Source organism: Panthera pardus, unplaced genomic scaffold, assembly GCF_024362965.1.
Source record: "Panthera pardus isolate Hobbes unplaced genomic scaffold, ASM2436296v1 HiC_scaffold_3, whole genome shotgun sequence".
In the NCBI taxonomy this organism is placed as follows: domain Eukaryota; kingdom Metazoa; phylum Chordata; class Mammalia; order Carnivora; family Felidae; genus Panthera; species Panthera pardus.
In genome coordinates, this window is record NW_026526876.1 from 59,960,114 (window position 1) to 60,028,316 (window position 68,203).

A 68,203-nucleotide genomic window follows, 5' to 3' on the forward strand; every position below is an offset into this window, starting at 1 on the left:
CTTGGGGAAGTTCTGGGGATTTCTCTCCTTTTCTCTTTTCCAAAATGCTTATAATGTATCCTTTGTTAAAATAATATACTTATAAATACTTAAAAATTTGAAGTCTGGGCTGTTCCACAGGAAATGATTACTCTTTCTGTCACTGAGTCTCTATGTCCCATTAGTGAAAACAAAGGCCCTTCACCTCATGGAATAATAACAGTCACTGATATTTATTACGCAACCACCTTCTGCCAAGTGGTGGTCACATATTTTAGTTCGATTAATCCAGTGAAGTAGAGATTCTTATTACCATTTTGCAGATGGGGACAATTGAGACGCAGGCTAAACGATACAACGAAGAGGTGACAGCATCAGGAGCAAACCCAGGTCTTCTCGCCTCAAACCCAGCGCTTCCCACCACGTCACAATAACTACCCAAAACAGTTCCTGGGGTCCAGGGTGTGCCACAAGAGTGCTAATGCTTTATATACTTTTTTTTTTTTTTCATTTATTAACCCTATAGATATAGATGGCGTTCTCATTTTATAAATGAGGAAACAGCAGCTAAGGGAGGTTAAGGGACCAACATACCACACAGTTGGTAAGTGGCAGAACAAGGATTCTAACCCAAGTTGGCCTATGTTGGTAACCATGATGCTCTTGTGCCTTCCCACGACAAGGAAAACACAGACACTCTGAGCCTGGGAACATGGGGCACCATCCCCGGCACAGCCACTGTCAAGAAAAGGAAGCATCTGGCAGGAAGGTGAGCACAGTAGGAGGTGGGTTCCCGGGCTGTCCCGGCCAGGCGGGGCCGGCTCTGTGCACACCCAACACACCTGAGGCCCCAGGCTGGATGAGCGGGGCTGTGCAGAGACATCCGTGTGGCCTGGCCTAGGGCCAGCACAGATGTCACGCCCTCCTGCCAACACTGATAGTGTTCATGCTAACCTGCCAAAAAAGCCTGAAGAAAAGCCGATAAAGCTCTCTTTAAGGATTCCTGGTTCTGGGGTGTGTGGAGAGACAACGCTGGTGGAAAATTCCAGCACCACCTGGCTTGGCGAAAGACAGTGAGGTCTCGCGTGTCCTTGACCCCCAGGAGCCATAGGGCCCCGCTGGGACCTGAAATCCAGGACGAGGCTGGAGCTCTGTGCCTGGACCCAGAGGCTGAGCAAACAATACGTTATAGGACTCAAACTCTCGCAGGGAACAGGAAGCCCAGGTCAGCCTTGGGGTGGCCAAACCAGAGGGACTCAGGCCAGAGGCCAAGGGAGGCCTGAGAATGGTCAGAGGGCATCTAGGTTGCGGGCAGAGCTGAGTGGACAGACCGGCCCCAAAGAGAGCTCTGAGGATATAGAATATTGGGGACCCTCAAACACTGCTGGTACAAGTGACCCTGGACCCAGGCCTTTGAAAGACAGCTTAGTGTTACCTGGGACGCATCCTGTGGCACAGTGACTCTGCCCATCATAACATACTCAGAGAAGCCCTTCCACCACATGGGCCCCAGAAAGTTCATAGCAGTGCTCCTCATAAAAACAAAAGCCACAAAAGGCCTAAACATCCATGGACACGAGAATGTACCAAAAATATGTATACTCTAGGGGAGCCTGGGTGGTTCCGTTAGTCAAACGCCCAACTCTTGATCTCAGCTCAGCTCTTGATCTCAGAGCTGTGAGTTCAAGTCCCACACTGGGGCCCCACATATATATGGGGCACCTGAGTGGGCTCAGTTGATTAAGTGTCTGACTCTTGATTTTGGCTCAGGTCATGATCTCGTGGTTTGTGAGTTCGGGTCGCACATTGGGCTCTGCTCAGGCAGCGTACAGCCTGATTGGGATCCTCTCTCTCTGCCCCTCCCAGGCTCATGTTTTCTCTCTCTCTCTCTCTCTCTCCCCCGGCCCAATAAATAAATAAACTTAAAAATATACAGTCTATGCATATACTGAAATACTATATAGCCACGAAAACGAGTGAATCCCATAAGCACACTGCAAACACATTGTAAAATAAAGCAAATCGCCATATAATATATTCGGTGTGATTTCATTTAGAAGAAGTCCAAAAAACTCTCCAGACCGAACAACATCTTGATTAGGGACGCAGGCTCAGGTTGTGAAATCAGACAAGTGAGAGAATGACAAGCACAAAATTCATGGTGGTCACCTGCAAGGGTACTGAGTAGACAAGGTAGAATGTGGGACACACAGGGCGTTTTGAAAGTACTGGGAATAGTGTCTTTGCTGAGTTAGGTGCTGGGCACTGGGTATTTGTCTTCATTCTTTTTCTTTGAGCTGACCCCATGCATTACATATACACTCACGTGTATACATAAAATACTTCAGATTTAAAAAGGAAACCTCAAGAAAAATCACATTAGTGAGCTGTTGCTTGTTAAATGGAGGTGGCCCCACACTGGCCAGCTGGCCCCGCTCTGACCAGCCCCGCTGACTGTGAACGCCCAGAGGAGGGAGGGTATTGGCGCAGGCTGGCCTAAGGAAAGGGAGTGCAGAGGACAAAGTGCACGTCTGAAGTTAGAGGGCTGAGTTCAAATGCCATCTGGCTACCAGTTGACTGCAGGACTCTGGGCAAGTAACTAAACTTCTCTGAGATTGGGGCACCTGGGCGCCTCAGTCAGCTAAGTGTCCGACTTCAGCTCAGGTCATGATCTCGTGGTCCATGAGTTTGAGCCCCTCGTTGGGCTCTGTACTGATGGCTCAGAGCCTGGAACCTGCATCAGATTCTGTGTCTCCCTCTATCTCTGCCCCTCCTCCGCTCGCACTCTGCCTCTCTCTCTCTCAAAATTAACCCTAAGTATAATTATTATTATTATTATTATTATTATTATTATTATTATAAACTAAGATAAAAAGAATAAACTTCTCTGAGATTGTCACTTGCAATAGGAGGCGTAAGCTAAGAAAGACCCTGAAGGCTTTTATCCCTGAATCTTTAGCACAACAGCATCTTGTTTGGCACAGAGTAATAAACGTACTTCAAATACCCAGACTCATCATGAGAAAAACACCTGACCAGTTCTCCGTGAAACTGTCACGTCAAGGTCAACAAAAACAGGAAGGCACAAAAGGACAAATGCTGCATGATTCTGCTCCTACGAGGTGCTGAGAATAGTCAGATTCATAGAGAAAATAGTACAGGGGCACCCGGCTGGCTCAGTCAGGAAAGCCTGGGACTCTTGATCTCTGGGTCCTGAGTTCAAGCCCCACGTCGGGTATAGAGATTACTTTAAAAGATAAATAAATAAACTAAAAAAGGAAGGAAGGAAGGAAGAAAGAAAGAAAGAAAGAAAGAAAGAAAGAAAGAAAGAAAGAAAGAAAGAAAGAAAGTTAGTATAGAGGTTACCAAGGGCTGGGAGGAGGGGAAAACAGGGTGTTGTTGTTTAACGGGTACAGAGTTTTTCTGGGATGATGGCAAAGTGGTGAAGGCTGTAGAACAATGTGAATGGACATAATGCTGCTCAACCATACACTGAAATATGGTTGTATTTTATGTTTTGTGTGTCTCGCTGCGATTTTATGTTTTTAAGTTTATTTATTTATTTTGAGAGGGACAGAGACAGCACAAGTCGGAGAAGGGCAGAGAGAGAGAGGGAGAGGGAGAATCACGAGCAGGCTCCACACTGTCAGCGCAGAGCCTGATGCAGGGCTCAAACCACGAACCGTGAGATCATGACCTGAGCCGAAACCAAGAGCCAGACGCCTAACCGACTGAGCCACCCAGGCGTCCTTTGCTGCAATTTAAAAATAAATAAATAAATAAACAGAATAAAAAATGAGACACCACCACAACAGCAGCCCAGCAGAGCCTAAAAAGACCTGACAAGTAAATGTAATGTGGTTTCCTGGATGGGATCCTGGAACAGAAAAAGACATTGGGCAAAACTGCAGAAAATCTATATAAACCGTAGACTTCAGTTAATCATAATGTGTTAACACTGCTTCGTTCATTATAACGAAGGTATCATATTAATGTAATATGTTAGTAAAGAAGGAAACTAAGTGTGGGGTAGATGGGAACTCTGAACTATCTTCTCAATTTTTCTGAAAACCTAAAAATAGGGGTGCCTGGGTGGCTCAGTTGTTTAAGTGTCTGACTCCAGCTCAGGTCATGATCTCACAGTTTGTGGATCCGAGCCTCACATCAGGCTCTGTGCTGACAGGTCGGAGCCTGGAGCCTGTGTCAGATTCTGTGCCTCCTTCTCTCTCTGGCCTCTCCTGCTTGCACTCTCTCTCTCTCTCTCTCTCTCTCAAAAATAAAATAAACATTAAAAAAAAGAAATTAAAAAAAATAAAATCTAAAAATAAACTCTAAAAACTAAAATTACATATAAATAAGTGTATCTACTTAAATCCATATAATTATATATAAAATCACAATTTTTTTTTTTAAATATATACACACATATAGTAAAGGAAGGATAAAAGGGACTAAGGGATTGAGGGAAAGAAGTTTCCTGACATTGAATGTAAGGTGTCAAAACAGAAGGCGGGGAGACAGGGAGGGGATGTGGGCCAGGCCCTAAGCCTCAGTTTTCAGGACATTCCTGGGGTGTGGGGGCAGCAGGGGGCAGGGGGGCAAGTTACCAGCACAATGGCAGATCCTCAACCACAGACTGACCACGTCCGTGTTCTTGTCGTTCTCGTCCTGCCCACCTACCCAGAAACAGTGGCCCTGACTATAAGTTGGTCTCTCCCCTGCCCTCCTAAATCTTCCTCCCCAATCTTTGAGGAAGAATGGATTAATTGCTCTTCATTTCGTATTTCTTACCACCGACATTCTACATTTGACATCTCTTCTTCAAAACCAGACCCAGGGCCTGGCAGACCACTGAGAGACCACAGAAAGGCCACCCGAACTGGGAGCTTCTGGCCCCTGGCCCCCTCATGAGCTCCATCAAAACAGAGAGTCTCCCAGTAACACGGAGTCACAGAATCTATGAGGCCACCCACCCCTCAGCCCTTGCAAAGGGCCTTTCCAAGCCTTTCTAAGTAAGGAGCTGAGGCCCACAGGGTCCATGTGACTTGTCTAAGATCACAGCTAGCTGAAGGCGGGGCTGAGATCAGGACCCAGGATTCCTGAACCCCAGGCTTTTCTCCTATAATGTGCTGCCTTCCTGCATCTGACATTTAATGCACTTCTGTTTCTGGCAATAGAGCCGACTAGACACTCTGAACTACTTCCTGCTGAAACGTTAAAACTGCTGGATAAAATGTTTCACTCCTTTAAAGGCACAAAGTGAGCTGGCGAAAAGGGTCAGAGGCCAAAAAAGAAGGGAAAGCAGGAACCCGGACAGGATGTGGACACTGGCTTTCTCCCCGAGGAAACACGCCAAAGCCAAGCAACCTTGGGCTTCGGTTTTCAAGGCCTGTTGGGCACATGAAAGGGGAGACAAAGCCTCGCGCCGGCAAGGTGGGGAATCTGACAGAGAACTTTCTGCGAAGCTGGGCCCTATCTCCAGGACCGGAGTGGGCTAGAAATAAGTTCATGAAATAAAACTCTTCACAGAGGAACAAGGAAAACTGCCCATGTTAAGTAAACATTGCAAGTGGGTGGAAAGAAAAAAAAAATTTTACCCTAAGAATTCTTTAACCACAAGCCAGCTCTCATATTTAAATTCATATGGTGGGCAAAACTCCTCAAGCCAACTGAGCAAGGCTTTAAGGGGGCAGGAGAGTTAGTCATATGACTGTCTAGGGGCAGAGCATTCCAGGCAGGGAGAGGCAATTGCCAATTCAAAGGTCCTAAGGCAGGGCCATGCCTGGCTTGTTCCAGGAACAAGAACAGGCCTCAGGGCCTGGAATGGAGACAGCCAAGGGGAAGGAGAAGATGACGTCACAGAAGTAACAGGAGACCAGGTTGGACAAGGCCTGGTGTGCCGCTGTAAAACCGTGGACTCTCTGAAATGCCAAGCCTCTGGAAGAGTCTGAGCGAAGAAGTGAGGTGATCTAACTTACACATTAAAAGGATTGCCCTGGGGGGGCACCTGGGTGGCTCAGTCGGTTAAGCGTCTGACTTGGCTCAGGTCAGGGGCTGGCTTTGGCTCAGCCCCACATTGGGCTCTGTGCTGACAGCTCAGGGCCTGGATCCTGCGTTGGATTCTGTGTCTTCCTTTCTTTCTGCCCTTCCCCCACTCAAGCTTTCTCTCTGTTTCTCAATAGTAAATAAACGTTAAAAAAAATTTTTTTTTTTTTTAAAAGGATTGCCTTGGGGCACCTGGGTGGCTCAGTCCGTTCAGTGTCTGACTTCAGCTTAGGTCATGATCTCGCAGTTCGTGAGTTCAAGCCCTGCATCGGGCTCTGTGCTGACAATGCGGAGCTGGAGCCTGCTTCAGATTCTGTCTCCCTCCCTCTCTCTCTGCCCCTCCCCTGCTTGTGTTCTCTCTCTCAAAAATAAATAACTTTAAAAAAATGGATTGCCCTGGGGTGCCTGGGTGGCTCAGTAGGTTAAACATCCAACACTTAATTTTGGCTCAGGTCATGAACTCATGGGTCGGTGAGTTTGAGCCCCGCGTGGGGCTCTGAGCTGACGTTGTAGAGCCCACTTGGGATTCTCTCTCTCTCCCACTCTGCTCCGCCCCAGCTCAGTCTCGTGTACTCCAGATAGATAGATAGATAGATAGATAGATAAACTTAAAAAATAAAATAAAAGGATTGCCCTGTGGTGATGGCTGCACAAGAATATGAATGTATTTAATGCCACTGCACCGTATGCATTAAAATGGTAAATTTTATATTCTGTGTATTTTACCACAATTTTTTTAAAAAATGATCACCTTGGGGGCGCCTGGATGGCTCAGTCGGTTGAGCAACCGACTTTGGCTCAGGTCATGATCTCCAAGTTTGTGAGTTCAAGCCCCGCGTCGGGCTCTGTGCAGACAGCTCAGAGCCTGGAGCCTGCTTCGGATTCTATGTCTCCCTCTCTCTCTGCCCCTCCCCCACTCATGCTCTGTCTCTCAGAAATAAACATTAAAAAAAAAAAAAAAAAATGATCACCCTGGCTCCTGTGCTCAGAATATGTGGAATGAAAGCTTGAAGACCAAATTGAAAGGTATTCCCACTAATCTAGATGAAAAATGATGCTGGCTCCAGTAAGGATGATAGCAGGAGAGGAGATGAGGTCATATTGCGAATGTGCCTGGAAGCCAAATAGGTTCCTGACATTGTGTGTAAGGTATCAAACGAAGGAAAGATCACAATGACTCCGAGCTTTCTGGCCTGAGCAACTGGAAGGACAAAACTGCCACTGACTGAATAGGGGGCAGGTTTATAGGTGACAACAGGAAGTTAAGTTTGGGACTTGCTGGCTGCGATGTCTGTTAAACATTCAAGGGGAAACGTCAAGTGTTGGTGAAAAGGCAGAGCCACTGGAACCTTGGAACACTCCTAGGGGAGTGAAAGTCAGAACCGCCTTGGAGAACCCTTTGTCAGTTACCTACTAAAGCTAAACATGTGTGTCATCTGTGACCCAGCCACTCCATCCCTAGGTGCGTGCCTGATAGCAATTAAAGATGTGAAGGAGAACACTCATAGCCAGCCAGCATTCCTCAGAATAACCCTAAACTGGACAAAATCCATCCACAGTGGATTCAATGGTGACATATTCACATAATGATGTATTATCCGGCAATGCACATAACCAAGCTATTGCTATGCAATCACGTGGATGAATCTCCGGTCACAGAATATAATCTTTGCAGAGTATAAAGTCAGACAGAGAGAGAATAAAAAGTCGGTGTCCAATTTATTCAAAAGCAGATGAAACAGGTATTCAAACAAAAACTTGCACATGAATGTCCACAGCAGCACCACTCGTGACAGCCAAGAGGTGGAAACGACCCAAATGGCCATCAACAGATGAGTGGATGAAAACATGTGGTATATAGTGATATGATAGAGTATTATTTAGCCATAATAAAGAATTAAATTTCAGTACCTGCTACAACATGGATAACATTGACAACATTACGCTAAGTAAAATAAGCCAGGTACAGAGGCCATATGTTGTGTGGTTTCATTTATAATGAAATATCCAGAACAGGCAGGTCCATAGAAACAAAAGGCAGATGAGTGGTTGCCAGGGGCTGAGAATGGGGGATGGGGCGTGACTGCTAATGGTCATGGGGCTTCCTTTCTGAAGTGACCTAGGTAATGGTGATGGCTGCACAACATTATGAGTGTGCTGAATGCCACTGAATTGCATGCTTTAATGTGGTTGAAATGGGGGGCACTTGGCTGGCTCGGTCAGAAGAGCATGTGACTCTTGATCTCGGGTCGTGAGTTCAAGCCCCACACTAGGCACAGAGATTACTTTTAAAAAAATAGCTGGGGCACCTTGGTAGCTCAGTCAGTTGAGCGTCTGACTTCAGCCCACGTCATGATCTCAAGGTTTAGGAGTTCAAGCCCCACATTGGGCTGCTCGCTGCTGTCGGCACAGAGCCCACTTCCAGTCCTCTGTCTCCCTCTCTGTCTGCCCCTCCTCCACTTGTGCTCTCTCTCAAAAATAAACACCAAAAAAAGTGGTTAAAATGGTAAATGTTATATGTATTTTACCACAATCAACTAAAAAAAGATAAAACTAATGGGTCGTGTTATAATCAGGATAGTGGTTACCTTGGAGTATAGAGAGGGCTGTGTGGGAGGAAGCACAGGATGCCGGGGGTGCTGGTAATATACCTTTTTTTAAACCTGTATGGTAGTGACATGAGTGTGTCCATCTTGCAAAGAATCATTGAGCCAAAGAGACAAGTAAAGACAATTCTTTCAAGGAGTTTTGCTGCAAAGTGGGGCCGAGAAAGTGGGCAGGAGCTATAGAGGAAGTAGGACGGAGGGAGGATTGTTTTCAGATCGGAGAGACAATCATAGTGGGTTTGTTTTTTTTTTTAATGTTTGTTTATTTTTGAGAGAGAGAGAGATAAACAGAGCACGAGGAGGGGAGGGGCAGAGAGAGAGGGAGACACAGAATCCAAAGCAGTCTCCAGGCTCTGAACTGTCAGCACAGAACCCGACTCAGGGCTCGAACCCATGACTGTAAGATCAAGACCTGAGCCGAAGTCACACACTCAACCGACTGAGCCATCCAGGAGCCCCTGAGACAGTCATGGTTTTTGTGCACACAAGAATAATCTAAGAAGGAAGGGGGAAGCAGACAATGAGGGAAAGGTAGGAGAGAATTGCTTCAAGTGGACCCTGAGCGAGGCGGAGGACCCGAGGTCTCGTGCGGGAGTGGGGGGTCTGCAGTCAGTCCACCCGCAGGAACAAGCGGGAAACTGATCACATGAGTGTCAGAGCTGGGGAGCAGTGGTTATTGCCCCCAGTTCACCAGTGAGCAGTCTGACAGTCGGGGAGAAGAGCAGACTGCCCACGCTCACATAGCTGGAGCCAGAAGTGGAAACCTGGTCAGCCTGACTGCAGGTGCACCACACCCGGCTGCCCGAGAGCCTCAAGTTCACCTCCCTACCATGCAAAGCAGCATCTTCTATTGTCCACCCTGAAATAGCTTCTCAAACTCTTAGGAGTGGCACCCTAGGTTTCTAAGCATCCTGGGATTTAATGAACAAGGCTGTTCCACCTTGTCGATATGCCTGATCATATAAAGGACTGGTATTACACGTCCTCCTCAGCCCTCATTCTTCCAGGCTGAAGAATCCTAACTGGGGAGCTTGCCCTCATGGTAAAAGCCATTCATCACTCTACTGTCTGGCCCCTTTCCAGTTCTATTACAACTTTCTTGGAATGCAGAGGCCGTAACAACAGAAACCACAGTGGCTTCCATTTTGAAGAGCCTTTTACAGGGACATGAACCCCATTTATATATTCACACCGATGGTCAGCAGGGCTGTGACTCGCCCAAGTCACACAGAGTGACAACAATAGAGCCCAGCAGAGGAGACTTCCAACTGCCGTGACCTCACACCCAACGGCCTACAGATGGGCACATACAGGAGTCAGGGCACATTCAGCTGCAAGTGATGGGGGAAGGTTCTATCAGGCTGGCTTAAAGCAGGGCGCCTGGGTGGCTCAGTTGATTGAGCATGTGACTCCTGATTTCAGCCCAGGTCATGGTTTGTGGGTTCAAGACCCACATCGGGCTCTGTGCTGACAGTGCAGAGCCTGCTTGGGATTCTCTGTCTCCTTCTCTCTCTACCCCTCCCCTGTTTGCACTCTCTCTCAAAAATAAATAAATAAACTTTAAAAAAAAAAAAAAGATGGGCTCGAAGCATTAAGGAGGATTTACTGAATAACATAACTGGAAGTCCTAAAGTAAGCAGGCTTCTGGGCTGGTTGACAGGGGCTCAATGATGTCATCACGGTCCCAGTTTCATTCTGTCTTGCCATCCACAGGGGCTACACTGAGTTGTATGGCAGCCCCCTCCCACCAGAAAAAGATATGCCTCCCTCCTAAGCCCTGGAACCTCTGAATGTGACCTTATTTGCAAAAAGGGTCTTTGTAGATACAATTAAGTTAAGGATCTTACCATGAGATCACCCGGGACTAGAGGGTGGGCCCTAAATCCAATGACACATACACCCTTATAAGAGACAGAAGAGAAGACAGACCCGGAGAGGAAGGCCACAAGGAGAGGAGGCAGTGACTGTAGTGAGTGGCTGCAAGCCAAGGAATTCTGGCAGCCACCAAAAGCTGAAAGAGTCAGAGAACATAATCTCCCCTAGGGCCTCTGGAGGAAGCACAGCCCTGCTGACAACTTGACTTTGAACTTCTGGACTCTAGAACCATGAAAAAATAAATTTCTTTTGTCTTAAGCCACCACATTCATGGCAATTTGTTAGGCAGCCTAGGAGACTAATACAGGGGACTAGAGATTCCATGATGAGGGTTAACTTAGGCCTGAACTCCATGCCCTGCCCCTATGTCCAGGGGTGGGGGTAGCTTTTCCCAAGGTCCACAGGCCGCAGGAGAAAGGGGTGGTCTTCAAGAGGAGGAGGGATGGATGTAGGAAAAGTAACCAGAATGTCCACCCCAGTCACCCTGTAAAGACAGAGTGCCATCTCCTGAGCATCTGACGGACTCTCTCTGGGAGAGAGAAAAGCATAGGAAATACAAAGGGTACTCTGAGGCATGACCTTCACACGTTGGAGGTACAGGGCTGCACCGCCCAGAGGTATCCTCCAAACCCTGAGAACAAAGTTGAACACGTGGAGCACAGAGAACCTTCCTCTACAAACAGTGGGTGTGCAAGTGTCCAGGGGCTGCAAAGATCATGCACATGGAGGAGCCCACGGCATCCACCCGGTTGCCTAAGCCAGGACCCCAGGGTCCTCCCAGACTCCTTCCTATCCCTCCTCCCACCCTCGGTCCGTCCCCACTCCTGCCAGCTCTACCTTCCATAACCAGTTCCGATCTGTCAGTGTCCATCTGTCTCCATAGCTATCACTCTGCTTGAGGTCACCACCCTCTCTCACTAGGTTGCAGCCCCCAGACGCTCCCTGCCTTCCATCTTGGCCCCCACCACCATGCTCCACCGGGAACTAGAAGGATCTTCTGAAAATGAGGGTCTGCCCGTGGCTCATTCCTGCTGCACACCTCTCAAGCCCCTTGGCATAGGTTTCAGGCCCCTTTTCTCATCACCTGCCGTCACCATCACCATATCCCTCACCAGCTCTCCAAATACACGAGTCCTCTCGAAGCACACACAGTGCCTCTGCCTGGACAATCCCCTCCACTACTTGCCTGGCCAAGTCCTCAAGGGCTCAGCCCCGGGGCCCTCTTCTTGGAGTGGTCACCTGGAGCGCCCTCCCCTTCTGGGTTCCCACCACACGCTGGGCTTGGGCAGTCCTCCTGTGCTGCCACCCTGCCCTGTGGCTCTGAGCCCCCCAAGAGCAAAAACCAGCTCCCCCACCCCTCCGTCCTCAGCACACGGCATACAGCAGGTGCTCTGAAAGAAACTGATTGGAGAACCTGGGTGGCTCTGTCGGCTCAGCATCTAACTTCAACTCAAGGCATGATCTCACAGTTTGTGGGTTTGAGCCCCATGTCGGGCTCTGTGCTGACAGTGCGAAGCCTGCTTGGGATTCTGTGTCTCCTTCTCTCTCTGCCCCTCCCCTGCTTGCACTCTGTCTCTCTCCCTCAAAAATAAATAAACATTAAAAAAAACTGGAACAAAAAAAAAGAGAAAGAAACCAATGAGTAAAGATCAAACCCGCACTGCATTCCCTTGTTTTTTCTGAAACAAAATTCGTCCTAGACTTTTGCTATATCTCAATGTTTTCCTTGGGGTGCCTAGGTGGTTCAGTCTGCTAAGCATCCCACTTCAGCTCAGGTCATGATCTCACAGTTCGTGAGTTCAAGTCCCGAGTTGGGCTCTGTGCTCACAGCTCAGAGCCTGGAGCCTGCTTCAGATTCTGTGTCTCCCTCTCTCTGTGTCCCTACCCCACTCGTGCTCTCTCTCTCTCACTCTCTCTCTCAAAAATAAATAAACATTTTTAAAAAATCTTAAATCTCAGTGTTTCCCATCTTGGCAGAGCAAGCATAGAAGCCCAGATAATGGGTCAAATCCTACCTTTGTGAGGCCAAAGGGCCAATTATTTCACCTCCCTGAGCCTCAACTCCTCCCTATGTAAAATGAGAATTAATAAGCCTTCCTTCGTAAGGAAAACCACCTAACATATCATCTGGCACAGGGAGGCAGCACAGCGTGTTTTCCTTTCCTTCGCATATGTGCACACTTTGCTTGAAGTCAGCAAGCATATGCTAAGCACCCACCATGCGCCAGACTCTGGGGTAGGTGTTGGGGGGCACGTAACGAGGATGACCCTTCCCTTAGATTTCACAGTAATGTTTCCTGACAGATGTCATCTATAAAATCAGGAGTAAATCCTGCCTCTGGATTCACAAGTGGATTGCTAACCCTCGGGCAGCCCGTTCGCAGGAAAGTAGCCCTGAGCCAGCTCAGCTTCAGCTCCAGCGACCCTCGTCCAGTGGATCTCGCAGAAGGCAGTGCACCGATGGGTCTTTACCGCCACCAGCTGGAGAATCGGAATAAGGCCACAGGCAGCAGCCAGGAGAAATTCAGGTACCTGCCGGCGGTTGCCAAACACACGGCCCTAACTTCTATCTGCCACGTTTATTCAATAGCTCAGAAGTGGTCAGAGGAAATTGCTGCTGAAATCAAAATCCTCTCACCAGAAAAAAAAAAAAAATTTTAAGGCAAAGCAACTGCACCTTGCAATGGTCAGAATTGGAAACGTGCCTCCTGGGGAATGTTCTCTCTCTGGACTCCAAGGGGAGGACCAAAAAACCCTGTAAGGTGGAGGGGAGGATCTTCTTCAGAAACCATGGCTATGTTTACTCCACGGGCCATTGTCAAGTACAGACCCTCGCAGCATTCTGAAAATCTTGGTGCCCTGCAACCCAACTGAACTGTCCTCCTGCCCATAAACACCTGCAGGATCTAGCTCAGTCCTGGAACCAGCTCAGTAGAAACTGCCAGAAGCAGAGAGGCCGTTCTTTCCAAAGACCTTCGCTTTGCAGCCAGACTCACTAAGTCAACAAAGTTGGAGCCAGCCCCGCTGCTTGCCTTCCTGTCACACCCTCCAACTTCTTCTCCCTGGCCTGCCACGCTCACACACACGTGTACACACACACAGACACAGTCCTCTGGATCCAGCATTCTGTTATTTGCGTGGGGAGTCTGCCTGGGAGAACTGGGAGGCAGAATCCAGATAGGCTACAGCCAGGGTCTGGGGTTTTCTCCTTCTCCATATTCCAACCATCTTATGGAAGATTGGGTCCAAGAAGGTAAACTCTGGAAAACCAAGGGCAGTGCAGCACCAAGGTATTTACTTAGCCAATGAATGTGCTTCCGTCTTCCTGGAAGGCAGTCTCAAATTTCCTCAGTGCAGTGGAACTTTGCTCAGTCCAGCCAGTCACTTCTATATGTAGGAGTGGTCGCCTGCAGCCCTTACGGTCAACCCACCCAGCCACTCAGGTATTTGAGAACAAAGTGAGGGAAGACTTACTCACCCGCTATACCCTCCTGGGGTCTCATGATGACCAAACTGTCCCCACGTTAAGCACAGCACCAAACTAATTTAGGGGTAGAGTGAAAGGGTGCCTTCCCTCAGAATTTCCCAAAGGAAAGAAAGTCATAACAGACAGAAACACACTGGAGCCATCAAAAACCCCCACAAAATTACCTACAGAAATTATGAATGGCATGGTTCTGTTTCTTCTGCTTCAGTGCCAAAACTGAAAGATTTCCATCCAGACAGAACATAAAAACAAAAAATTACCAGCACTCTGGTATTAATCAACCCATGATACTTGAATTTTTCTTTTAAGTAGGCTCCACGCCCAGCATGGAACCCAGCCATGGGCCTGAACTCATGACCCTGAGATCAAGACCTGAGCTGAGATCAAGAGTCAGACGTTTAACCAACTGAGCCACCCAGGTGCCCCCGCTCCATGATGATACTTTCCATACACCATCTCTGCCGAGCTGATGACCTACATCCCCCGGCCCAAGCAGTAACTTGTTCTCATCTGGTAAGTTTCTGTTAATATTGCTTCTCTTGCATTTGCGGCGTTCGAGAAGCAAAACTGACGTTCTCTCTGACCATCTTACTTTCCAACCCTGAGCTTCCACCGGGGCCTCTGCGGTTCTCCTTATATCCTCATGCAGTACCAAGTGGGGGCAGTGGGCACAAGGTCAGCTCATGTCCATCTTCAAAGGTTCTCCCTGTCCCACGGCCCCTCTGGGTCCATCAGGTTCTCTGCATGCTTGAGGCCTGAGCACCTTCCTGCAAGATGGTCCTGACTGCCTACGAGAACCAACAGCTGTCACGCTCTGAGGACCTAACTTCCCAGGACATGCCAGGAAGCAGGGCTCATGTGCCACCTGCTCTTAGCCTTCCCAGATCTGTCTTCTGCATTTTTCTTCTCATAACCCAGGGGGCTTGGGGGAGAGGGACTGAGGACTGTCTTTCTTCAAGACACATAGTCTGTTGGTCCAAAACCTGTTGCCTCTTTACAAGAATAGAAAGAAAGAGAGAGGGAGAGAGGAAGGAAGGAAGGGAGGGAGGGAGGGAGGGAGGGAGGGAGGGAGGGAGGGAGGAGGAAAGAAAAGAAAAAGAAACATTTAGAAAGAAAATAAGCCCCTTTTTGTAAAACAGAAGATAGAAAAATGTCTTGGCTGTCTTTGACCGTGTCACATGCCTCCACTAAGGCAACAAACAGCATGCTTACATGGAGAGAGGGCGTGAGAAAAACAAAGGCATATCACAAATGTCATCTGGTCACTTGATAAACACGTATTTACTCTCCTTTCCCTCACTCAAGATTTTTGCTGTGGTCAGTTGTGATTCCTTGCTTGGTAAATGACATTGTTTGAAAGAAAGGTGAGAATCAAGTTTTCTCTCTTGTTCCTCCGAACAGTCCCTCAGGCACCTACATTTCTCCACTGGCTTCCTTCTGCTTCTTTCTCTCCGTTCCCTTCTTGTCTCTCCCATCGCTGCCTCTTCCCAGGCTGGCTCACACATCCCGAGAGAAGCTGGCTGGAAGTCACCATTGCCCCCAGTCAAGAGACACAACAGTGCCAAAGGCACAGCTCAAGTGGCCACGTGCATGCCCCAAAACATCTTAGCCTGAAATGTCCATGCCCCCACCCCTGCACCTGCCCCAAGCCAGTACATTATATGAACACTTTCTTTTTTTTAATGTTTATTTATTTTTGAGAGAGGGTGCAAGCAGGGGCGGGGCAGAGAGAGAGAGAGAGGGAGAGCAAGAATCTCAAGCAGGCTCTACACTCTTAGCCTGGAGCCCGACGCTCACGTGGCTTCATCTCATGAACCGTGAGATCATGACCTGAGCCAAAGTCAAGAGCTGGATGTTTAATGGACTGAGCCGCCCAGGCGCCTCATTATATGAACACTTTCTAATTCCTACATCCCAAAATGCCCTTTTTAGCCTTCATCTTACTTGCTCTCTGTGAAAGATGGCCATTCCCTCCTTAAAACTCTCTTCTTAGGGGTGCTGGGTGGCTCAGTCAGTTAAGCATCCGACTTCAGCTCAGGTCATGACCTCACAGTTCGTGAGTTCAAGTCCCGCGTTGGGCTCTGTGCTCACAGCTCAGAGCCTGGACCCTGCTTCAGATTCTGTGTCTCCCTCTCTCTCTGCCCCTCCCCCACTCACACTCTGTCTCTGTCTCTTGAAAATAAATGTTAAAGAAAAACAAATTTTTTAATAAAAATTAAAAAAACCAAAACTCTCTTCTTAGATTTGGCTTGACTGACACCTATGCTCACCTGGTTCTCTTTTTCCTCCACTGTCACAGCCTGGCCCTGGCTCCGACCTTCCATCTAGCCTTTCGCTGCAAATGCACTGCAAGCTTCTGTCCTCAGCCCTCTCCTCACTACACACCCTCACAGAACAATCTCAACCTGTCAGTGCTGCAACACCTTCCAAAACCTCAAAAATCCCCACAACATGCCCTCTCCTTCCGCCCTCCTCCTTGTCCCTTCTGATGCCAGACACATATATGCAACTGCCTATTGATGGTTTAGCTAGAAAACAAAAAGCCACAGAGAGGATAAGATTGCTAATTTCTGGGTGCCTGGGTGGCTCAGTTGGTTGAATGTCTGAGTCTTGATTTTGGCTCAGGTCATGATCCCAGGGTTCATGGGTTCGAGCCCGACATCAGGCTCTGTGCTGACAGTGCAGAAGCCTGCTTGGGATTCTCTTTCTCTTAAAATAAACTTTAAAAAAAAAAAAAAAAAAAAAAAAAAAGATTGCTAATTTCCTATATTTGAAAGGAAGTCAGGACCACAGAGCAGACCAGGACCATGTGGGGGTAGATTCCAACTCAAAACAAAGGAGAATTTTCTCACAAAGACCACTAGCCAACAGTGGATGGGCCCCTTCTGAGGCAGTGACTAGAAGAAAGGATTCCTGCACATGGCACAAGGCCAAACTAAGCAATATTTTTTTTTTTAATGTTTATTTATTTTTGAGACAGAGCATGAACAGGGGAGGGGCAGAGAGAGAGGGAGACACAGAATCTGAAACAGGCTCCAGGCTCTGAGTGGTCAGCACAGAGCCCGACGCAGGGCTCGAACTCACGGACTATGAGATCATGACCTGAGCCGAAGTCGGCCGCTTAACCAACTGAGCCACCCAGGCGCCCCCAAACTAAGCAATATTAATAGTCTCTCCCTATGAAATTGATACTTCTCAGCTCAGCATTCAGAGATTTAAAAAGATAGATATTTGTTGTTGGGTTTGTTTTTTTTCATTTTGAGTACCTAAAAGCACAATTCATTTTAGGACACTGATTAGAAATCATTGCAGGGCACCTGGTTGGCTCAGTCAGTTAAGTGTCCGACTCAGTTTCAGCTCAGGTCATGATCTCACAGTTCGTGACTTCAAGCCCCGCATCAGGCTGTGCACTGCAGAGCCTGCTTGGGATTGTCTCTCCTTCTCTCTGCCCCTCCCCTGCTTGTGCTCTCTCTCTCTCTCTCTCTCTCAGAATAAATAAACTTTAAATTTTTTTTTTTAAAAAGAATAAAGAAACGCTTGTTCTCATGCCGGTCTAATCAGCTCTGACACTGGGAAGAGGAGACAAGGCAGAGCAGTATAGTGACAGGGTCTATGACTGTCCCATCAGCAAGGATAGTAGAGGGGACATTTTTTTTCTCCCTAGGACAGTTTTGGTCATGAGGCCCCTCACAGTGAAAGCCACTGCTTTCCCTCATCAGGTTCTGCCTTGCTCACACACTTTGTGGGGCCTCTGAAAAATCATGTAAATGGTTAAATGCTCATTTAACCGCTATGGAGCTGACTCAGATTTCAGATTTGAAACTTGTTCTTGAATCAGCTTCAACAGGGAGGCAGGGAGGTTAAGAAGCAATCCCTGAGCTTGCCAGAGAGGCAAAGGTGACTTAGTCTGGTGCATCGCAGACCTGCCAACGCATGGTCCCCAGATCCCACCTCTAGGCGTGTTCTCACACAGGGGTGAGCAGCCAAGGAAAGCAGACTCCAAAGTCACGTGTGGGTTTAGGGCACGGTCCTGCCATTTCCTGGCTGTGAGATCTTGGAGAAGTCCAAACGTTTTGTCTTTTTTCCTCATCTCTAAAATAAGGCAACTTAGGGGCACCTGGCTGGCTCACTCACAGAGCACATGACTCTTCATCTCAGGATCATGAGTTCAAGCCCCATGTTGGGTATAGAGATTACTTAAATAAATAAAACTTTTTAAAAAATAAAACAAAATTAGGCAATTAAAAAAATAGTGACTTCAGGGGCACCTGGATGGCTCAGTCAGGTAAGCAACCGACTTCAGCTCAGGTCATGATCCCATGGTTCACAAGTTCAAGCCCCGAACTGGGCTCTGTGCTGACAGCTCGGAGCCTGGAGCCTGCTTCGGATTCTGTGTCTCCCTCTCTGTCTGCCCCTCCCCCACTAGCGCTCGCTCACTCACTCTCTCTCAAAAATAACTTTTTTTAATAAAATAAAAAATAAAAAAGCAGTGACTTCATATAAGTAATTATAAAGAGTAAAAGATTAAATGGAAAGCAGAGTTCAAAATCCTTTCATACCAATTGAGGGCTATATAATTGCTGGCTTAATTTATTTGCCATTTAGTGTTCCAACTTGCAGAAAGCCCTTGTTAACTGAGTAAACGGTCAATTTTTCATCAACAGGAAGAGAAATCAGTCACAAAGTCACCAACGTCTCTTGGATTCCAATCCCTGGCCAAAACATTATTTTCTTTTACAGAGTACTTTTAAGGGTCCAAGTACCTCAAGCCTTAAAAATGTAAGCCAGGTAACTTTAACTGAAGGAGTAAGGCTTTATCTATAAGTATCTAATTAAAGGGGTGGGGGGGGGGTGGGGGGGGAGACAAAAGCGAATCAAATTTTTTCTACCTTTATTTATAAAGAACACAGCTCCTCCTGACACAAACACGAACACTCACACGTTCCAAGGAGGAGCTCGATAAAAACAACAACAACAATAGCAGAACTGGAGGACATCGGGACCTTATTTAACACCAGTCTGTGTGCCCGACTCGGGGATCACTGGGAATGTGTCCTCAAATATGACATCTCACCTCAAACAAAGGAAGACAGGCCTTCATCTGGAGGGTGCACCCACCCCCCCGGCAAAAAAGCTGCACACTCAATCTTCAGCATCATCGAACTGTCCTGTTTCAAAGACCATCTTGGAATAGTGGGGTATCAGCGGAGGTGGGTGGTGCCAACTGGGGTCATAGATCATATCTCCTTGCGGGGCACAGCACACCCAAGGTTTGACCTCCTGAGAAATGCAACCCTGGATGTCATCGGCATCTGCAAGCAGTTAAAAAAAAAAAAACAGATTAAAGGGAGAAGGGGAGGTGAGACACATAGCCAAAAAAATGTCTAGGGGACAGACACTAGCCATGTCTTTGTTTAAAAATACACATTCGGGGTGCCTGGGTGGCTCAGCCAAAGCGTCTGACTTCGGCTCAGGTCATGATCTTACGGCTCGTGCTTGATTCAAGCCCAATGTCGGGCTCTGTGCTGATAGCTCAGAGCCTGAAGCCTGCTTCAGATTCTGTCTCCATCTCTCTCTGCCCCTTCCCTGCTCACGCACGCTTGCGCTAATACAAATAAACATTAAAAAAATTTTTTCAGTACGCAGGCAGAGCCCTCCTTCAAGGATTGCATGCCCAAGCTGTGCTTCTCAGAGGACGGTTCTTAGTGCAGAGGAAGCAACCGCAGAAGAGCACTGCTGTCTGCAGCAGCTAGATTCACACAGACATTTCTAAGAGAGTAACACTGCTTTCATGTTAAAACTGATGCATTATAAAGTCAACTGTGAAATTTGCATTTTCCCCCCAACATGAAAGAGAAGCTGTCACAGAAATTTCAGCTCTGTAAAAGGTTATCAGGCTGAGCTCACAGATGTGGGTCCTTCATCCAAACTGTCAGCCTTTGGGGCAGCCTGGTAGGTAACCCGGTCTGGGACCCTAGAAACACCACACCTACCATACGGATTCCCTTGATCTGCTTTCAACTCCAAGTCCCAGTCCTCGTTAAAAAGATCAGCAGCCTGTTCCTTGGGCGGGCAGTCGGACACTCCTTCTGACAGCTCCCAGGTATTCAGGTCCCCATCAGAATCCTCATCCTCCACGGCAAAGTCTTCCTCTTCCGAGTGGGTGCCCTCACCATGGGCAGGACTACCATTAGGGATGCTCTGTGCTCCACTGGCTAAGAAGTCAACAGAAGGAAGGTTTTAAAACCACTAGCAACTACACAGGGACTACTCACGTGCTTGGAAAATGTCTGGCAGACATACTAAGAGGGCAAGAGTAAAACAAGCATACAGAATTCTTTAGCCACCTGAGCACTTAAAAAAAAAATGTTCTGTTTACATTTTTCGAAGTAGGATTGATCATTTCTTTTCAATAAAATCTTTTGCCTTAAACGAGGCCATTAACTGTCAGGTCTTATGCACACAGGGAATCAAGCAAATCAAGCACAGTTTATATATTTAAGTAGTTTACAGGTAACTGAGGCAAAGCACATCTGGCAGATGATAAGCTTTCACAATACAAACTTTAATTTTTACTCGTGTATTTCTCTCTTCATCATCAAAGAGCACACGGCAAGGAGCAGTGGGAGGAAAGCAGGCAGAAGAGCAGAACCCATCAGCCACAGAGGCAGCCACCACGTCTCCTCCTCCTGATATTGGGGAGAGCTGGAAGGTCTATTTTCAAAAGGTATCAAGATAATAGAATAAAAGTCTGGGGAAGGATAATGGACCCCAAGTACATGGTGATGCCAGTTCAGAGCTGGGAAAAGAATCAGCCTAAAAACAGCCATGCTATTAACGCTGTATAATAATACCAGCTATAAGCACAAAAGTCATAGGTCAGGGCATGGGTTCTGGAGCCAAACTACCCTGCTCCAAACCCCAGTTCTGTCAATTCTGAATTGTGTGATTGAGCTGAAATGTACTCAACTGACTCGTCAGTAACTTAAACACAAAATCACCACACAGCACGGCAATTCCACTCCTGAACGGTTACCCAAAAGAATCGAAAGCAGGTATTTAGGCAAGACTTGTACAAAAGTGTTCATGAGAGCATCATTCACAATCACCAAAGGGTATAAACAACTCATAAATGCCTATCAACTGATGAATAAGCAGCCAAGATGTAGTACATCCAGACGATGGAACCGTTCAGCCATAAAAAGGAATGTACTGATTCATGCTACATGAGTCTTGAAAATATCATGCTGAGTGAAAGAAGCCAGACACAAAAGGCTACATAGCGTACCCTTCCATTTGCACGCAACTCACATTCGCCTGTCCAGTACAGGTAAATCCACAGAAAGAAGATTAATGGTCTGGCGCGGGGGGGGGGGGGGGGGGGGCGGAATCGCTCAAGGAAGGGGGTATGGGGTGGGACTACTTATCGGTCACAGGGTGACCTTTTGGAGTACTGAAAATGTTCTGGAGCTAAATAAGCGTGGTGGTTGCACAGAACTGTGAAGGTACAAAACGCCACTGGCTTGTACGCTTTAAAATTATTAAGTGGTAAATTTTGTATTTGTGTTTTACCACAATCTTCTTTTCGTTTTTACTCTGAGCCTCGGTTTCCTCATCTGGAATATGAAGACAGGATTGTGGTGTCTTTCTCAATAGAAGGGGAGGGTTTGGTCACAAGGTGAGGCCTTCCCTTCAGGAAGCTCCAGCGGGGCTTCCAAAGGAGGATGCCATGGAAACACTAGGCAGAAAAGGCAGCAAAGAGAACTGGCCAGGAAGAGAAGGTAAACAAGACACAGGGACTGTCCCTCTCCTCGATTCCTTGGTCTCCCCCCACATCCAGCCCAGTCTCCACCGTCTACTTGCCTAGCCGATCCACGGCCTTCTCAGTGTCTCTCTCCTGACCGGAGTGGTCAGCTGGGACAAAGCCAGCCTGCAGGAAGAAGAAACAATTACCCAGGACTCGGATATCTGGGGTGTCCCCAGTATTAAGCTATTTCCTTGCAGCCCCAAACCCACCCCTCCGTCCTCACCTTTGTGAGGGTGGGGCTGGGACGCTGCGACCCACATCTCTGCTTTGCCCTATAGATGTGGCAAGGCTGGGGAGCCAAGGGCTTCGCCCTTTCCTCCTTCAGCAGACACCACCCCAGTGACACTCCGCCCCTGCGGCAGCAGCGCCTTCCGCTCGATCCCGTCTACACTTGGCTAACACTTGCAGAGGCAACCTCATCACTGGGCTCTCTCTCCCAGGCCCTCAGGACCCCTCCTCCAAGCTCAGAGACCCCAGCAGTACTTGGAGGCTGTGCTTCCTCCTCCGAGATTGGAATTTCAGCTCTGCTAAGGCTCTCTTCTGGGCCTGTAATTTTTTTTTTTTTTAAGTTTACTTATTTATTTTGAGAGAGACAGACAGAGCAAGCAGGGGAGGGGCAGAGAGAATCCCAAGCAGGCTATGCACTGTCAGCACAGAGTCCGACGCAGGGCTAGAACTCACAGTGAGATCATGACCTGAGCCAAATCCAAGAGTCGGATGCTAAGTTGACTGAGCCACCCAGGTGCCCCTGAGCCTGCAAATTGTAATCATTCCAACCTCATTCCTTTGTTCCCTCAGCCCTAGGGGTGGTAGCTGTTTCCCCACAGTTGCTACCTCCACGTTCATTTATACCTTTTCAGTAACTCAACATTCTTTCAACTTCTGTCTCCTGATACATGGGGGCAACAGAGCTTTAGTTCCTAAGTGTTGCTGAAGGGAAATCTTCTTCCCCGACAGCCAACCATATGCTTCTCTGCTCCCATCGCTCAGAAGTTGCTGAAATCCTGTCCCTTCCAAGACCACTTTAAATGGAACAAGAGATGTTTGCAGCCTGCATCCGAAGACCTGGTTTTAATCCCAGCTCTTGCCATTCATTCAGGGTGTGACCTTGGATACATCACTTCAACCACCATACCTGGGTTTCCTTCTGGGGAAAGCAGAGATGACTGTCCTGACCTTGCAAGGGGCTTATGAGGGGATAACACTTATGAAAACACCTAGCACAGAGCAGGAATGTAACATTTGTTGAATTTAAATCCACCTTCTTTGCCCCTACATCGAAACTGTACTTGGCACCTGCCCCAATTAGCTCATGATGTCGTCATCCCCAGATTTAAGGAATAAACTCCCTCTTCTGTAGTCAATGACAACCCGGGGTCACTACTGCAGGTCAGCTGGTCGGACGCCTCGGGTGGACCACTGTCGCAGCCCCCTGCCCAGCTGACAGCATCAATCGCCACTCTGCTCAAAAATCTTCAACAGCCCTCCATGCAGGAGTATAAAATTGACCATGGCTTTCCCACCTCCCCATCACAGCCCGTCGACCTGTTGAGCACCGGTCTCTCCCCTGGCCCTGAGGCTCTGCGTCCCCAGCTCCCAGCCATTTGTCGGGTACTGCCTCACCTCCACACCTCTGCAGGCACCCCCACCCCCACCGTGTCACCTTGGAGAGAAAGCACACATCCCTTCCTGCTACGTCCTGACAAAATCAGTCCATCCTATCTGCACGCGGAAGTTTTTTGTTTTTTGTTTTTTTCACTAGCGCTACATCTTTCGTACCTTACTCTGGTTTAGTACCATCTTCGATGCTTAAACAAGCATTCCATTCCTTCCTCCGATTATCGTGGCGGGCCCTAAGCTAGGCGCCGGGTTAACAGCAGTAACCAGGGGATTCCTACCCTCACGGAGCTCGCCATCTAGCAGAACTTACTGACTGTAAACAAGGGCAGGTGATGCCCGTAATAACGGTCTTTGGAAAACCAGGAGCTGTCTGGCGCGCAAATGAAAACAAGTTTCTGGAAACCCTGCGTCAAGCCGGGCCTTTGGTTTCAGTAAACAGAAAAGGAGAGCGCATGAGACATCATGTGGTGCTCAGGGTGAGCTGTGCATCCCCACCCATGGACACAGGTCCTGCGGGGACGGCGGGCTCCTCGCCGCCCTCACCTGGCTTCGCTCCAGGCCCGGGGCAATGGCCCCCAGCGCTCGGTCATCGGCATCGCTTCCCATTTAGCAAGCAGGCGGAGGCGCCCCCGGGACAGCCAGCCTCCCCTCCGCTCCCGCTCGCCCACTCACGCCCTCGGCGGCCCCGCCCCGCGGCCCCGCGCCGCCGCGGCCCGGCCGTTTCCAGCGCGAACGCGCGCCCAAACGGCGCCCCCCGCCCGGCCCCGCGGCCCCCGCCCGGCCCCGCCTCGCCCGGCCCTGCCCGGCCCGCGAGCCCCGCAACTTCCCGCCCCTCGCCGCAGGCGGCGGCCGCGCTCACCCCCGGGCTGGGGGGCGCCTCCCGCGCGCTCGGCAGCGGCGGCCCCCGAGGCGGCTCGGCGGCCCCCAGCGCCCGGGCTCCGGCGGCCTGACGGTCCATGCCTGGCGGCCCGCGCCTCCGCGCCCTGGACGCTGCTCGGCCACGTGACGCGCCCGCCTGGCTGCCAGCCGGAGGATACGCCGCGGAGGGGCCAATCAGCCGGGGGTGCTCCCGGCCGAGCGGGGCGGGACACGGGTCACGAGGAAGCCAGGGGCGGGGCGGCACGGGAGGGGCGGGGCGCGCCCGACAGCCAAGCCCCCTTCCTAGGGTCCCGGGTTCTGATTCTTCTCGCTCCTCGTGCTCCTGCTCCTGCCGGTGCACATCCCAGGGCTGGCGACTAGCAGGGTCTGAAATGCCAGCTGTTATCCCTACCCCACCACGCTGATGATGTGCCTCAGCCCCCAAATCTCGAATCCCTGGTTAGGCTAATCAATTACCCGAGTCTACCTGATAGTCTACAAAGCTCAGCTCTCAAAAGTTTGAATGCAATTTAGACCCAACCACATTTGTCACAGGTTTCCGTAGAACTCAGGCTGAAACTGGGCTATAACCCACCCACAAATGGATGAGACAGCTCAGCAGCTCAGTGATTCTCCACGTTAAGTTAATGACGGTTCTTAGAAACCAGGACAGATGATGAAAACGATGTCCAGACACGGTATGACGGTCACAGTAACCCTAAACATTTGGTGCTGTCACTGTAGTCTGGCTGGGCTCCAATTTTTTAATGCTCAAAGTCTGGCCCTCTACAAGCTGAGGGCAGTAGCAGATCGGCAGGGCCTGAGCTGGGGAGGAACCCTTCCCTGCCTTTCCCCACGCTGCCTAAACTCTTAATAACATACCGGTGCTCAAGGTGTGATACTCATTTTAAGAATGAAATAGAAAAGCTAGAAGCTGGGATTCCCTGCTCACTAGGCCACTTTATGACAACCTTTCGGGACATTAGGGAGCTTATTCCTTCATCTCCCTGTAAGGATGTGTTTATAAACCATAAAAGACATTTGAACAAAACTAGCATTATGGGGGTGGGGGGGAGAGGCAAAGTGGGTAAACGGAAGTGGCAGATACAGGCTTCCAGTAGTGGAATGAGTAAGTCATGGGCATAAAAGATACAGTACAGGAAATACAGTCAATGGTATTGTAGTGGACCTGTATGGTGACAGATGGTGGCCACGCTGTGGTGAGCACAGCCACACAGCAGGAGTTGTCGAATCCTTGTTGTACACATGAAATAATGTTGACATTGTCTCAACCACACTCAAATTTAAAAATTTAAATAAAAGTTTTTACTACAAAAAAATTAGGGTAACCGCTGATACACAGTATTTTTTCTCTCCTCTATGTAGACCTTCCTGCAGGGAAAAGAATGTGGCCAACTAATGTGTGAGCTGTTCTGATCCATGAGTCAGTTTCCCCAAATCTAATGGGATCCAGGTCACCACTCTCCCATGGAACTTTCAATGGCAGAAATAAAAGCTCTATTATCTGTGCTGTCCACTATGGTAAACGTGTGGCTATCAAGAACTCGAAATGTGGCCAGCGTAAATGAGAAAATAATTTCATTAGATGTAAATTGCCACACATGGCAGGTCTAGGTGAACTAGCCAGATGCACCTTCGCAACCTGCATAACGAGCCCCAAACCTAGGTGTTGGGGATGATCCCAGGTGACCCACCTTCATCGCCTTTCGTTAAGGAGTCAACCACCACCCTCCTCACTCTCATCTCTTACAAGCATGTATCTATCTCCCTCCTGAAACAAAAATGCCATGTCGGGATTGGGAATGTTAAACTTCCCAGGACTCCATGAAAAGGTCAAAGAGGAAACTGTTCTTATTTTAAAACAAATGACAAGCAAACAACATTTAGAGTACAAAATCTCAAAGTAAAAATGCCCTAAAATAGACTCTCATATCATTAGGAACTCAACATATAATAAAAGTAGTACCACAATCAGTAGAGATAAAGGGCTAGCCACAAATGGTGTTGTAGAAAATTTAATTAACTGGTTGGGGGGAAGAAAAGGAGTTGTCTAAGGCAAGAGGAATAGGTATCATACACACACATCTTCTGGGTATCAAAAAACACCACAAAAAAAAAAAAAAAAAGCTCGGGGCAAATTATTTGCAACAAAGGAGACACAAACTAAAAATATTCTTAATATTTTAAAAATTCTTTTAAATTAGTAAGAAAAAAGTTCAAAAAATAGTCAACGTGAAAAAACAAGAGAACCAGGAAAAACACATTAAACTTCATTAATACCCACCGCAGGTAAAGTATTGACCTTTTCCTACATTGCATGCAAGTATTCTCATACATTGCAAACTGGCAGTACATATCGGTATCTTTAAAACAGGTATACCCTTTTGGGACGCCTGGGTGGCTCAGTCGGTTAAGCAGCCGACTCCGGCTCAGGTCATGATCTCACGGTCTGTGAGTTCAAGCCCCGCGTCGGGCTCTGTGCTGACAGCTCAGAGCCTGGAGCCTGTTTCAGATTCTGTGTCTCCCTCTCTCTCTGACCCTCCCCCGTTCATGCTCTGTCTCTGTCTCAAAAATAAATAAACGTTAAAAAAAAAATTTTTTTTTTTTTTTTAAATTATACCCTTTAATCCAGTAATTCTACCAGCAAATATCACACTCCTAAAGAAATAACCAGGGATGTGAACAAAGATTTATAAGAATCATCAACAGCATTTATAAGGAAAAAATCAGATATACAAGATCCAACCACAAGGCATTAGTAAAATAAGTCATGGCTCATCCATACAATGGAATGTTATAAATTCATTACATGTTTTTAAGGCTATTTAATGACATAGAAAAATAACATAAGTGAAACATACTGCTAAGGAAAACTACACTTCTCCCGGTGACCTGAATGCTTCTCCCAGTGACCACAATGTTAAGTTAAAGGATGTAAAATTCAAACAGTTACCTACCCTACTCCCAGAATGCCCTCTCTGCTCTAAGCCATCCTCCACTCTGGCTTCTGAAGGCCTTCTCTACTGACCTCATCTACACCCTACCCACATCCTCCTTTTGTTGCTGGACCTCCCCACTGTAGACACTTCTCTGAAGATTAGTCCCAGACAGAAGCCACTTTTGTAAAGTCTTTATCCTCTTAAAGGACTTTTCCCCCCAATACCCAGCATCCTCTTCTGCTGCTTCAACAAGCTCTCTCAGGATGTCCAGCTGTCCCGCCAAACCCTACCTCTATCCCAAAAGCTTCCCTTCTTTTCTGCTAATACTGGGCACTTAATGAGTGAATGAATAAGTGATCTAACAGTATAAATCCAATGTCATAAAGGAAATCAGAGTTTAACTCCAGATGATGAGGTTATAGGATGCTTTAATTTCTTCTCCACATTACTCTGCTCCCTCTATATTTCCTACAACAAATGTACACCATGTATACTTTAAAATATTTTTTTTAATGTTTATTTTTTGAGAGGGAAGGTGTGCACATGCTCTCAGGGGAGGGACAGAGAGAGAGAGAAAGAGCATCCCAAGCAGGCTCCACCCTGTTACCACAGAGCCCAATGCGGGGCTCGAACTCCCAAACCCTGAGACCATGACCTGAGCCGAAGCCGGATGCTTAACCAACTGAGCCGCCCAGGGGCCCCATGTATACTTTTTTAATAAGGAGAGAACAAACAAATGGAACTGTACTTTCTCCTCCATTATACTGGCCCCTAGGTACAGTTTAGAGCTACTCATTCTTGACCAAGGGTAACAAGAAAAACTCAGTTGTATGATTTCCATATATTTTGAGAAACATTTAGGACCGTACAGTAGTAGGTCAGACCTTAACAAGTAGCTTCTTGCCACTAAATAGCAATTCTCTTTTCTGGAATTAAAAATTAACACGCTAACAAAACTAAAAAAGCATGTCCCAAAATCAGACAGCCATCTTGTCTGCTATCTCTCAACAAACTGCAGATGAACTGCTAATACAAATCTGGCCAAGAGGGCTTACAATGCTATTTCCCAAAGTGGGCTACGTTCTTCCTCTTGTCACAAATGGCCGGCTTGATGCATAGCGTGTTTAGCTACAAATGCTTCTGCTGACTCTCCCTGCAACATTTTCATGGCTCGCCAATATATCTGCCCGCAGTTCTCAGGTCTACCAAGGGGGTGGTTCAGTTCTTCTTTGATGTAATCCATCCAAAGATCTTTAAAGGGAAACAGTATGTTATTACTGTAAACATATAACTAGATCATTGATAAGGCTTTATTATATAAACTATTTAATACTGATTCAATATAAGATTTCTAAGAAGCTGAACTTGTTGCTATTATCTCCCTAGAGCCCTACGTGAAACAATGCCTCTCTCAGCTTCTTTACACTGAGAAGTATCAAAACTTTTTTTTAAGTGAAAACCTTCATTTCAAATCAAGACAATCCACGTATTTCATAAACCAAAAATACTAAATATTTTAGCGGGAGGATTTTGCTGAGTCTCTTTCAAGGTGAAAGTGAGTTTCAACGAATTCATTATAACCTTCTTATAATGCTTAATAAAACTTGCTTAGGTTATGAAAAATGCCATTTTTATTCACCTCACCAGGAGAAAGTCTGCTAAAAACCTTGTAAAAGCTAACGTATTTTTTTACTCTAAATTTAAGCACTATATAATATTTTTGACTTCATAAGTAAACGGGTTTATATGACATACCTACAGCCAGAAATACGTTTTATGGGTCCTCAATGAGGACGATGTGGCAACAGCCAGTGACAACTAATGTCAATTAGTATCCCGCTCCACCTTTGCTATCACTCCCACTCTTATTCTAACCTACATTAACCTTTCCTTTACAAATACCACATTTTTTAAGAGTATCAAACCCAGCAAATCTTTCTCTAATCCAGAGTTCTTAAAAGAAGACCCACAGACTTAATCTTGTGAACTTGAAATTATAAGCCAAATTATGTCTGTAAGTATTTATGCACAAAGGGAGGGAGAGGGCAGTAACAGGATACCACCTTTATTCTCAAAAAGGGCCATGACCCACAAAGAGTTAAACACTGTTCTAACCACACTGATGGGTTACAGACCACACATGCAAACAGACATGTCTATAACTGAAGTTTACTTACCAGAATCTACAGATCCGAACTCTCTCAAAGCCCTCTCATAATATTCTCTCAAGTTCACCATCTTGCAGGATTCCTAACAAAATAATCAGACAATCTTGCCTCAAAAGCCTAATTCAGAATGTCACAAATTCATTTCAATCACATTGTTAAACAGCTACCACCTATTAGGTATTTGTAGGGGAGAAGGCTCATGATGTAGGATGAACACAGCCTGGCTCTCAACGTATTCAGAGGAAAGTCAAAATACAGGAGACACCAGAGTGAAGTCAATGTCAAACAGTGATAAAAGCACTTTGCTATGATAGCATGGAAAAAAGCCTGATTAATTCTCAGTTGGGGGAACACAGGCAGGTTCACAGGAAAATATATGTGAATGACCTGAGGGAAGAGGAGGATTTAAATAAGTAAATTGGGAAGGTTTACTCCCTGTAGCTAAGGATTTCTTTCTTTGGCGCATCTGGACTCTGGCACATATTAGCTATGTCCACCTTAAAACTTATTATGTGAAAGCAAAGCCTATATAAATACTAATTACATCACCTGCAGCAAGTTTTTTAAACCCTCTGACTTTAAGTTTCCCCACCCATAAAACAATAATACCTCTTAGAGCGACTACAAGTATTAAATTAAAATGCTGACTAGGAGCACCTGGTTGGTGCAGTCAGTTAAGTGTCTATCTCTTGATTTTGGCTCATGATCTCACAGTTCTTGAGTCTGAGCCCCACATCAGGCTCTGCACTGACAGTGCAGGTTCTTGGGATTCTCTCTCCCTCTGCCTTTCTCTCTGCCCCTCCCCCGCTCAAAATAACTAAAAAAAACTTTCTCTTCACCTAAGACTGTATCCGTTTATAAAAAATCAACTTAACTTCATGTCATACACATGCATGAAAAACAGAATCACTCTTTGTTAAAAGGCTCGTAACGGGCAAAGGACAATGCAAAGTCCCTTCTTGGTGGTACCCCCTTTTGGTCTTGTAACCTGCACGTCTCTGAAACCAGTATCATGACCTCCTTTATGGAAGAGGATGCCAAGGTTTAGAATTGCCCAAGACACATAACTATTATGTTATTAATCTGAAGCCTGGTTATTATTATGCTCTCTTTGCTCCTCCCCACTTGCACTCTCTCTCTCTCAAAAATAAAATAAAAACATAAAAAAAATTAAAGAAACAAATTAAAAAAATGTACTTCTTTGGGAGGACCATCTTGCAATATACAAAGAGCCATAAAAGAACTATAATCTCCAGTCCCAGAAATTTATCTCAAGAACCTGAATTATTATTCAAAAGAACAAAGGGGAAAAAAAGCCGTATAAACAAAATGCTTACATCACTCTTATTTTCATTATCAAAAATCTGGAAACAACCTGTATGTAATGGACTGGTTAAGAAAACTACAGGTTTAAGGATAATACTGCAACCATTAAAAATGATAACCATGTGAAAACACAGGAAACGTGTTTACAAAATAATATTTAAAAAAGAAAAAGAAGGGGCGCCTGGGTGGCTCAGTCGATTGAGCAGCCGACTTCGGCTGAGGTCATGATCTCGCGGTCCGTGAGTTCGAGCCCCGCGTCGGGCTCTATGCTGACAGCTCGGAGCCTGAAGCCTGTTTCCGATTCTGTGTCTCCCTCTCTCTGACCCTCCCCCGTTCATGCTCTGTCTCTCTCTGTCTCAAAAATAAATAAACGTTAAAAAAAAAAAAATTTAAAAAAAAAAAAAAGAAAAAGAAGAAGAAAGAACCTCCACATGGCACGTATGTCAGAAATTCTTGTATGAAAAAAAAATCTTATGTGTATATGTGTAAACAAAAAAATTAAACAATCAAAATTAAAATAAATATGGTCGGCTGCATTACTGTAACAGAATTACAGACACATTTGGATTTTCCTATATTATTTTAATTTTTTTTAACATTTATTTATTTTTGAGAGACAGAAAGAGAGCACAAGCAGGGGAGGAGCAGAGAGAGAGGGAGACACAGAATCGGAAGCTGGCTCAGGCTCCGAGCTATCAGCACAGAGCCTGATGCAGGGCTCAAACTCACAGACCGCGAGATCATGACCTGAGCTGAAGTTGGCTGCTTAACCAACTGAGCTACCCAGGCACCCCTTCCTATATTATTTTTTAAACTGAGACTTTCTTGTAATTTTCCTTACTTACAAGTTCAGTTAAAACCACCTGAAGCAGGGGCACCTGCATGGCTCAGTTGGTTGAGCATCTGACTCTTGGTTTTGGCTTAAGGTCATTATCTCATGGTTCATGGGTTCAAGCCCCGCATCCGGCTCCGCACTAGCAGCATAGAACCTACTTAGGATTTTCTCTCTCCCTCTCTGTCCCTCCCTCGCTCACACATGCGCATGCTCTTTCTCTCTCAAAAAAATAAATAAATAAAACTTAAAAAAAACCCACCAGCAACAGTTGCTGAGTGCCTACTCTCTACCTCATAACCCAATACAAGAGACAAACGGGATGCTCGGGTGGGAGGAAGCAGCACCTCCCAATCTGGCAGGGAGAGTTTCCTGTATGAGGTAACAGCTGAGCTTTCCACTTTCCAGACATGTACTTTGTCTTCTTTGCTTGATTACCATTCCTTAGCCATCTCTCTGAAAAAATGGTTAGATGAAGAGACCAGAAATGTACACCATATACATAAGAAGAGCTTTTTAAATGATGAAATGCTGCCAGAGATTGGTAACCATTAATTCATTTGCCCAGACAAGGAACACACTGACAGCACACTTACTTGCTCCTTTTCAAACTGGATTATTTTCCTGAAAAAATCAACTGAAAATGGACGGCTTTCCTGCAAACTAAAATAAAGGGAGAAAACTGTTACCTTCCACAAAGACACAAAGCCTCTTACATCCCATGAATCTAATAAATACATATGCCTGCGCCTCCACAACACATGGTTTAATAAAGACCTGGCCACGACGCAGGGCAAGGCCTGGACTTGACCACCAGTCACTCAACAACACCTTCAGTGTCCAATAACTTACCCCTCACCCCCACCAAACTCCTTCCTATCCAGTTTTTCCTGTTGTCTCCTTCCACACTTTTACAGTTTAAAGTTCCCTCTGCCACATCTCAAGTCTTTTCTGAAGATGACCGATAATTCCACTTCTAACAATATATTCTAAGGAAATAACTTGCAACATGGGCAAATAATATTTGTACAGAAATGTTCACTAAAGCCAAATAAATTATGGTGCATCGACAGAGCAGTATATACATAACTATGTTCAATAAAAGATGTTCATGCAGAATTGTTACTGAAAAGGCCAGTGCAATGTTCACCAACAAAATGTAATTATAGTATAATCTCAAATAAGTGAAAACAAAATCTTTAAAGAATATACTAACCATGTGTTTTTTCTCTTGATGATGGGATTACAATGAGTTATTAGTTATCACCCTTTTTTTTTAAATTTTCCACAATAGGCATGAACTGCTTTTATTGTTCAAAAAAAGAAAGACTTGGGGCACCTGGGTAGCTCAGTTGGTTAAGCGTCTGACTTTGGCTCAGGTCATGATCTCACGGTTCGCGAGTTCAAGCCCCATGTCGGGCTCTGTGCTGACTCCTCAGAGCCTGGAGCCTGCTTCGGATTCTGTGTCTCCTTCTCTCTCTGCCTCTCCCCTGCTCATGCTCTGTCCCTGTCTCTCTCAAAACTAAATAACCATTTAAAAAAAAAAAAAAAAAGAAAGACTTTTTGAAAGTCTCTTGGATTACTTCCTCAGATACTATTTGCCATACACACACAATCTGGGTGTGAGGGGCTGAGTATGGGGTGGAGAGACGAATAACAGCAATGAAAGAATATGAGTGTTATTTTTTTAACATGGGGCTCAAACTCACAACCCCGAGATCAAGAGTCACACGTTCTACTGACTAAGCCAGCCAAGCGCCCCTAAGAGGACCTTTTAAACACAGCTCTGGCCTTTTTGTAGCCACCGCTTCGGTAAGCCCAGTCCAGGTACTTATCCTTCAGAGTGACGGAGTCAGCACCTTTGACAGCTGAGAGAGCTTTCTACAAAAAAAAAAAAAAAAAAGAAACTGCATGAGGAAATTTATAAATATCAAAGCATATTTTCTCTGCCCACCACAAGACTCACAACATGGGGCCTAGACCTTAAAAATGGCTTCAGTGTCTTCTTGGCTTTTGGCACCTTCGCTCCACTCTGCCCAAGAAATCCACAATGGTAGACAAATCTGGTCACAAAAAGAAAAACAAAAAGTTAGAAAATGATGGCCTAGCATTGTGCTCTGAAAACTAGTCACTACAGAGACAGGGTCCTGCTAAGATAACCAATATGTAAAATATGGATGTACTCCCAGTCTGTCCTCGCTGTGACCAAATAAATACTCAGTGCCCAGTAGGAATGGCAGGCCAGAGCACACACAGACTTGTGACCAAGACCCCCAAAGCAGCGCTCTCCTATCAGAGCTGGCTCCCTTCTGTCGGACAGCACTGCCTACAGCTATCCTCAGGCATCTCTGAACTAAGCAATGAAGAGTCCATAGCTGGTCAGACCCACAGCTACCCAGGTCACATCTCTGCTGTCTGGGGACCCACCACACAAGTACTACCCAATCCAGGCTCAACGATCTCATCTTCATTCATGTCTCAGAAACACACACCAATGAGCAGTAAAATAATTAAGAATTTTTCCCACTTTTACTTTCCCACTTTTACTTCCAGAACACTTTTCTCCTACTAACATAAAAGGGCCTGCTAATATATTTGTTTTTCAAATTTTTTTAACATTTATTTATTTTTGAGACAGAGAGAGCATAAATGAGGGAGGGGGCAGAGACAGAGGCACAAAATATGAAGCAGTCTCCAGACTCTGAGTTGTCAGCAGAGAGCCCAACATGGGGCTCGAACTCACAAACCGTGAGATCATGACCTGAGCTGAAGTTGGCTGCTTAACCAACTAAGCCACACAAGTGCAAAAGGGCCTGTTAATATAAAAGGACCTGGCTGGCTCAGTCAGTGGAGCGTGCAACTCTTGATATCAGGGTTTTAAGTTGGAGCCCCATGTTGGGTGTAGAGATGACTTAAAAATAAAATCTTTAAAAACAAACAAAAAAAGATTCACTGCAAAGCTTTAAGGTTTAGGAATATATGTGTGTTTAGGGGCACCTGGGTGGCTCAGTCAGTTAAGCATCCAACTTCGGCTCAGGTTTCATGAGTTTGAGCCCTGCATTGGGCTCTCTGCTTTCAGTGCAGGGCCTGCTTCGGATACTGTCTCCCCACTTCTCTCTGCCCCTCCCGTGCGCACATTCTTTCTCAAAAATGAATAAACGTTAAAAAAAAGTGTGTGTTTAAAGATCAGGCTTAAGGGCGTCTGGATGGCTCAGGTGGTTAAGCATCCAACTTTGGCTCTGCTCATGATCTTGAGATGAGTTCAAGCCCCGCGTCAGGCTCTGTGCTGACAGCTCGGAGACTGGAGCCTGCTTCGGATTCTGTGTCTCTCTCTGTGTTCCTCCCCTCGCTCACGCTGTTTCTGTCTCTGTCTCTGTCTCTCTCAAAAATAAAGATTAAAAAAAAATTTTTTTTTTAATTAGGCTTAAAAATAAATAAAAAAATAAAAATCAGGCTTAAGTTCATCTTTGGAAGCAAGTGAAAATAATTCTCTATTAATATTTCTCACTTGTAAGATATCAAAACAGAAAACGTTCATATGATTTAGCCATTTTTCAAATAGTGAATTAGAAATAGGCTAGTAAATCAAAGTAAATCCTTCCACGCCTGACCCCTGACCCCCGGGCACAAATGCACTCTGGAGCCAGCCGTCGTCAGGTACGCAACACTGCAAAGGATCTCTGCCTCTCGAGTCTCAAAAGGTTTCCCAGACAGGAGGAAGTACAAGGGACCCAGTTCACAGACCTGGGCTTTCAGGTGTGCAAAAGCTTCTTCAAAAAGCACAGCTACGTCGGGGCTCTCGGAGTCAATCAGCACCTGCAGCTTCATCTGCCACATCGTTACAGAGTCTCTGAACGATTCAGTCCCGGCTACTGCCACCTCCAGAGCTTCCTTCAAGAAGTTGTGATGCAGCAACAACTCAATCTAGAGAAGACAAAGGATTACTGGAAAATTAACTGCAGAAAGCTACATCTCATTTTTTTTTTTTTAACGTTTATTTATTTTTGAGACAGAGAGAGACAGAGCATGAACAGGGGAGGGTCAGAGAGAGAGGGAGACACAGAATCTGAAACAGGCTCCAGGCTCTGAGCTGTCAGCACAGAGCCCGACGCAGGGCTCGAACTCACATACTGCGAGATCATGACCTGAGCCGAAGTCGGATGCTTAACCGACTGAGCCACCCAGGCGCCCCTCATTTTTTTTTTAAACATAATTTAAGCTTATTTATTTTGAGAGAAAGAGAGAAATACAGCATGAGCTACGGAGGGGCAGAGGGGAAAGAGAGAGAGAGAGAGACAGAGAGAGAGAGACAGAGAGACAGAGAGAGAGACAGAGAGAGAGACAGAGAATCCCAAGCAGGCTCCGTGCTGTAAGTGCAGAGCCCAACTTGGGGTTTGAACTCACAAACCATGAGATCATGGCTCATAACCGACTGAGCCACCCAGGGGCCCCAAAGCTACATCTCACTGAAGGTGATAATTTCCACAGCATTTCCACTAAGCCTTTTACCATTACTGCCAAAGGGGCATAAAGTGAACAATCTGAAATTCCTTTCATTGCCTGCTCTTATTCCTAATGGCTACCAAAAAACAGAGACGATGTTGAAAGTAGAGGGCCTAAATAACTTAGATTGAAAGTTAAGTTTTTAGGGGCACCTGGTTGGCTTAGTCAGTGGAGCTTACAACTCAGTCTTGGGATTGTCAGTTCAAGCTCCACAGTGGGTGTAGAGATTATGTATAAATTTTTTTTTAAACATTTAAAAAAAAAGTAAAACTTTTAATAATATAGTTCACTATAATAAACCCCACACCCACGAAAATAGAATATAAAAATCAGTAGACAAAACCAGTATTTGTGAGGGGTGCCTGAGTGGCTCAGCTTATTCATTCAAATGGAGTTGGACACACAATAAACTAATACAATTTTTCTGAAATATATTTGACACTATGTAACAACAGTCATGGAAGTACTCCTGTCTTAAACTTGGAAATGTTACTTTAACAAATATGGGGCACCTGGGTGGCTCAGGGGTGTGAGTGTCCAACTCTGTTTCGGCTCAGGTTGTGATCTCGCGGTTAAGTGGGTTCGAGCCCACATTGGGCTCTGTGCTGACAGCGAGGAGCCTGCTTGGGATTCTCTCTCCCTCTCTCTCAGCCCCTCCCTCACTCATGCTGTCTTTGTCTCTCTCAAAATAAATAAATAAACTTAAAAAAAAATTACTGAACAAGCAAGTAAACAGAAGGAAATCATATGTGTTCAAATGCTTATTTTAACTATTTTAACAGGGGGGAAGAAACTTAAAACCAATTCAATTTTTAAAACTGTGGAAGAGCAAATAAAAGGCAGCATGTAATCTGCTCATTTGGCAAGCATTTTTATTGTACACTATATATGCTAGATTCAATTATCAGGAAATCAGGTATGTTCTCTACCACCCCCAGAGCCTCTAACAGGCACAGTTTGATACCTGCCATGACAGAAAAAGAATCATATGCTGTAAGAGTAAAAAGCAGAAGCACCCATCTATGGCAGCGATAAGACAGGAAACACCATTTATGCTAAGGATTAAGAAGAGGGATTTGTGAGAGAAGGCTCTCCCAACTGGCATGCACACGAGGCTGAACTGAAGAGAGAGCTTGGATACAAAAGGAAATCCAAGTTCAACATGGCTGGAGGAGTGGAATGTATACTGGAGAACTGGCAGGTGAGGCCAAGGCCATATTAGGGAGACTGACAAGCTTTATCCAAAGACCATGGGAAGCCACAGAATAATTTGATCATCGATTTTAGAAGATCATTTTGCAGAGAATAATCTGGGAAAACAATGGATGCAGAAATCAGCTAAGCATTTTAAGTTTAGAGGCAGTGTACTGAGGAACTCTCATTAAAGGCAAAGTCACCAGAGTGATGAAGTCGTAAGCTCAGGAAGGGCAGCATCAGAGATCTGGGAAGGAGAGGATGTCTGAAATAGCCAGAGTGGTGAATGACAAGATAGCAATAATGGAAAGAGAGCAGGGTTGCCAAGGCCCCTCTAAATTTACAGGGTGTGACTATCTTGCCAGCATTCAATAGCTCAAACAGCAGCAGCTGAACTCATCCAAGCCTGGGATTTTTCCCAGATGTCATAATGGGAAAACAGTACCTCACTCATGGTATAACACAGCAGGCTAGCATATAGTTTATGCATTACCTAGCTATACAGAAAAAGTATTTTCTAAAATGAACTACTGGGACCTCATCAAGATAAAAAGCTTCTCTGCACAGCGAAGGAAACAATCAGCAAAACTAAAAGGCAACCAATGGAATGAGAGAAGATATTTGCAAATGACGTATCAGATAGAGTCAGTATCCAAAATCTATAAAGAACTTATCAAACTCAACACCCAAAAAACAATCCAGTGAAGAAATGGGCAAAAGACATGAATAGACACTTTTCAAAAGACATCCAGATGGCCAAGACACACGAAAAAATGCTCAACATTACTCATCATCAGGAAAATACAAATCAAAACCATAATGAGCTACCACCTCACAGCTGTCAGAATGGCTCACATTAACAACTTAGGCAACAACAGATGTTGGCGAGGATGCGGAGAAAGAGGATCTCTTTTGCATTGTTGGTGGGAATGAAAACTGGTGCAGCCTCTCTGGAAAACAGTAAGGAGGTTCTTCAAAAAATTAAAAATAGAACTACCCTACGACCCATCAACTGCACTACTAGGTATTTATCCAAAGGACACAGATGTGCTGTTTCGAAGGGACACACGCACCCCAATGTTTATAGCAGCACTGTCGACAATAACCAAAGTATGGAAAGAGCCCAAATGTCTACCGATAGATAAATAAAGAAATGTATGTGTGTACATAGGTATGTATGTATGTATGTATGTATGTTTGCATATATGTATATACATACACACAGACACACACACACACACACACACACACACACACACACACACACAATGGAGTATTACTCAGTGATCAGAAAGAATGAAATCTTGCCATTTGCAACAACATGGATGGAACTAGAGGGTATTATGCAAAGCAAAATTAGAGAAAGACAAATATCATATCATATGACTTCACCCATATGTGGAATTTAAGATATAAAACAGATGAACACGGGGGAAGAGAAGAAAAATAATATAAAAACAGGAAGGGGACAAAACTTAAGAGACGCTTAAATACAAAGAACAAACTGAGGGTTACTGGAGGGGCTGTGGGTGGGAGGATGGCTACATGGGAAAGGGGGCACTGAGGAAGACACTTGTTGGCATGAGCGCTGGGTGTCATACATAGGGGATGAATCAATCACTGGATTCTACTCCTGAAATCATTATTGCACCATATGCTAACTTGGATGTAAATTAAAAAATAAATAAATAAAAAATAAAAAATAAAAAGTATTTTGGGGGCACCTAGGTGGCTCAGTTGGTTGAGCATCAGGCTCTTGATTTCGACTCAGGTCATGATCTCACAATTCATGAGATCAAGCCCACCGTCAGGCTCTGTGCTAACAGTGTGGAACCTGCTTGAGGTTCTCTCTATCCCTCTCTCTACCCCTCCTCCATGTCTGCCCCCATTCTCTCTCACTCTCTCTCAAAATAAATAAACATTTAAAAAGTATTTTTTTTAATAAATTTTTTTTTTAAACATTTATTTATTTTTAAGACAGAGAGAGACAGAGCATGAACGGAGGAGGGTCAGAGAGAGGGAGACACAGAATCTGAAACAGGCTCCAGGCTCCGAGCTGTCCGCACAGAGCTGGACGCGGGGCTCGAACTCACGGACCGCGAGATCATGACCTGAGCCGAAGTCGGCCGCTTAACCGACTGAGCCACCCAGGCGCCCCTAAAAAGTATTTTTTAAGGGTTGCCTGGGTAGCCTAGTCAGTTAAGCATCCGACTCCTGATTTTGGCTCAGGTCATGATCTCAAGGGTTGGTGAGTTCGAGCCCCGCGCATCGGGTTCTGTGCTGACAGTGCAGAGCCTGCTTGGAATTGTCTCCTCCTCTCTCTGCCCCTCCCCCGTTTGCCCTTTGTATCTTTTTCAAAAACAAAAACTCTTAAAAAGTATTTTTTAAATGTTAACGTACGAACATTTTTTTATAAGTTAACAACTTTGTGAGCTGCCAAAAACAAGGATCACTATTTTTTTTTTTTTAATTTTAGAGAGAGAGAGAACACACATACACACAATGCACGCAAGAAAGAGGGAGAGGGAGAGAGAGGCAATCTTAAGCAGGCTGCATGCTCAGCACGGAACCCAAGGCCAGGCTTGATCTCACAACCCTGGGATCATGACCTGAGCCGAAATCAAGAATCGGACACCAACTGACTGAATCACCCAGACGCTCCTCACTAACACTGTTTTAAAATCAAGTAAACAAACTCAGAAAAGTTAAGTGGTTTGCCCAAGTTGTCTAGCTAGTAAGTGACAAAACCCAATGTAGAAATACCTCAGCGCATTATCCTGGTCTCCATACCAATCCTCACCCACCCCAGAAAGTAGGCATGGGTTAACAGGTTTCTTACTAGAATGTCAGCTTCTGAAACACAGGAACACATCTAACCTCTCTTTATTTTTATCGTACCAATGCTTAATCTGGGCTAGGCAGATATTCAGGAAAGGGATGTTCAGGACAAGATGTATGGGTAAACAAAATAAACCCAAGTTGCGACTCCCTGTTCTGGCTATTTTCCACCACGTAACATTCTTTATTGTACAGATTTCATTTCCGGCATATACCAAATACCGAGCGTCAAATGTAATGTCACTCATCTTCCATACCAAACATCCAAATGGGTTTAGTCACATAACACATAACAATATATTAAAACACATGACACCAACATGAGCCAACTGGAATCAAGTACATGTTACTGGCAGTGAATGTGCCCTTACCCACTGCTTGTACTGAAATTCCGGTAGAAGTCTGAGTTCATGTGCCTTCCTGAACGCCATCATGGTTCTTTCCAGCCTCTGAAATCAGAAAAATCTCTCAGTTCGTTACAAACATCCCCACAGGGGTCTGTGGCCTCTGACAGGAACAAGTGCAACCAAGAAAAGGAACTTGAGGTAGTTTCCCTTATGATTAGACCCGCTAAACAGCACACCAAACACAGCCCAGTAACAGGGTGCTTCTTAATCAGGTGGCCGGAAAAAGGATACAGCAGGCTCAGACCTTCAGAATGACAGGTCAACCACAAGGGGAAAGAGCTTAGGTTAAGTTCTTGGAAGCTGTCCCAGGCCCCAAAGGAGCCACGTGTCTGCTCTTTTTACAGAAAACAGTCACTTTCTAGTCAGCCACTATAACCATGTAACGTAGGTCCTCACCTTCTCTCTGAGGAACTGACTGCTTGTCTTCTTGGTGAATCTTTCCAAGCAGAAGGTGATGTAACACTTCCACATGGCCTCTGGAAAAGTCAGATTATGCGGATCACATCACTAGTTCTCTCCATTTAACAGTCATCATACATCTTTCCTTTGAAGGGAAATTCCTCTGAAAAAGGTTTTAAGCTAGTCCGGTGGAAAAAACTAGTTATTCTGATTACAGCTAATCAAACATCTCAAATACTGAGTAATGACTTAGCTATAAAAAGTAAAGGGCAGCCTGTGTGGCTCAGTCGGTTAGGCATTCAACTTCGGCTCAGGTCATGATCTCATGGCTGGTTTCAGTTCAAGCCCCGCGTCGGGCTCTGCGCCGACAGCTCAGAGCCTGGGGCCTGCTTCAGATTCTGTGTCTCCCTCTCTCTGCCCCTTCCTTCCCTGCTCACGCTCTCTCTCTCAAAAATTAAACATTAACACTCCAATATATAAAATTTGGAAGCAAGTCTGTATGAAAAGAGAATTAGAGAATGACAATCTTCTGAATTATCATTTCCTATGTACCATTTCCCCCAAACGGATACCATTACTATTGAAGAAGGTCATCAAAGCTCCATCTTTGACCACCACAGAACAAGTTGGAAAGGCAGGCACACTGTAAACTAGCACAGAGAGAATCCTGAAACTGACGTTGGTAATGGGAACGGAAGCTTCGGCTTCCCATTCGTGAATACTAACTTCGACACCACCCCAAGGTTTGGTGAAGTTCACCTGTAGGGAGAGTCTTCACCGCCTCTTCATACACAGCACAGCACCTCTCCTCCTTCCGGCCCACCTCCACTGCTCTGGCTTGTTTCGTCGCAGGCTGCTCTCCTCCTGGCTGTGACTCTATCTCTAATTCTCGCCGTGCCACATAATCCCAAGTGAGAGGGTCATCTGTGTGTAGAGCCTGAAGGCTGAAAAGCAGTTCACTGGCATCAGCCCTATGACACGAAACTTAACTCAGTATCAAACAGAGACAGTTCCCAATGCTCTAAAAATGCACCCAGGGGCACCTGGGTGCCTTAGTCGGTTGGGCAACCGACTTGGGCTCAGGTCATGATCTCACGGTTCATGAGTTCGAGCCCCATGTCGGGCTCTGTGCTGACAGCTTGGAGCCTGGAGCCTGCTTCGGATTCTGTCTCCCTTTCTCTGTACCTTCCCTGCTTACACACTGTGTCTCTCAAAAGTAAACGTTAAAAAAAAAAAAAAAAAATTTAAGAGTGCACTCGGGACACCCCTTTAACAATTCCATTACCAGGAGACAATTCCCCAGCAAGCCCTCCAGAGATCTTCACGCTCACTGTATAAATTTTGTCAATCAATCAGAGTTGTGGCACATTTATTAGGTTTCAGAATGTTTCAGATTTCATTCACAAGTTAGCTCTCAAAGTTAAATCGACAGGTATGTGTGATGAGACAGTCCTCGAGCCCTGGAGAACCTTATATCCAGGCTCTTGATTTTCTGTAACAGAGGCAAGGGAAAAAAAAAAAAAGCACGACCTAAACCTCTACCAAAGCTCTGAAGGCATCCAAAGGGCAAACAAGCCAAGTTCTGTTTTATCTCCTGTGAAAGTAAGGGGTGCTACCTAAGAGTGATGTACCCACAAGGCAGGCTACAAAAAATTCTCAAACAATATGCTCCAACATTGAAGAATAAAATAACCTACAGCAATCACTGCAAACCTTTATGAGGACCACTCTCATTCTATGGACAAAAGACATGCCAGAACAGCAGAAATATACGTCTTAATATCAGCTGTACGATATGTTTGTCACTGAGTAAAGACAAACTAACTCCCAAGAGAAGCCCAGAAGTGAGTCAAACAAGTTCTCCAGAGATATTTACTTTTCTATGACTTACTATGATACAAAAGCCCTAAAACCTTGCTTTCTTCCAAGGACTTAGCACAGTGTCTTCTTTCCCTCTTTCTAAACACCCAACCTCAAACTTTTACCACAAGATCGGAAATAGACATATTCACCTTTCCACGAACTTACTTACTCATCATAAATTTCTCTTTGCAGATCTTTGGCAAAGTCAAATAGCTGTGCAATTGTAAGCAGTGACACGTGAAATTCTGCACCTAAAATTTTAAAAATTGGGAAGGGGAGTAAGACTGTCAAGTGTCATTTTACTGTAAAGAACCACTTTCTTCTACAAGAAAGTACCACTTTCTTGATGTACTAGAGCTAATTCTTTTTATTATTTGAGAAATAGGACAAAACAGAAAAAAAAAATCACCCATAGCCCCACTACACAAGCAAAGTCATTAGTGGTATTTTAGAGTATTCATAAGTACTTCTTTTCTTCTAAACATCTTAAAAGCATAAAGAAATGTTCTAAATCACCTATTTCTTTCCAACTCTCCATGTGAATTAAATACTCGATAAACTTACTGAAATGTTCAAGTATACCCTAAGGGGCTATCAATGTTTTCTGAAAGAAACAGGACACTATTCCCATAGAATCTTATATACACTCTAACAGAATTTCTAACATAAATTTTCAACATTAGCTAAAGGTCTTCCTCCCTTTTAATTTTTTTAATGCTTATGTTTTAGAGAGAGAGAGAGACAGAGTATGAGTGAGGAAGGGCAGAGAGAGTGGGAGACGCAGAATCTGAGGCGGGCTCCAGGCTCCGAGCTGTCAGCACCGAGCCCGATGAAGAGCTCAAACTCACAAATGCAGAGCTCAAACTCACAAACTACAAGATCATGACCTGACCTGAAGTCAGTCGCTTAACCGGCTGAGCCACCCAGGCGCCCCAGTCTTCCTCATTTTAAATAGAACATTGTGGGGTGACTGGGTAGCTCAGTCAGTTAAGCATCAAACTTCAGCTCAGATCATAATCTTGCAGTTCATGAGTTCAAGCCCCATGTCAGGCTCTGCACTATCTGCACGGATAATGCAGAGCCTGGTTGGGATTCTCTCTCTCTCTCTCTCTCTCTCTCTCTCTCTCTCTCTCTGCCACACCCTGCCCACACATATTTGCATTCTCTCTCTCTCAAAATAAACATAATAAATAGAATGTTGCACTTTCCATCATAAACATTCAAAACATACGTACCTTTAATTATGTTCACAGAATTTTTGTAGATAATCCGTGCCAACTCGCCCTTAAGGATTTCTTCAGGATAATCAAGATTCCCCTAAAGAGTATTATAGTAAACATAACAGATAGTGCCAGTAACTAGAAAAAGCACTAGGATAAAAATTAACAGCCCTAGACTATCTGTGCCATATGACCTCTGGCAAACCACGTCTCTCTCTGGGCCACTTCCCTCACTTGTAAAATGTGCAGCCTGAACAAGACCACTGATCTTCCCAATGTGTTCTCTCAGGCTCCTAGAGCAATAGCAAGATCACATGGCTTAAGGCCTGACTCTACTTAGACCAGAGCAGGTCAGGTTTTACATGGCTTGTTTACCCTTCTGGGTAAACTTTTATTTGAATAAAAAAGTTCACAGCTGGAAACCACAATAACAGATGATAGCAAAGTTCCTTTTTCAGCTCAAACATTCTAAAACTTTTCTTTAAAATTACCGTCACCAAAAAAATTATATAAAAAGCTAGGAACCACACATTTCACAACCTTCCTCGAGCTCCTTCAACCCATTAGTATGTCATTTAATGAAACCATAAAGTATTAGGGAAACCATTTACCCTTCGATCAGTAATAAATTATTTTGAGGACTACTTCAAACAGTCCAAATGTGTATTTTTAAAGCACAGAATTCCATTTTTATTACTAAGCCCGTTTAATTAAATCAACTCTAGATTCATCTCAAAGTTTCAAAACTGGCATTAAATAAAAAATACATTTAAAAAATTGTCTCTTATTCCTAAGAAGGCTCAAAGCACTATTAATTGTTAATGTGTGATGACATGTTCGGATCTTACCACATCCATTTTGGCCTTTTCAAATTCTTCCTTTTCCTTCCTCAGTTTCTCAGTATGCATCAGCTCCATCCTAAAGTACTATACAAGGGAAATTATAAACTGAAAATCTTTGGAAATATATATTTTTTTAATTAGAAATATATAAGATGCCATTTTTTACCCATAAATATCAGATCTGTGAAAGTCTGGGGATAGCGTGATATTTTTTGTTATGAAACTAGATGACACTGACAAGAAGGGAGTTCCTTGTGATGGTAGAACAGCTCTGCATTTTGATTGTGGTGGTGGTTACACAAATCTACACATGTAAAAAAAAAAAAAAAAAAATGACAGAGAACCAACCATATGCACACATTAGACCAATGTCAATTTCCTGATTTTAATATATGTATTATAATTTCATAAAATTAACCATCAGGAGGTGCCTGGGTGGCTCAGTCGGTTGAGGGACTAGCTCTTGATTTCAGCTCAGGTCATGATCTCACAGTTGTGGGATCAAGCCCTGTGCTCTATGCTGACAATGCAGAGTCTGCTTGGGATTCTCTCTCCCCCTCGCTCTCTGCCCCTCCTCCACTTGCATTCTCTCTCAAAATAAATAAATGTGAAAAAAAAGTTTTATAAATTTCTTAAAGTTTATTTATATTTTGAAGGAAAGAGAGACAGCGTGAGCGAGACAGGGGGACACAGAATCCAAAGCAGGCTCCAGGCTCTGAGCTGTCAGCACAGAGCCCAACACAGGGCTCAAACTCCCGAGCGGTGAGATCATGACCTAAGCCAAAGGTGGACTCTTAAACCGACTGAGCCACCCAGGCACCCTCTGATTTACTTTGAAAAAGAATAAGGAATAAACCTATTTCTATTTTTGGAAATACCAGTTTGAGTATTTAGGAAAACTTCAAAAAAACATAAACAATACTTCCATAAAATAACCTTATAACGGCAGGGAGGAGTGATACTTATTGTTTCTCAATCAAAATACTACAGGTAGCAAAGGGATATCGAAAAGAATATGAAAACAAGGGAAGAAATGCTGAGCTGCAATATAAAACATCATTAAAGAACTACAAGACCAAAAATCACTAGTTAGGACAGCTACAGAACCTACAAGCATAAAGACCCAAATCGGGGTGCCTGGGTGGCTCAGTCAGTTAAGCATCTGACTTTGGCTCAGGTCATGATCTAGTGGTTCGTGAGTTCGAGCCCTGCGTTGGGTTCTGTGCTGACAGCTCAGAGCCTGGAGCCTGCTTCAGATTCTGTGTCTCCCTTTCTCTCTACCCCTCTCCTGCTAGTGCTCTGTATCTCTCTCAAAAATAAACATTAAAAAAAAAAAATTAAAAAAAAAAAAGACCCACATCTTTTTCCATCAAATAAGGCTTCATTTTCAATTGAAGACAAGACAGTAGTTTCTCCCTTATCCTAACAAATACCTCAAAAAAGGGCAGCTTCTAAAAATACACCATTTTTAGCACTTGCTTTTTTCTTAATTGAAAGTCTGGCCATCACTGTTCTAGTGCCTCCCTCTAAGGCGTTAAGTCCAGCAAGAGGGGAAGGAGGGATATATCTCAAGAAAAAAGAGACAATAAGAATAAGTGGGGAAAAATGAAGAGAAGCCAAAAGAAGAAGATAGAAAAAGAGAGAGAAAGGAAGGAGAGAAAGAAGATAAGAAGTAGGGAAGGTACATGCAAGGGAAAAAACAACAAAGGTATAAAGATGGCTGAACCCTGGCCCCACAACGAAAATAGGTAGGGTCCAGTTCCCCACCCCTCCCAACCATAATGGACAGTAAGAGTTCTAATCTCTAACAACCTGGAAGATGCACACGGTCAACACCTAATACTGGCCAAGAAATAGCTTCGCCACTCTCCTCTTCCAGCAGCTCCTCTACTTATCCCTAGCCTCCACAAATCCAAGTCTTTTTAACTTAATCAAGAATGTAAGTCTACAGAGGACCAAAACTGAGACATCACTCTTCCACCTTACAGGTACACAACTCACTTCTTGATAAAGTTTTGGGCACTCTGGATGAAAGCGCAGAGCTCGAAGAAATAGTTGTCTTGCACTTTCTGAAGATAAGCGATCTTCCATTTCCCATTTGGCTGCCATAATCCACAAAGCTATATAAATAAAAAACATCAGACTTCATTTCAATAAATCAATCAAGTCAGACTAAAAAAAAAAAAGATCAATGCTCCGATTTTAATACTCAAAGAATTTTTTTTAATCTTCCCAAAAGAGGAAAGGGATGGAGAGAGGGAATTTCAATGGTTATTTGTAAAGTATTGCTGCTTTAACTAAAATTAGAGTATTCTGGGGCACCTGGGTGGCTCAGTGTGTTAAGTATCCGAGTATTGATTTCAGCTCAGGTCATGATCTCACAGTCCATGGGTTCAAGCCCCGTGTCAGGCTCTGAGCTGATAGCACAGAGCCTGCTTGGGATTCTCTCTCTCCCTGTCTCTCTGCCCCTCCCGCATGCTTATGTGTACTCTCTCTCTCAAAATAAACTTTAAATAAAATAAAAATAAATAAATAAAAATTAGAATATTCTGAAGCGAAGAGGTAAATGATAACATCTGTGGGTACGTATGTGCCTCATTCAATCTAAGATCAACATCACTATAAGTCACATATAAACTTTAGAACTATAAAAATACTGGAAGAAATTGTGCATCTTAGAATCAATGAAATAAAAATATTTCACTCTTTTTCTTTATTTAAGTAGCTTATAATTTCTTTTGAATGGCTCAACATTAAAAATAAAATTTTTATCACACCTGTTGGGAATAAAGGCTTTAAAAACAAAAACCTTTGTCTTTCTACACAGGAAATCAATGTCGAGTTAACATTCCAGCTATTTCCCTAGAAACTTAATAAAAGTCAGCTATGTTACCAGACAAGACTGCCTTCGGTAAAAATGACTCATGGTTAGTAACCACGTCTGGACTAGAAGGGTTATTAATGAGAGAGCATGACTGCTTTGGGCTTTCCTGAGCATGTGACTCCTGAAATTGAGCACAGTCCTTTCTAGGATCCCTGGAAGCTGTGCCCATCCACAGGACTTCTAAATCAGAGCTGTTCCTCCACCCATTCACATGGTCTCATTCCCTCACACCTGAACTGTCATCTTGGGGACCAAAGACTGGCCTCCAAATTGCTAAGAGTACTCTACTAAAGACTCTCACCTAATGCTGTATCCTCTGGTGAATTAACTGGTGCCAAATGTGGCCTATCTTAGCCTGTGTAGCGTGAACCTGGTTGAGCCTAATACTTGAGAATAGGCACTGGAGTACCTCCCCTATAAGATTATGTGCTATTTCACACAGTATTCACAAGAGACGTCTTTCTCTTACAAAACATGAGTACCTAATATGTGCCAGGCACTCTTGCAAAATCTGAGTTAACATTTTCCCCTTTAAGTTTTTAAGTTTTCCCCTCTAAGTGCCCCTTAAATGTGAATACATCCAAATAGAATGCCTCTCAAAGGACCAAAGAGTTTCTTTCATCATCATCTAAAAAGAAACTTAGTGGGGTGCCAGGCTGGCTCAGTCAGTAGAGCAGGTGACTCTTGATCTCTGGGTCATGAGTTCAAGTCTCATGTTGCATACAGAACTTTTTTTTAAACTTTTAATGTTTACTTATTATTTTTTTTAACGTTTATTTATTTTTGAGACAGAGAGAGACAGAGCATGAACAGGGGAGGGGCAGAGAGAGAGGGAGACACAGAACCGAAACAGGCTCCAGGCTCTGAGCTGCCAGCACAGAGCCCGACGCGGGGCTTGAACTCACGGACCGCGAGATCATGACCTGAGCCGAAGTCAGACACTTAACCGACCAAGCCACCCAGGCGCCCCTAATGTTTATTTTTGAGAGAAAGTGGGAGAGGGGCAGAGAGAGGGAGACAGAGGATCCCAAAAAGGCTACACACTTGACAGCAGAGATCGATATGGGGCTTAAACTCACAAACCATGAGATCATGACCTGGGTCAAGGTCGGAGGTTTAACGTACTGAGCCAACCAGACGCCCTACACAGAGCATATTTTTAAAAATAACAATAAAATAAAGTAAAACATACTTTAAAAATAAATGAATAAAATACTTTTTAACATAAATAAATAAATAGTAAGTAAATACATAAGTAAATAAAAAAGAAATTTAGTCCTTCTTGCCCACAGGTACAATACTCAACACAATAAATGATACACAATATACAGGGATGAACTAAGAGGCAGCTATTCAGAAACCAGAACTGCTGAGGCCTAGTACCTATGCTCAAGTTCTCAAACTAATTTCTTTTAGGTTTATGAAGCAAAATAAATGCCAAAATAGCTTGAGTCTACACAAAAGGTAGAAGAACTGACAAGGATCTCACCATACCTGGCTTGTTTGAATGAATGGCCAACATGGCAGAAAATACCTTGCTAAGTTGAGCTTTGGTGGCCTGTAAGAGAGAAAAAGCAATTCTACTTCCTATACGCTGAACTCATTATTAGTCATCTCTAAGTGATCTGTACTGTTTCCTTACCAACTTAAAATCCAATGGGGCAAGATATGCTCTTGTAGGGACATAGAAACAAATACAGACACACTCATAGTTTTTTCTACCTAAACCACTACATGCAAACATTCTAAGTAAACAAATCTAACTTTACTAAATAAATACACACAACAAAGATCATCTTCTGACTTAGAAACCATTTATATAGTCTTCAGATATGCAAATGTTGTTACACTGAAGTTCAGCCTTCTTGGAGTCTTTTCCGATTTACTAACCCCACAACTTTGGAGCAAACATGGAGTTCAGTACTCAAGCACGGAGCTTAAAAGGCAGACTTATTAAAAGAACAAGGAAGCAAGACACAACTGCGCAATACTCACCCATTTCTTACAAAAGACTATATAGGATAGCCAAAGTTGAACATCATCCTGCAAGAAAAGCAATGTAGTAAGCTGCTCGAATTTGAACTTAATACATAATACACTTTTGCACTAATTAACTTTTTTTAGAAAGAGAGGGAGATTTCAGGAAAGCCAATGTGTTACACATTGCTCAGCCTATTAGGCTGTTACTCACTGAGGTCTTAGATCTCTTAAATGTGTTAACTCCATCTGGCCACCCGTTCTCACCTACCATGCTCCAAGACAAAATTTGTTGTCTATCCAATTTGCTCAATGCAGTTTTGTTTTCATTTCTTTAATGTGTATTTATATTTAATGGTGGGGGGAAAGGGGGAGGGACGGCGGCGGAGGGGGCCAGGAGACAGAGGATCCAAAGCAGGCTCCATGCTGATAGCAGAGAGCCTGATGTGAGGCTCGAACTCACGAACTGCAAGATCATGACCTGAGCTGAAGTCAAACATTTAACCAACTGAGCCACCTAGGCGCCCTTTGTTTTCTTTTTAAAAATATTTTATTTTTGAGAGAGAAGAACAGGGGAAGGGCGGAGAGAGAGAAAGAGAGAATGTGAATTCAAAGCAGGCTCCATGCTATCAGCACACAGCCTGACATGGGGCTCGAACTCACAAACCGCAAGATTATAACCTGAATTATGCTTAACAGACAGAGCCATCTAGGCGCCCCTTGCTCAATGCAGTTCTTAAATGGTCTCAATCAGGGGTAGCAACCCCAAATTTGTCATTCCCAGGATCTAAAGTACTCCCAGTCCCAGAGCCCAACTTGAAGAACATCAAGTTAGTAAGGTGCTGCCCCTACTCTAACCATTTATTTTCCACCTCCAAGTCTTCAGTGTTCTTCACTTAGAGATTTATCCATACATCCCAAATTTCTAATCCTTAACCATGTATCAAATCCACCTTTTTCAGTACCATCCTCAAAGAAGAACTATAAGGTAATGAGATCAATTTTCTTCACGGTTTGATAAGTGGTTTCAAATAATACCATTATTAGGTTAAATATTGAGACACCCAAGAATAAACAATACATTTGAATACTGAAACATAATACATATAATACGTATCTTCACATCTCTTACAATTAAAGATGCTCTGATCACTTACTTTCCATTTTGCTGAAGCACGCCGGAAGACACCTTGTACCCGGTGTACAATAGAATTCTCAATCTCATCCTTCTTAAATGAATACCCGATGCGCTTAAAGGTGACATTAAAAAAAAAAAAAAGCCTCAATTTAATCACATTTATCCATAACAACATTCCTACTTGATCTTAAACTGTACTGATAGGGGTGCCTAGATGGCTCAGTCAGTTGGGCGTCTGACTCTCGATTTCCGCTCAGGTCATCATCTAACGGTTGGTTGAAATCAAGCCTCGCATCAGGCTCTGTGCTGACAGTGCGGAGCCTCATTAGATTCTCTTTCCCTCTCTCTCTGCCCTTTCCCACTTGCGTGCACTCTCTCTAGATAAATAAGTATTTTTAAAAAGGTGCTGATAAAGAAAACAAATGATTACAAACATCCATTATGAACACAGCACCACACAATTTATCAGTGCCAACTGCTTCCCAAACCCAAGTTCTAGCTATAGAGCCACACTACCTAATCTAAATTTTTTCCAATTTCCAGAATATCTACTTACAGTTCTTCTTCTCTGAATCAACTCCAAAAGATTAATTTCATACTATGGAAGAAAAACATATAAGAGAAAAAAAAAAATTTATAACCTTTTAAATTATAACCTTTTAATTTATAAACCTTAATTTATAACAGGAACTGCATTTAGTTAAAATCATAAAGTAAATAAAAATCAAGAATATAAAACAAGATTGGGGCAGCTTGCTGGCTCAGCCGGTAAAGCATGCAACTCTTGATCTTTGGGTCATGACTTCAAGCCCCACGCTGGGCATAGAGCTTACTTTAAAAAAATTTTTTTTTAAAAAAGACTATAAAAGAAGATAATATGCTATCAAGCATAATTTGTAGTAAATGTCTGTTAAAAGTCAGTGATAATTCACCTTACATCTACAAAACTCATAAATCCATATGTTAGCAAGCATATAAACATCTTAGATGCTTTCAAAGAAAGTATGTTTCTAAAATCATAATATTTCTAAGATTTGGGGCTCCTGGCTGGTTTAGCCGGAAGAGCACACAACTCTTGATCTCAGGGTCATGAGTTCAAGCCCCACGTTGGGAATAGACATTATTTAAATAAATAAACAAACTTTAAAAAAAAGAAAAGAAAAACTTAAAAAAAAAGACATAAGGTTCATAATATCAGACTTTCTAGTCTACAACAGCATGTTCCAACTTTGAGTAAATTAACCATGCAAAAATGTTACCTTAACATAAGCAAATGAAAGACACAGTTGTGCCTAATTGGTTCTCCCTACCCTACCCTCTGAAGGACCACTTAAAACTTCTTAAGGTTCTCTAAAAACCACTACTATTCAATTCCTCTCTAAGCCTCAGTTTGAAGACTGTTAGAGACACAAAACTTAAGGCTTCACAAGATTCTATGCTTCATTTTACAAGTGCTTTATGAAATATTCAAGCACACAGAACACCCAAGCAGCTATTACACAGCTACATCAAAGCCTACATTTTATTAAACTTGCTTCAAAGTCTTTACAAATAAAACATTTCAAGTAAAGGTGAAGTTCCCTATGTATCATGTCTAATTCCACTCTTTTCCCTCCCCAGAAAAAATGACTATCTTGACTATTTATCATTCTTAAGCAAAACTTTGGACTTTATTATAATGCTTTCTTGAATGCTTTTTTTGTGTGTGTGTGTGTGTGTGTTTTTAATACTTATTTATTTTTGAGAGAGAGAGAGAGAGAATGAGAGCATGAGCAGGTGCCTGGGTGGCTCAGTCAGTTAAGTGTTCGACTTTGGCTCAGGTCATGATCTCGTGGTTTGTGAGTTCAAGCCCCACATCGGGCTCTGTGCTGACAGCTCAGAGCCTGGAGCCTGCTTCCGATTCTGTGTCTCCTTCTCTCTCTGCCCCTCCCCTGCTCATGCTCTGTCTCAGTCTCTCAAAAAATAAATAAACGTTAAAAAAAAATTAATAAGGCTAACATTCTTTTCATAAGTTGATCAGTGAATGGTGTTTCCCCTTTGTGAATTGCATGTTCATATTTTTGTTGTTTTTATCCTTCATAGTTGTCATTTTCTTCTGAATCTGTAGTTCTTTAGATATTCTAGATTCAAAATATATGTGCTGCGGGGCACCTGGGTGGCTCAGTCGGTTAAGCGTCCAACTCTTGATTTCAGCTCAGGTCATGATCTCTTGGTTTGTGAGATTGAGCCTCGCATTGGGCTCTGCACTATCAGTGCAGATTCCCTCTCCCCCCTCCCTCTCTGGATTCTCTCTCCCCCCTCCCTCTCTGCCCCTACCCTACTTGCTCTCACTCTCTCTCAAAATAAACTTAAAAAAAAAAAAGTGTCTATATATGTGTGTGCGTGTGTGTGTGTATACACATATATTTATGTACCAAAATTATTTTCTCCATTTTGTGGCTTGTCTTTTTACATTGTGGCACCTTTTTTGCACAGAAATGTTTATTTTAAACATGGCCAATCAATCTTCTTGTCATTGTGCTTTCATAGTCTCATTTAAGAAAACCTCTCCTACTCAAAGTCATTCTTTCATATTTCTTGTAGAGATACAAAGTTTTCCCCAAATTTACCTTTTCCATTCAGAAGGATTTTCATTTTGCTTATTATATGAGAGGGGTCTAATTTTATTTCCTCAATGCGGACAACCAGAACCTCACTGATTTAAAATGCCACTTATGTCTTATAGCAAGTTTATATGGTTGTGACAGTTGTGTGCACAGGGCGGGGATGTGAGTGAAAGTATGTACGTGTGGGAGTGTGTGTGTGTGTGTTTAATTTACTTATTTCAGTTATGGCCTCTAAAATTAATCAACCTAATCCACAGGTACCTCTTCAAATATTTGAAGAGTGGAATTATCTGCCACTTCTCAGGTCTCCTTAAGGTTAAATGTGTCTATTATTTATTCTTTCAATGATTCCTCCTAGAACAAGGTTTCCATCCTGGCTGCCTTTTAACTAACCTTTCAAAGTCCTTCTTAAAATGCAGTCTCAAGCCTAATACAATGCTCCAGACACTGTCTGTTAAGTGCAAAACACCTTTTTTCAAACTAACATCTTCTGAATGGCTACTGTTTGCAGTGTTCTTTGCTCAGCTAACTTACTCATCACTCTACTTTTGTTAATATGGTCCATTATCGGGGCGCCTGGGTGGCTCAGTCGGTTGAGCGGCCAACTTCGGCTTAGGTCATGATCTCACGGTCCGTGGGTTCGAGCCCCACGTCGGCCCTGTGCTGACAGCTCAGAGCCTGGAGCCTGTTTCAGATTCTGTGTCTCCCTCTCTCTGCCCCTCCCCCATTCATGCTCTGTCTCTCTCTGTCTCAAAAATAAATAAACGTTAAAAAAAAAATTTTTTTTAAATATATATATATATGGTCCATTATTTTTTTTCTTTTGTCCTCTTCCAAGTTTATTCCTGAAGTATAGTTGACACACAGCAATCCACCATGAGCTCCCAAACCTCTTCCAAGTACAAGATTCGTAGCCAGGTCTCATTTGTTCACCTGTTGTTGTTTTTCCAATCTAAACTCAGAAAACCTCCAGTCTTATAATATTACGTCTTACCACTGGGTCCAGATCTTGTTATCTAACATATTAGCTATTCTCCTCCACCTGAAAATTGGTCTAGCATGTAAACTTTAGATTCACTCAAATCTCCCATTCACTTATAGTACTGAAGAATTTGCAGTATCCCTCTAAGGTAGCAGACTTACAGACACATAAATATCAACTTTCCAACCATCTACCATCACCAAACTCACTCTCCTTTATTTCTCCCCACAAGAAATAGTATGTCAATTCTCTTCCTTAAATCCTAATACACAGTATCTTTGGCAGTATCTGGTCTACTAACTCCATAGAAGGAAAAAAGAAAATTTCAGTTTGCCAACGACTAAAGCCTTAGTGGGACAACGTTATTCCCAGGCCACTTCTATTCCTGTTCAAAAATTACCCGTTTAATCATCAATTCTAGAATTTTGCAAAAAACACTGATTCTAGAATTCTAGAATTGATTTAAAATTTGTGAGGGGATTAAAACGTAGTGAACTTATCCGCTTACTTGAACATAATTGATGAAGTCTTCCTTAAAAAGAGCTCTTCGCTGTATTTTGTATTCCAGATCTGAAGCCTTCTTAATGATAGCCCTGAAGAGAAAGTCATTTAAGATATAACAGTTGAAAAAAGCATAAGTTAAATAATTTTGGAGTTTTAAGTTTATTTTAATATATTTAAAACATAATATATATATTAAAACATTTCCAAAACCTGAAATTCCCAAATTATCCTTCATAAGCAAGTTTTCTCTTACCTGATTACTTCTGTGTGCTTAGGGTGTGTGCATCAGGATTTTTTTTTAAATGTTTATTTATGAGAGAGAGAGAGAGAGAGAGAGAGAGTGTGAGCAGGGGAGGAGCAGAGAGGGAGACACAGAATCCGAAGCAGGCTCCTGACTCTGAGCCGTCAGCACAGTCTGACAGGGGACTTGAACTCACAAACCGTGAGATCATGACCTGAGCTGAAGTCGGATGCTCAACCAAGCCACCCAGGCGCCCAGTATTTTAAAATTTTCATGAAAATCATCTTAGTCAGCTGCCAGGACCATTGACATTCCCACCAGCAAAGCAAATAATGTTAAGTACTTTACATTATTTGTATGTGATATTAGTAAAGATTTCTTTCCCTCCAAATTCTGGTCACTTGGGTTTTAATAATAACCAAGTATCTTTTTTAAATTCCTTACTTCTGAGTTTTCCAACACTCAAACTAGAAAAAAAAAAAAAAACACCTAGATTGTCTCTACTGTCTCTATCTAGAAAGGTTTATTAACAGTACAAAGGACTCATGGGAAAGGATTGACTGTATTTAGCTAAAGAGAAAACACAACATGTGTATATTAAGAGAATTTAATGCAAGATGTACGAGGTCAATTACTGTCTCTAGTTAATGGTAATAGTAACATTTACTGAACACGCACTGAGAGGCCACACTGCTGGAACACCTGGGTGGCTCAGTCAGTTAAGCAATGGACTCTTGATTTTGGCCCAGGTCATAATCTCACGGTTCTTGGGTTAGAGTCTGGCATCAGAACCTCTTGGGATCCTCTTCCACTCTCTCTCTCTGCCCTTCCCCCTACTCTCTCAAAAATAAACATTAAAGAAAAATTTTTTGAGTCCACACTATGCTGCATTTCACTAACAATGGTTTACTTTAAGGCCCCCATAGTCACATTACTACATTCCCAGCCATTGTAAAATGCAGCAACAGTCACAGAAAACCACTAAAAAATATTAGGCTTAATTGTAACAAATTACTGAATGCCAACCTCGTGCCGGACGTTGTTGGCTAAACCCTGGGGTAGAATACAAAATTGAATTAAATGGTCCCCATCTTCAAGTCTTACTAGAAAGATTTATCTCTTGGCATCCACTGAAGTTTGCATCTCTAGAGCAGTACAAACAGACCACCGTGCAACGAATGAGAAATTCTGGGAGTCAACAAAATCTGAAAATGGGCTTCTGCCATGTTACAAAAAATAAACACAACTAGGTGCTCCGGCATCCCTGCCCCCCCAGGCTCCCCCCTCCCTTCAGCCCGCCCCAGCTCTTCCACTTCCTCAGCTCTTTCTCACTTAATCTCCGCATGACTGAACAATCCAATACGCTCCAGCTGTTCCAATTCGGGGAGTCGATCTTCTATGCGTTCCTGAATTATCTCCGCCATGAGGTCACAACTCTACAGCCCACCGGCGAGCCTCTCGACCGCCAACACGCGCACGAACCGGCCACCATCTATTCCGGAGACCTAGCCCTAGCGTTCGCACGTGCTGACGTAACGTGCGCCCTAGGTCCCGCCTTTTCCGCTTCCGCCGCCTCCGCCGTCGGAGACCGCCCTCCGGCCCTTGAGGCGGCTGTCACCTCTCCGAGACCGACTGTGGGGCTTCCGCGGAGCACCCCTCCGGCTCGGGAGGATTCACGTGAACTGGAGTGGAGGGGCGGGGCCAGAGTGGGGGCGGGGCTAGACGCGCCCTGGGCTAAACGTGGGCGGGGGTTCGAGAGAGCGCCTCCCAGTGTCTAGAGGGGTTACCTGAAAGGAGTGCGACTCGTTTCTGCAGAATACTGTCTCCTTTTATTCTATTGCGGTCCCATGTCTTCGCTTTCCAATAGTAAACGTTTCAAAAAGTCAGTAATGAAAAGCGTAGGGAAACTGACCAGATATCCATAACACTATAGCTTTGCTTTCGGCTAGGTTAGTAAACCAGTGTGATAACACCGGTTTTTCACCTGCCAATTAGAATCTCTAATTGGCTGATTAATTTTAAAATAGGAAGACCTTTTCATTATTTAAACAATTATTCTGCCTTTATAGACAAGATCTTTTCAAAAACACATGGCCCTGGGTGGGTATCAGAAAGTACATATATTTTTTAGAAAAGGGGAGCTTGGTATTGAAAAGTTTGGGAGTTACGAAACTAAATCAGTAAGGTATGGACCCTCCTTAAACCATTGCCCAAGGAAGTTAGTTAGCATTTCTAAGGGAACCATCAGACAACCCAGCTTGGAAGCGACATTGTTGGTATAATTGCTAAACCTAAAATAATAACTACCTGAATCAGTTCTTTTTAAGTTCTGGAAGATGGTTAAAAAACCAAAGCAGGAGTTCTTGCTAGACCTGTTTATTTCAACATTTGCATCAGCACCTTGTGATTTATGAAAGGGAATAAGCTTAACAGGTAACCATGTTCCGCCTTTGTGCCTTTCCTGGTTTTTTTTTTTTCCTTTCACACTTTACCCCACTGGTCTCAGAAGTGAGGCAAAGGTTGGCTTCAGCTTCATTTCTTGATCCCTCAGCTTTAAGACACGAGAGAGGGGAAGAAACTCAGGGATGTAAAATAAAGATGAAATTTCCTTGTAACAGAAAAATCCCCAGTCTGTGTTAGGAGTAAGAGTAGGAATGTCACTAGATAGTAAACTCCAAATGGGTAGGGAATATTTGCTTTGTTCACTAAGACATCTGGGAGCTTACAACAGTGCCTAGAAAATAATAAGTGCTCAATTAAAAAATGCCTGAGAAAAATAACAAAAGGCATTTGCTAAATTTATTTAGGACCAAGGGGCTCAGCCAGCTGAGAGATTTTAATCTTTCATTTCAAGGCTAATTTGATAGATACCTATGATTTTCAAATCAACTATACTCTCCTCCCTTATTTTCAAATTTAGCATCTATGTTTATGTTGTTCTAAGAATTATTATAATAATATTGGCAAAGCCTTCTTTTATTTCCTCTACATCTCAATATAATAGCTATCTCTTATCTACTGCTTCTATGTACCCAATCACTATGTGTGCTAAGTTCCTTATGTATTTTTTTTTTATTTTTTTAAAAAAAATTTTTTTTTCAACGTTTATTTATTTTTGGGACAGAGAGAGACAGAGCATGAACGGGGGAGGGACAGAGAGAGAGGGAGACACAGAATCGGAAACAGGCTCCAGGCTCTGAGCCATCAGCCCAGAGCCTGACGCGGGGCTCGAACTCACGGACCGTGAGATCGTGACCTGGCTGAAGTCGGACGCTTAACCGACTGCGCCACCCAGGCACCCCTGTTCCTTATGTATTAACTCACTCTGATCACAAATTTTTTTTTAAATTTTTTTTTTAAAGTTTTATTTATTTTTGAGACAGAGAGAGACAGAGCATGAACGGGGGAGGGGCAGAGAGAAAGGGAGACACAGAATCGGAAGCAGGCTCCAGGCTCTGAGCCATCAGCCCAGAGCCTGACGCGGGGCTCGAACTCACGGACCGCGAGATCGTGACCTGAGCTGAAGTCGGACGCTTAACCGACTGAGCCACCCAGGCGCCCCTGATCACAAATATTTTAAAATATCAACTCAAAGAGCTCTTGAAAAGGTAAAAAAAAACAAACAAACAAAAAAACACACCTGCTAGAGGAAGCCCAGTACAGGCAGAAGAAATTGTGTTTGAATAATGCCCATTGAGTCTCAGAATCCTTAGCTGAGCACACCTTCTAGTTAAGAAACCCTATGGCCAGAGAAAAAGTGCTCTTGAGTCTGGAGCTCTAAGGTGCACCTTGGAAAGCTTGACATTTCTTTTATTCTTTCATTTGATCTTTAAAACTCACCATGGATGTCAGATTGATTAACAGGCACTAACTGGGAGGGGGCACAGGAGAGCCCTCTGAATGTTGGAAGTGTTCTATACCTGGCTAATCTGGGTTGTCATTATACATATGCATGGATATGTGCATATGTAGAAATCTATCCATTGAGATACATATTTAAGATTTGTACACTTTATGAAAGTTATACTTTAAAAGAAAACATTAATCAGCAGACCCTCTCTGAGGATATCATTCTCTTCAAAAGCTTCAATTATCATTTGTATATATGTGGCAGGGTCAAAATATTGAAACACAAATGATCAAAGCCCTCTCCCTCTGCAAAAGAGTCCATACAAATTTTACATTCTAGCCCACAATGTATTATTATTCATTTTATTTTTTAATTTTTTTGTTCACAATTTCTTTTTTTTAAGATTTTATCTTTTTAAGTAATCTCCACACCCAATGTGGGGGTCGAACTCACAACCCTGAGATCAAGAGCCACATGCTCTACTGACTGAGCCAGCCAGGCGCCCTTAATATTTGTTTTAATATAAACTTTTGTGATTTTTTTCCAGATTGTCATGTAAGATTAATTTCAGAAAGGTGTATGCTACTCACCTCATGCTGGAGAAACATTTGACCTCATTACAGTGCTTATGAGCCAGTTTGGAAAATAGAGAAGAGGCTGTCTCACTTAGGGTCCCAAGACAATGTCTTAAGGACTCTGACAAATGAACAGTAGCCAGAGTTTGCAGATCAAGTTAAAACATCTACTCTTGTCCCCAAAGTACTTACATGTAAACTTCAAAATAAACTTGAACTTTTCCTTAGAATTATCCATTCCTTAGAATATTCACGAAGATTAAGTTCATGGACAGCTCAGTGATTAAAAACAAGAAAGGAACGCTCTCTTTTTTTTCCCCATTATTATTATGATGATGATCATTATTATTAGGTAAAGAGAGGTACCTAATGTCAGTGATAATGAGAGGTGTGACACCTGGAATCCCATCCCCCTACTTTGTTCGAAGTCCCCTGCCTGCTTCTCCCGCACAGAGCTCTGGGTAGACTTCAAAGTCAAGCAGAAGTGATAGACACAGACTGGTCTTTGATGCCTAAGAACATCGGAGCCCTCAATTTCATGTGAATGCAAAGCATCTGTACTTTTCAAACCTTTCATGTTATCTCACGTTGCTAACAACAAAAGCTGAAAAGTTTGAGGTGACACACATTACACACATTAAAATATTTGGAACCAGGAACTTTTCATTTCTTTTTCTATTATATATAGCTTCTTTTACTTTGCAAACCACACTGGATAGTAAATTACTTCTGGCACACAGCCTTGTCAGCTTGCCAAGTTTCAACTGGAGCAAGTTTTTACAGCCGGGCTAATAAGCCCTGAAAATTAGGAGGTAAGTATAATGGAAATAATGACATAGTCTTTAACTGCAGGAGCATAGAATGACAACGTGAGATTCTAATAGAGTCTACTTTGAAAAGTTTTTTTTTTTTTTTTATTCTAATGAAATCTTTTTTTTTTAATTTTAGGTTATTCTAGTTCAAAACACATGTAAATGGAAAGAGTTTCTTTTAATTGGTGAACAGCATTTTTGTGGGTTTTTTCTTGTGGCTTAGTTATTGCTTTTTGCAAACTTGAAAAAAAAAGAATAACAAAAAGAAAACCAAGAATATGGTAGTTTGGGGATAGCAACGTACTATTAAAACAAACTGACATCTTGGAAAAACATGTTCTGAAATGATTGGCTTCCAGGATGGGGCTTGGCGATTGTGTATGAGTACATTTCATCAAAGCCATAGCTGATTAGGTACGTCAACTTTTTTTTCAGTTTGCCCCCACTCCAGATAGAAACCCACTCCCTGCTGAAGTAACTCCCAGGTCTTTATCGAACAAAGCTTCAAAAAATTGAGAGTGAATATCACACTTAATTTTTTATCACTGAAAGAAATAGTATCTGTTCTGAGGTAAATATCCATTTCCCTCAATTTAATTCTCACATCCAGTTTTGCTCACAATTTACAAGTTGATGAGGAAATTTTTTTACCCTTCTCATTTTGCCCTCCAATTAGACCTGAACTGATTAGCCTCAGCACCTCATGATCTGTCCCAAATTGTTTAAGCAAAGAAGAGGTTTAGAGTTGTGTGTGTGTGTGTGTGTGTGTGTGTGTGTGTGTGTACGTGTGTGTGTTTAACTATAGTAAAATAATATGGCCTTGCTCCAGAAATGCCAGCTTTCTTATAGTTCCCCACCATACCACGCATGCTATTTTATACTTCTTTTAAAATACACTATTCCCTACTCTGGAATGTCTTGTGTCCTAGTCCCCATTTAGTCCATGGAAAAAAAAAAAAAGGAAGCCTGCCCTTGACACCTCACTATCCTACCATCGCCACCAATTTGTGTACTTATAGCCATTTATGTAAAGGGTTCAGTCTCTGAATCCTTTCACCACCTCCCCTCACTAATTCTCTAGGTGATCTTATCCAGCCTCAGAACATTAAATGTCATCTAAGGTGCTGTCCAATAAAAATTTCTGTGATAGTGGAAATATTTATGTCTTCACTGTCCAATACAGTAGCCCTGAACCTCATGTAAGCTATTGAGTACTTGAAATCTGGCTAGAGCAACAGAGAAATTAAATTTTTTATTTCATTTGATTAAGTTACATTTAAATTGCCACATGTAGCTAGTGCCTGCCACATTTGACAGCCAATTAAAAAAAAAAAAGGATTTATTTCTGAGGAAGAGAGAGAGAGAGAGAGAGAGACAGCATGAGCAGGGGAGGGGCAAATAGAGAGAGGGAGACACAGAATCCGAAGCAGTCTCCAGGCTGTGAGCTGTCAGCACAGAGCCCAACTCCAGGCCCGAACCCACAAATCGCAAGATCATGACCTGAGCTGAAGTCAGACACTTAACTGACTGAGCCACCCAGGTGCCCCTGGACAGTCAATTTTAATTTTTTTTTTAATCTTTATTCACTTTTGAGACACACAGAGAGACAGAGCATGAGCAGGGGAGGGGCACAGAGAGAGGGGAGACACAGAATCCGAAGCAGGCTCCAGGCTCTGAGCTGTCAGCACAGAGCCCGACGCAGGGCTCGAACCCAGGAGCCATGAGATCGTGACCTGAGCCGAAGTCGGACGTTCAACCGACTGAGCCACCCAGGCACCCCTGGACAGTCAATTTTATAGAGCCAATCCATAACTGTCCCCTGAACCCCAGACTCATGCCAGTATATGCAACTGCCTACTCAGCATCTCTACTTGGAGATCTTACAGGCATTTCAAAATTAGTATGTGCAAAACCAAGCTGCTGATGCTCTCCCTCCAAACCTGCTCCTGCTATTATCTTCTCCATCTTGGTTAATGGCAATTCCATTCTTCTATTTTTTCAGGCCAAAGCCTGGGAGTTGTCCCTGCCTCCACATCTAATTTGTCAGCAATCCTCTCGGTTCTACAGAATATAGTCAGACTATGACTTCTCCCCATCATTGCTACTGCTGTCGTCCTAGTACAAACTCCTGTTAATTTTCACCTGGGTTATTGCTATGGCCCCAACTGGTCTCCCTGTTCAGTGTGGAGCCTGACATGGGGCTCGATCCCACACCCCTCGGCTCATGACCTGAGTTGAAATCAAGAGTCAGGTGCCCAACCAACTGAGTCATCCAGGTGCCCCTCTTGAGTCTATTCTTAACAGAAATCTATTCTTAACATCAGCCAAAGTTAAAATCTAAGTCAGACCACATCACTTTGCTCGTAGCCCTACAGTGGCTTCTTAACTCAGAGTGAAAACTAGAATCCTTTCACTTGCCTACAAAGTCCCATATGGTCTGGTGCCCTGCCCCTCCCTTTCCTCTCTGACCTTATTTCCCACTCCAGATACATTGGCTTCCTTGGTATCCCCTCAGCATGGCAATGTGGCAATACAGGGCCTTTGCGCTGGCCGGAATTCTCTCTGGAATCCTCCTTCCCAGATAAATTCAAGGCTCATTCCCTCAACTCCTTCAGATCTTTCTCAAATGTCACTCTCTCAAGGACGCCATTCATATTTAAAGTTGCACTTCCCACCCTCAACAACCCTTATTCTACGTGCTTTTTTCCCCTCCATATCACTGATCACCATCTACAATATAGTAGTGTTTATTGTCTCTCTTCACACATACATTAAAACATAAACACCAAGGAGCTGAAATTGTTTTCTGCTGAATCTGGAGTTAGGCATGCAATACGTGCTCATTACATATTTGTTGAATAAATGAACGTTTGTATAGTTGCATTACTTTGTATTGCAACTTATGTCTTTTTATATGCCTTCATATTATTATGACTGCCGTAGGAGAGAGAACTAGTATTTTACTTATGTTTGAAGTCCCTAGGACCTAGCAATGGAAAACATTAGGTACTCAATAAACATTCACTGAAAAGAAGCAATGCTACATTATGCATAACACCTGGTATAAAAGTCACTCACCGTGTTTAATGTGCCCAGAACCCTTCCTAAAGGAAAGCTGTCTGCCCACAGCTATTTTTTTTCTTACCACCTGACCCTGGACAATTTGCCACTACTGGTCAGACAGTAAGCTCCTGATTCAAGGACAATCAGTCTGTTGGCTGGTCAAAAACCTGGCATGAAAAGATGAACTGGGCTAACTTAACTCTCCCTCTTTGGACTCTGAATTAAGAGGAAAAAAGAGAATTACGTGATGTGAACATATGAGTTAAAACCAGAGAATCCATGAGTCAGAGATAGAAGCTTGAGGAACTTGGCAAGGCAAAGTGGTAAGGAGGCAGAAACTAGGAAATATGGAAAAGGTACACAGAGTGAAGGGGGGGAGTGGGGTGGGAACACAGTACCTAAGAGAAAATGGATAGTCACTGAACCCCATTAATAAGAGCACTGGAGAGAAGCCTGCGTGGTTCAGTTGGTTAAGCGTCCGACTTCGGCTCAGGTCATGATTTTACGGTCCACGGGTTTGAGCATCAGGATCTGTGTTGGCAGCCGGGAGCCTGTTTCAGACTCTGTGTCTCCCTCTCTCTCTGTCCCTCCCCTGCTCATGCTCTTTCTCTCTCTCTCTCAAGATTAAAATAATAATAATAATAGCAACTTGGAGGGACAAAGTCATGCAATTGAGGTCCCATTTTGAAATGTTTTGAATACAGTACTCTTGAAGATCCTTCTTGTTCTCTGTATCAACTTACAATAACACCCAATTGCTTAGGGTGCCTCAAGAGATTGTCTCTATTCTTTACAACCCTCAACCTTGACTAAGTTCTTGGTTCATACAGTTGCTGTCACATGTAGAAGAGTGAGAATATTTTCTACCAAATGATAGATTTGACATGTTCTTCAAAGCCTTTGGCAATTGACCCTTGGAGATTTGAGCATTTATTAAGAAGCACGGTGGGGGGGGGGGGGATGTTCTCTTTGGAGCCATTTGGTTTCCCTTAAAGTCATACTCTTGGCAAGCTAGAATCCACTTACAGCGTGCGTGTACCTTGCTTTAAACAAATTTGAAACTCTGGATTTACAGCAATAGATTATCATTCGGTCACTTTTCACAATCTTTTATTTATCAGTCTTATTACAAAAGCAATATACTGTCGGAAATTCAAATGCTGCATTCTTTGAAAAAGTGAGGATTTATGGACCAAAAGAGAGCCACAAGCCTAAAGTTCCCCTGCTACGTTTCAGTGAATACCATTGGCGACGGTAAACACAAAGCACCTAAGGAAAAAGGGCTTTCTGCTTCAAAGACTTGGTCACAATCTTTTTCTTTTTCCTTCTCCATTAGTAGCCCTCCCCTGTGGGTCCACACAGCTGTCACTACCACAGAGAAAGCCGGCTATTTCAAAATGCACTCGCTACTCTGCTCCCAGAGGCAATGGGGCACAACGGTTAAGACCACCAGCTTTATTTGGGTACATTTTCACAAGTTCTACCAACATTTTAAATATACGTGTCTTAAGGCTCAGCAATCGGACATCTACAAATCTCTCCTACAGAAGTACTAACAAAAGTGCACAAACAGAAGTATAAGGAAGGTAACTGAACCAATGTTTGTAACAGCAAAGACCCTCAACTGCCTATCAGCCAAGTGGTTAAATAAATTATAGTACATTTGTACACAGATATACTATGAGGAGTGTATGAAATAAGATGAATTATACATTGTTAATCTAAAAGAGGCAAGTTGTAGAACAGTAGTTATTGTACAATCCATTTTAAATGTGTGTCTAGATGTGTTATGAGCAAAAAAAAAAAAAGCTTGGAGGATTGACCACCAAACCATTCACATGGTGGTCACCTCTGAGAAGTGGGATGGGAAATTTACATTGGTATAAATTGAGTATTGGTATACTATTGAGTAATATAACAAAGATGAATTATGTTTGTGATTTCTATTTAAATAAAATATTTGCATAGAAAAGGAAAGTGAAAGAGGCTTCAGAATCAAATTCTGTTTCAAATCCTAGCTCCATCATCTTTTTAGAGTTGCTTCAAGTATTAAAATGAAAATTTGCTTTATTTTCATTTTTATTTTAGTTTCAGAGGTAGAATTTATTGATTCAACGCTTGCGTATAACACTCAGTGCTCATTACAGCAAGTGCCCCCCTCAATGCCCATCACCCATTTACCCCATCCCCTCACCCACCCCCCTTCCGCCAAACCTCCGTTTGTTCCCTATAGTTATTGTCTCTTAGGGTTTGCTTCCCTCTCTGTTTTTATCTTATTTTAACTTCAGATTGACACTTCACAGCAATTGCTTGAAATATCTCAGCTTTTGTTTATACATTATCGTTTTTAAACACCAGAGAAGATTCTGCCTTAAGGGACTTTTGATCTGTTTTAAATATGAAGAACACTTTGTAAAGTGAGTAACTTCACTCCCTAACTTATCTGTTTGCTAATAAAATACCCATAATAAATAGGGCATATTCTGTCTCTTTCGCAAATCCTCTCTTTTCTCCCCATCTCACCCCAAGCCTCCACAACCTGGGAGCTGTCCAGGTACAAATTAACATTTAAAAAGACCTCAAGTTGTTCACACAAGCAGCTCTATTATTGCTCTCTCCTTTACAGCCTTGGTCTGCTCAAAAACCCACATTCAAATTGGATCACATCCACTCCAGCCCTTCAGCACCCAGGTATTGTGGGTGAGAGGCCGCTTTTGGCTACAAATTCCTTTATTCATTCTAAAATAACTTCATTCATAAGGTTCATTGAACAACTAGTTTGTACCCATCACAGGCTCTGACCAAGCACTTTTGCCTACCTTGTCACTAATCCTCATAGCAACTTTGTTAGGTGGGTCAAGTTTCATTTAACAGATGAGCAAACCGGGGTTCCAGAGGTGAAGTGACTTGCCCAAGGTCACACAGCTAGTAAGAGGGGTAGCCTGCTGGGAAATCTAGGCTTGGGGGTTACTGAAGGTCACTAACGGTTCTTCTCCCACCCCACCCCCTTTTTTTAGTTAACTAGTTTAAAAATAAAAATAGTGCTCTAAAACTTGTAAAGAAAAACAGCGTTCCCCTACCCCACTCGTCCCCTCCCTCCTATTACAACTCTCCAGTGCAACCACTTGGAACTTTTTAAAGCTAGGTCTGCTGGTTTACCGCCCTGTATTTCCAAATGAATAACCGGTGCGTTGTGCAGATTTAACAATGTAACCAAAACCCCACTCTACCGTCAACTCCCTGCGTCCCTCTGTACTTCACCGGGTCACCCTCCCTTCTCAGGTTGAAACCTGGGTCGGGTCCCCTCTCTTCGCTCACTCTGAGTCTCCAGCACGACCGCTGCGGTAACCAGCCTGGCCAGGGCTGAGAAACCACCCTCCCCGGCCCGGCCGGGCCTCGGTTCCCGGCCTTCCTCCCAGACCCTTCTCGGGCTGCGCGTCGGAGGCGGCGGTCAGAGTCTGAGAGCGAGGATAGGGCGATGGCGAGAGCCAGGGAGGCAAGGGTCGGAGTCAAGAGGCACGGGGTCGGGATCACGGGGCCAGGGCCGTGTCTCACGCAAGAGTCGGAGTCCGGGGGTGGCAGCTGGGTTGGGGGGGCAAGTGTCGGGGAGCGAGGGCCAGGGTTGGGGCGTGAGGGAGGAGGGTCTGAGGCGAAGGCCCTGGTCGCAGGCAAGGACTTGGGTCGCAGGGAGAGGGCCAGGGTCGGGGTTGGGGGATCCGGTTTGGGGTCAGGGGTCAGACAGAATCGGTGGCGAGGACCGGGAGGGAGGGGACGAAGGTCAGAGTTGGGAACAAGTGGGGTTTAGGGCGAGGGGCGAGGTGGGGTCTGGGGTGAGGTGCGGGGGTGGCGAGGGCTGGGGTCAGGAGGGCGAAGGTCAGACTTCAGGAGGAGGGCCGGAGCCTGATACAAGGGTAGCGATCGTGGGGCGAGGGGCGGGGGTGGGTGCGGAGGGCGAGAAGCAGGGTCCGGTCGGGGAGGGGGGTGGCGGTCGGCGGGCGGGGGCGCGGGTCCCGGCCAGGGCTCGGGGATTGAGGTCGCGGGGGTCGCGGCGGCGGTTGAGGAAGGAGGGGGAATGGGGGACGTCAGGCCGTCTGGGTTTAGCCTAGGGGCCAGGGCTCTGGGGGCGGCAGCGGACGGGAGCCGGCGCTCCCGCTGCGGCCCTTTGGAAGTGTACCGCGGGCGCTCGACAGGGCGGCAGCACTCGCGCGGAGCGGGCGCCGACCTCGGCTCCGGCCTGCTCTACGCGGCCACTCGGCGCCCGCAGCCCCAGCCCGACTCGACAGCCTCGGCCCCAAGCAACAGATTCCCGGTGGGAGGCGGGCCAGGTCGCTGCCGCCTCGGGCCTGCGGCATGGGGCGGGCTCCGGGCTTCGGGTTTCCCGGCTCCCGCGGCTGGGGCGCCTGGGAGCACCTCCGCCCCCCATTCTCGAAGGTGGGGGGCTGGGCCCACACTCCCGCAGACTTGCTCCTCGGAAACCGCTCCACCAATCCCCGCCCACGTTCCCCTGACCCCTCTTTAAGACCTTTATTGTGCTGAGGGGGTCCAGGACTTAAGCAGTTTCCGAGGGAAATTTCCTTTGTTTGCGGGGTGGCAGTCTGTCTGTTTCGACGAAATGTATACTTTCACTGGTCTTTCGTCAACCGTCCCCTCCCCTACACACACTCATCCTCCTCCATCCTCCCCAAACCGTCCTCGAGAATGTGGGTTAAACAATTTTTAATGTACGTTAGAATGCATTTGAA

At 44.2% G+C, this 68,203-nt stretch overlaps 2 protein-coding genes across 5 annotated transcripts; both read right to left on the minus strand.

The window, feature by feature from the left end:
• Window positions 1-18,866: 18,866 nt before the first annotated feature.
• Window positions 18,867-24,444, minus strand: COPRS (coordinator of PRMT5 and differentiation stimulator). Of its 3 annotated transcripts, none has more exons than XM_053892533.1 (4): window positions 24,279-24,444; window positions 21,852-21,922; window positions 19,986-20,203; window positions 18,867-19,304 (listed from the first exon to the last, which is right to left on the minus strand). In XM_053892533.1, the coding sequence occupies exons 1-4, from the start codon at window positions 24,375-24,377 to the stop codon at window positions 19,135-19,137; spliced, it is 558 nt and encodes a 185-aa protein (XP_053748508.1). In that variant the 5' UTR covers window positions 24,378-24,444; the 3' UTR covers window positions 18,867-19,134. The 3 variants fall into 3 exon arrangements, with proteins under 3 accessions (XP_053748508.1, XP_019279400.1, XP_019279401.1); XM_019423855.2 differs by having other exon boundaries at window positions 19,986-20,207; window positions 21,856-21,922; window positions 24,279-24,443; XM_019423856.2 differs by lacking the exon at window positions 24,279-24,444 and adding an exon at window positions 23,963-24,082 and having other exon boundaries at window positions 19,986-20,207; window positions 21,856-21,922.
• Window positions 24,445-26,987: 2,543 nt separating this feature from the next.
• On the minus strand, window positions 26,988-56,765 carry UTP6 (UTP6 small subunit processome component). Of its 2 annotated transcripts, none has more exons than XM_019423853.2 (19): window positions 56,494-56,765; window positions 54,925-55,009; window positions 51,385-51,426; window positions 50,848-50,940; window positions 49,709-49,756; window positions 49,208-49,271; window positions 46,831-46,949; window positions 44,836-44,913; window positions 44,003-44,084; window positions 42,937-43,018; window positions 41,664-41,875; window positions 40,902-40,981; window positions 40,470-40,547; window positions 35,308-35,487; window positions 33,546-33,626; window positions 33,335-33,444; window positions 32,160-32,226; window positions 29,415-29,487; window positions 26,988-28,488 (listed from the first exon to the last, which is right to left on the minus strand). In XM_019423853.2, exons 1-19 carry the CDS (start codon window positions 56,583-56,585, stop codon window positions 28,331-28,333), a joined length of 1,824 nt encoding a protein of 607 aa, XP_019279398.2. In that variant the 5' UTR covers window positions 56,586-56,765; the 3' UTR covers window positions 26,988-28,330. The 2 variants fall into 2 exon arrangements, with proteins under 2 accessions (XP_019279398.2, XP_019279399.2); XM_019423854.2 differs by having other exon boundaries at window positions 41,664-41,848; window positions 56,494-56,760.
• Window positions 56,766-68,203: the final 11,438 nt, after the last annotated feature.

Bases quoted from the DNA above. Each gene is read 5' to 3' on its own strand.
- COPRS (XM_053892533.1), bottom strand. From the start codon at position 24,377: ATGGACCGTCAGGCCGCCGGAGCCCGGGCGCTGGGGGCCGCCGAGCCG. The intron at 21,923-24,278 runs GTGAGCGCGGCC...TTCTTCCTGCAG, and splicing joins AGGCGCCCCCCAGCCCGGGG to GCTGGCTTTGTCCCAGCTGA. The intron at 19,305-19,985 runs GTAGGTGTGGTG...AACTGCTTGCAG, and splicing joins AGATCAAGGGAATCCGTATG to ATGCCGATGACATCCAGGGT.
- UTP6 (XM_019423853.2), bottom strand. From the start codon at position 56,585: ATGGCGGAGATAATTCAGGAACGCATAGAAGATCGACTCCCCGAATTG. The intron at 49,272-49,708 runs GTGAGTATTGCG...TCTCTCTTACAG, and splicing joins TAGTCTTTTGTAAGAAATGG to GCCACCAAAGCTCAACTTAG. The intron at 40,548-40,901 runs GTGAGGACCTAC...TTCTGATTTCAG, and splicing joins GTCAGTTCCTCAGAGAGAAG to AGGCTGGAAAGAACCATGAT.